We start from the raw sequence: 69,941 nt of genomic DNA on the forward strand, positions 1-69,941 counted from the left end.
GGGCACAAACACATGAAAATCTGTGGCCAATATGGGCACTGCCGGGACAGAGGAGACAAACCCTCTGGAAATCCTCTTCCAGAAGACCTGGCAGTGGGAATCGTGAGAAGGCTGGAGGGAAGCCAATTAAAGGCAGCGGGCACGAGACGCCAGAGGTCCTCAGAGCCTGGCACAGGGCTTGTTGACTTGAGAGGAGGAAGAAAAGCCCTTTCTTGTCTTAATCCCCAGGACAAATGCTGTGGCTCTGACGTCACAGGGTCAGAAGGACTTCTAGGACCCCGGGATTGATGCAGAAGATGATGAATCTGGGAAGATCGCTGACCAAACTGGCCCGGAGAATTGTGGATAATTGTGTGGATAATGGGGGTGGTCAGTTCCCCAGGGGTCTGCAGAAGAGGAAGACCGAGATTGGAGGCGGGGAGGAGGAACCTGGCTTTCACCAGAGAAAGTCCATACTTAATAAGATCAGTACTGTCATTTAAGCGTATTCCTCCCAGGCACTGGACTGGGTTTCCCCCTGAGGAATCCTTATGTTTCCCAGCGCCTGCACAGGCGCTTACCATGAGTCGTGGGCCAATGGTTCTCAGATCATGCTGCAGAAAACGCACGGGATGCTGAGCCCTCGGCAGATGCCCACAAACCCAACACGGAAATCCACTCTTGTGGCCCCCAAAGGCCAAGCCTCCGGGGCTGCCGGACGAGCCGGATTCAGGACCCGGCCCCTCGGCCACGGGGCTCCCTGCCGCTGACATGTCTCCTTCCCACAGGCACACCACTGAGGAATCCTGGTCCTCCCGGAGGCCAAATGCTCCAACTCAAGTTTTTTTAATGTTCACCGACCTCTTTGGTTTTTACATCACTTCTTTCCCCTTCCTCCGCCCCAAGAGCCATTCCTTCCAAAACATGGTAAAAGAGCTACCGGCTCCCGGCAAATTCGGGAGTTCCTGAACCTGGGAATGGCCCAAGAAGCAGCTCTAGAGCTGGTGCAAGGTGGGCTCCAGAACAAAGCCCCATGCCCCCTTTTCTGCAGGCGGCCATAAGAAGCCACGCCGCCCCCTCCACGGAGGCCGTGCCATGTGCTCCTGCTGAAGGGGGCACAGATGTCCTCTGGCCACCCCCTCGCAGCCTGAAGTCCAAGGAGGGAAACGGGAGAAGCAGCATCTTCTCCCTTGGGCCACTGACCGAGGGTCCTTCGTGGGCCCTCTCACCAGCTGAGGCGCCCTTCTACACCCTCATCATCACTGAAGAACTCATTCTATTGCTCGGAGTCTCTCCCAAGCACGCCTGATGTCAGAAGAGCCAGCCTTCCTGTCTCCATCGCTCCTCTGGGAATCCCCTCATTCAAGGGCACCCTCCAGGAAGTCAGCAGGAAAAGTGGACAACTCCCATCACTCCGTCACAAGAGATCGACCTTCTGCGTCCAGGGGTCCCGCCAGACCCATGTCAGTGTGCTCCACCCCCTCCAAACCATCTCCCAGGCCCTCCGCAAACATCATACAGTATTCCCTGGAAGGAAACCTGAGAGAAAACCTTGTTCTATGTAACTTTAGTCAGAAGTCTCTCTCTCCTCTCCTCCGTCTTCTGTCTCTGTCTTTATCTCTGTCCCTCCCCCCCCCTCCTCTCTCTGCCCATCTCTTGTCTCTTTCTCTCCTCTCTGTCCATCTCTCTTTTCTCTGTATGTATCTCCTTTCTCTTTCCTCTCATTTCTCTTCTTTGTCTCTGTCTCTTGTGTCTCTTGTGTCTGTCTCCTCTCTGTCTCTCTCAGTCTTTCTCTTCCTTTCCCTTTCTCTCCCCCCATCTTTCCCTCTCTCTCCTGTTTCTGCTTCTCTGTCTACCCCCTCCCTTCTTTTCTCCCCCCATCTCTCTTTCCCTCTCCCTGTCTCTTTATCTCTTTCTCTTCTTGTCTTTGCCTCTGTCCATCTCTTCTCTGCCTTTCCCCCGTCTCTCTCTCTCTCTTTTTTTTTTTTTGGACGATGTAGTGTTTTTCTTTTCAAAAGTATTTTATTTCCTCCAATTACATGTAAAGACATTTTATTGAAAGAAACACACCCTCTACTGGTAGGATTGACTCAAAAATTTTGTAATTTGGAGGGACATAAAAATTTTACCAACAGTAAATTGATGTATCTTTTCCTACAACCCTTTCAACTTTTATATTGGTTCAGATAATTTCCCTTTATTTTGTTTTTTCATAAATTAAATATATTTTCTCCTTCACTGATCTCCCCTCTGCATGATAAAAAAATTTACATCCAAATTTACAAAATTTATTAAGTTTACAATAAAAAAGTCTTGAAACCAGCACACAGTTAAGTAAACAATTCCCTACAATGTTTGTGATGCTCAATTTCTTAGCATCTTCACCAATGTGAAAATCTTTCAAATTATTAGCAAGTTGAGTTTACTTACTTTATACTCATTGATAACATATATTCCTTCTGAAATTTGATTGCTCATAGGATTGGTCTCTCTTTTTTCTTTTCCTCTCCCTCTTTTCTGTCTGTCTCTCTCTCATATGTCTCTCTCTTCTATCTCTTCCTTTCTCTTTCCCACTCTTTCCCCCCTCTCTTTCCCTCTCCTTGTCTTTTTCTGTCTTTCTGTCTCTGTCCCTTTCTCTGTTTTTCTCTTTTCTCCCTTTCTCTCCTTTTTCCTCTCCTTTTTCTTTTTTCCCCTCTCTTTTCTCCATTTCTCTCCCTCTTTCCTTTCTTTCTCTTTCCCTTTCTCTCCTCTTTCTTTCTCTCCCTTTTTCCTTTTCCCTCTTTTCTCTTTTCCTCTCTCTCCTGTATCTTTCTCTTTCCCCCTCTCTCCTGTCTTTCTCTTTCCCCCTCTTTCTTTTTCTCTTCCTTTCTCTCCTTTGTCTCTGTCTCTTTTTGTCTCTTCCTATCTCTTCTGTCTCTTTTTCTGTCTCTGTCTCTCCCTTTCTCTTTCCGTCTGTTTCTGTCTCTTCTTTGTCTCTTTTCTTCTCTTTCTCTCTCTCCCTCTCCCCCTCTTATCTCTGTATTTCTCTTTTTCTTTTCCTCCCTCTCCTGTCTTTCTTTCTGTCTCTTCTGTCACTGTCTCTGTCTTTGATCTGTCTCACTCTCTCTCTTTCCCTCCTCTTTGTTGCTTTTTTCTGTCTCTCTCTTCTGTTTCTCTTCCTTTCTCTCTTTCCCTCTCCTTTGTCTCTGTCTCTGTCTCTGTCTCTTTCCCTCTCCTCTGCCGCTGACACATCTCTCCTTCCCACAAGCACATCGTTGAGGAATCTTGGTCCTCCTGGAGGCCGGGTCCCAAATGTTCCAATTCAAGTTTTTTTTTTTTTAATGTTCACTGACCTCTTTGGTTTTTACATCACTTCTTTCCCCTGTCTCTGTGCCTCTCTTTTTCTGTCTCTGTCTCCATCTCCCTATCTCTCCCTCCCTCTCTCTTTCTCTTATCTCTTTCCCTTTCTCACCTGCCTCTCTCTCTTTCTCTGTCTCTCATCTCTCTCCTCATCTTGTCTGTCTCCATCCATCTCTTCTCTCTGTATCTGTCTCTGTCTCTTTCCCTCTCCTCTGTCTCTTTTTCTCTTTTGGTGTCTCTGTTTCTGTGTCTCTCACTATCTCTTTCACTCTCTCTTCTGTTTTTGGCTTTTTCTCTTTTTTGTCACTGTCTCTGTCTTCTGTCTGTCTCCTTTCTCTCTCACTCTTTCCATCTCTCCTCTCTCTTCTCTATCTCTCTTTCCCTCTCCTTGTCTCTCCTGTTTCTGTGTCTCTTTTTTTGTCTGTCTCTTTCTGTCCCCGTCTTTCTCTCCCTACCTCTTTCCCTCCTCCTGCCCTCCCTCTCGTCTGTCTCTTTTTCTCTTCCCCTGTCTCTCTTTTTCTCTTTCTCTCTCTCTTGTCTATATCTCTTTTCTCTCTTCCTTTCTTTTCCCCTCTTTCATCTCTTCCCCTTTCTCTCTTCTCCCTCTCTGTCGCTTTCTCTATCTCTCTTGTCTCTGTATCTGTCTCTCTTCCTTTCTCTCTTCCCCTCTTTCTTTCTCTCCCTCTCTTTCATCTTTCTCTGTGTCTTTTTCTGTCTCTGACTCTGTCTGTCTCTCTGTTTCTCTGTCTCTCTCCCTCCCTCCCTTCCTCCCTCCTCCCTCGCTCTTCCTTCCCTAGAATCCCAGCTCCCAGCATCGGCGTCTCAGTGGACACTCTGCCAAGGCCTGCTCCCCTGGGAATGGACACGAAGTGCGGCTTTCCCCTCCTCCTCCTCTCCCTCCAGGGGTGGGCAGCTGAGCACCTCCCCCCCCCCCGTCTTTGCCCATCCCGAACCTCCCTGGCTCTGCCAGCTCCCTGCCCAGTCCCTGGGCCTGGTGGCCATCTCTTTCACATGCAGGAGGCCAGACAGGAAGGGAGTGGGTTTGCTCTCCGATTGAATTCAGGGGATAAACGGTCGGAGCCAGTGGGTCCGAGGAGGGCACCAGCCTCTCTCTGGCCTCTCCCTTGGGCCACCGGCTGGAGGCGAGAGTCAGTGTGAGGAGGACGACTCCGGTTCCGGATGCCTGGGAAGGCCCAAGCCTGGGGGCCGCCCGCAGCAGCCTCTCGTCCAGGCACTTGCCTCCTCCTCCCCCAGCTTGTGGTCTGAGGATCTGGGCAGGAAGGTCCTTTGAGGAGGGCCTCCTTTTGAGGTTTCCCAAACCACCCTGGTACAGGGAGAAGGGGCAGCCAGAGTGCCAGGAGCCAGAGCCCTCGCAAAGGGCAGGGATATCAGGGCTTCCCCAGCCTGGCTTCCTGCTTTTCCAAGGAGGAAACTGAGCCTGGGGAGCAGATGGGGGCCACCCTTGGGAGGAAATCCAGCCCAATTTGGGGAGGAAGGGAAAGCTGACCAGGCGGGGCAATGGCTGGAGCTCTGGGCCTGTGCCGGGAAGTCAAAATCGGGCCTCCGATGCTTCCCGGCCACATGACACCAGGTAAGTCACTTAACGTATCTGCCTCTGTTCCTGCAACTGTAATATGGAGCGAGCGCCACCTCCCCCAGGTTCCTGTGAGGCTCAAATGGGACCAGATGGCGCCACATTGATGCACGTGGTCAGTGAACATCAAATCACAGGGACGTTGGTCCAAGGGTGGGCTGGCTCCCCCCATCCCGGCTCTGGCTCCGGCCCAACGGCCTGGCTCTCTGGCCCGTTGGAGCCGAGCTCCGTCATCTCAGGCTGAAGGCGAGCTCACTACACCCCGGCCGTCCTAGCAGACGGGCACGAGGGGGCACGCCGGCTGACGGGTCCTGCTGCCCTGGACCCCTGAGACACGCCCCTTTCCTGTCCTCCCTCTAATGCAGACGGACCTTATGGGCTCAGGGTCAGCTCAGACCGCGGCCTGAGAGTGGGCGAGGTCTTCACCGTTGACCTCGGCGGGGCCGTCCGGTTCGACTGCTCGGCGGACTCCAACCCCCCCAACGTTTACTCGTGGATCCAGCGGGACGACAATTGCACCCAAGTGATCGAGCACGGCCCCCACCTGGAGGTGGCTCTGGAGGGCCTGGGCCGGAGCACCGACTACATGTGCCGGGCCTACAACAACGTCACGGGGCGGCGAGGGGAGGCTCCCTTCACTGTGATCATCACGTCTCTAGGTAAGAACTCTGACCCAGGTAGCTGTGGGAGCCACTCTGACCTCATGCTCTCCATCTGGAGGAGGCAGGATTTGAACCCCAACCTTCTCACCTTTAATACAGCGCCGCTTACGTGAAAGCTCACATCCTTCCCAGCTTAATGATGTTCTTTTTAAAATGGACCTCTCAGGAGTGAGCACAAAATAGTAAGAGGTCGCGGGTCAGGGGACACAATATTCCGTGCAGGGAGAGGTCGGGGGCAGGGGACACAATATTCCGTGCAGGGAGAGGTCGGGGTCAGGGGACACAATATTCCGTGCAGGGAGAGGTCGGGGTCAGGGGACACAATATTCCGTGCAGGGAGAGGTCGGGGGCAGGGGACACAATATTCCGTGCAGGAGAGGTCGGGTCAGGGGACACAATATTCCGTGCAGGGAGAGGTCAGGGTCCAGGGACACAATATTCCGTGCAGGAGAGGTCGGTCAGGGGACACAATATTCCGTGCAGGGAGAGGTCGGGGTCAGGGGACACAATATTCCGTGCAGGGAGAGGTCGGGGGCAGGGGACACAATATTCCGTGCAGGGAGAGGTCGGGGTCAGGGGACACAATATTCCGTGCAGGGAGAGGTCGGGGTCAGGGGACACAATATTCCGTGCAGGGAGAGGTCGGGGTCAGGGGACACAACATTCCGTGCAGGGTTAGGGGCAGGGAGGCGGTGCTCATGTTTTTGATGTGCGAAGTGGCTCAGGGGAGAGGATTCTGGCCTTTGTGGAGGGCCGGGCAGGAGCGCAGCCTAAAGAGGAGAAGGGCAGGGCGCGCCGTCCAGAACGGCGGAGCCGGAGGCAGAGCTGGACCGCTGGGTGAGGGAGCCTGGGCCCCCTGAGTTCCAGGGGCCCAGGGACAGGCTCAGTGCTAGGAAGAGAGCCGCCTTAAGGGCCCCCAGTGTGAGGCTTTCCCGGTGCTTCCCCGCTATTCCCCCCCCCCTTGTTTTCTGGGTTTAGGGGCTTTTTCATCATTAGTTGTAAAATCCCCAAATGGCAATTCCGGGCGTGTTGCTTTTCTTTGCCTGGAAGTGGCCAGGCTGTGTGGCCCCAGCCTGGGCGCCCTGGCCCGCCCGGCCTCCATTGTTTAGCCAAGGCGCCTCCCGGGCTCCCCGGAGCGCACGGCTGGTGTCTGACCAAGGTCCGAGGACCCCGGGAGCCGGGCGGCTCCGTCCCAGAGGCCTGTTGGACTTGGGCCCGGATGCAGGCGAGGGCCGGGCGCGAGGCGAGGAGCGGACCCTCTGCAGGCCTTCCCCGGCTCGCGCTGGGAGGCTGCGGAGGGAAGGAGCGAGAAGAGAGCGCTTCCCCAGGCACTGGCTGCGGGGCCGTATTTGCGGGTCCTGGGGAGTGGAGGCCTTTGCTCCCCATTTTGCGGATAAGGAAGCCGAGGCGGACAGTTCCCCCAGACCGCGGGCCGAGCACAGATTTGAGTCCGGGGCCCGCTCCCTGAGGAGCCCGGGGGGCTCCTGTTCCAGAAGTGGCTGAGGCCGCTCCGACCTGAGCCTCCTTGGGGGGGACAGAGAGGAGGCCGACCCGCCGGCCGGGCCCCAGGACCCCCAGGAAGAAGGCGCCTCTGTGACACCCAGCGATGGGGCTGGCCCCGGGGCGCGCGTCCCTGCGCTCCCGGAGAGCCTCCGGCAGGAGCCCGTCGTTTTCCAGGCCGGGCCAGAGGCTGTCTCCGGGCCTCTCCAGGGCCGGTCTCCCCATCCGAGTCTTACCCTCCTTTTCCTTCTGGCCGGGGGCCCTGGAGGGCGGCCCGGAGGAGGAGGAGGAGGACCCGCTGTGTCCTTGCGCGGCCCCTGCACGAGGGACGCAAGATGGCGCAGGGCCGCAGGTGGTCCCTGCGGGGTTCAGCGCCTCGCGTTTTCACGCTTGTGGCTGGTTCTGCATCCATTGCCTCCCTTCCCTTCCCCCCACAGCAGGGAAGAGAGGAAGGCAGGAAGGCGCCCCCCCCCCCCCGAGAGAGCAGGGCCAGTGACCCAGAAAAGCTGCGAGGGAGGGGCCCGCACGGCCGGCACCAAGCCCTAGGCTCTTGGCAGCTTAAGCCATCTGTCCCCAGTCCTCCCAGAGGGCTGCTGAGAGTGGGGGGCGGGGCTCCAGGGGAGGGGAGGGGCTCCAGATGGGGGCGGGGCTCCAGGGGGGGGAGGGGCTCCAGGGGAGGGGCGGGGCTCCAGATGGGGGAGGGGCTCCATATGGGGGCGGGGCTCCAGGGGAGGGGCGGGGCTCCAGGGGAGGGGAGGGGCTCCAGATGGGGGAGGGGCTCCAGGGGAGGGGAGGGGCTCCAGATGGGGGAGGGGGGGCTCCGGGGGGGCAGCCCGCAGATCGGCTGGGCCTTAACAAGCTCGGGTCCTTCCCCTCTTTCTAAAAGGGAAGGCCCCAAAAGGGGTCCTAGCCCTCACCCAAACGTCCTGTTTCTGATTCTCTCCCCTCCTTTTCCCCCCCTTCTCTCCCCGCGGGGTCCGTCTCTGCTGTCTCTCCCTCCCCCCTCCTCCTTCCTCCTGTCTCTCTTGTCTCTGTCTTTCTGTCTTCTCTGTCTCTCTGTCTCTCTCTTCTCTTCTCTCTGTCCCTTGTCTCTTCTTCTCTTCTCTGTCTCTTTGTCTCTGTCTCTCTCTTCTCTTCTCTCTGTCCCTGTCTCTCTTTCCTTCCCTCTGTCTCTGTCTTTCTCTTTTTTCTCTGTCTCTTCTTCTCTGTCTTCCCTCTTCTCTTCTTTCCTTTTCCCTCTTCTCTTCTTCTTTCTCCTCTTCTTCTGTCCCTCTTTTCTCTATCTCTTCTCTCTCTCTTCTTCTCTTCTCTTCTATCTCTATCTCTATCTCTTTCTCTCTCTCTTCTCTTCTCTCTCTGTCTCTTCCCTCTTCTCTCTCTTCTCTTCTCTTCTTCTCTTCTTCTTTCTCTTCTCTACCTCTTCTCTCTTCTCTTTCCTTCCCTCTTCTCTATCTTTATCCCTCTGTCTCTTCTCTCTTCTCTATCTCTCTTCTTCTTCTTCTTCTCTCTTCCCTCTTCTCTTCTCTCTCTTCTCTCTTCTCTCCCCCTTTCTTCCCCAAACCATTCCTCAACCAAATGAGACTCCTCCCTCCATCCCTTCAACCCCCTAATAATTTCCCCTACACAATCACCAAATTCATTTATTTCCCTCAAACCCGGACTCATACAGAAACCCACACAAGTACAAGCAGAAAAACTGGGAAACGTAAAAACTCCAAAGGAAACTCCCTTCGAAACCAAACCAAAACTCCCTCCTTACCTAATCTCTGGAAAACGAAAAAACCCTCTAAATCCTTTGCTTTCCCCCCCAACACCCCACTCTTAAACCCCCACACAAACTCATCGTAAAAAAACAAAACCCCATTCAATTCTCCCGTTGATGATTTTATTAAAATTTATTAAACCCATAAAAAAAGTGAAAAAACCCCCCCCAACAAAGGATCCCCTAAACCCCCCATCCCCTCCCCACCTTCCATACAAACTCAAAACATCTGAAATGGGCTCCAGCTCATCAATGAACCAACTTTTTTTCCCCAACACCCACAAAACACCCTTTCCAAGGGCACCCTCACACCCACAAAAACCCCAGCCCTCACCCAAAAAAACCCCACCCACACCCAAAATACCCCTCCCACAAAACCCCCACACCCCCAAAAACCCCAACACCAAACACCCCATCCATGCCCTAAAAATTCTGACCCCTCACCTTGCATCTCTCCCTCTGCCTCCCTGCAGACCCCAGCCCCCTCCATCCTTCCCCAAACACTGGCTCTCCCTCATTCCCATCATCTTCTTCCTGCACCCACATTCTCACAGCTCACGACAAACGCATCTTGTCTCGTCTCCACGGGCCCTCCCGGTGGCAAACAGCCCTTCCTCTTCTCCCCAGCCGTGACCCCGGCTCTCTGGCCCTCCTACCTCTTCCCTCCGGGAGGTTCCTGCCCAGGCCTCCCTGGCCATCGCTCCGGGCGGACTCCGCCATCCTACTAAATGTGGAGTCCCATGGAGGTCCCGCTCCTGACCCTGCTCCGTCCTGGCTCTCCCGCCACCTCTCTGATCATGCTTCCCGGGCTCCCCAGGGGACCGGATCACCTCCCCAGCCATCCGTCCCGGGCCCCTTTTCTTCTTCTGAAGACTCTGTGGCTCATGGGCCGTCACCACTACACCAATGAGCTCCCCGTAATGGGAATGTCCAGCCCTTACCTCTCTTCAGCTCCCGGAGACTTCCTGAACATCCCGTTTGCACCTCGGACTTGCTTCCCCTTCGGGCCCCCAGCCTCTCTTCCCTCCATCGGCGCCCAAAGATTGGGGGCTTTCTCTCCAATCACCACACAGTGACCACCATCTTTAGGCCCTTACCTCCTCTCCCCTGGACATGTGGCCTAACTGGCCTCCCTGCCTCCAGCCTCTCCTCTTTCCTTAGTTCTGACTATTGCAGTGACCCCCACTCCCTTTAGGATAAAGTACAGATGCCCTGATCAGAAGTTCCCCACCGCTTCCTCCAAGCGACTTTTCTAGATGATCCCAAGCTTTTCATGCAGCCTCTTTGGCTGTCCCGGGTGTCCCGGCCTCCGCCCCCCTCCACGGGCCCTGCCCAGCCTTCCAGCCTTCTTCCTCATCACTCGTCCACACGGCTCCCTCTCTGTTCCTCGCTCACCACCCCTCACCTCCTTCCTGCTAGTCCAGCCCCAGAAGCCCAGCCTGTTTATGGAGGGGCTTATTCAGAGGGAGCAGATTCCCAGTAGAGGAGAGCTCACATTTCTACGGTAACATCCGTCTGTGTTGCGATTATCTCCGTGCTACCAGTAGTGACAGCCGGTCAATGAAAGGTTCCACTTCTGAGGCCAGCCCGCTGACCGCTACTCCACACTGCCCCCTACCAAAAGGCAGGGCCTACAGCAGGTTCTGAGCAGGCATTTAATAATTGATTGACTCCCATAGTTACTGCTCTCATCCTCACACTTCCCCTAATCACTCACCACTGCACACAGTAGGTGCTTAATCAGTGTTCACTGGCTTGTCCTGGAAACTCTGATTTCTCTTTCAGGCCATGAAGATGCCCTGGCTGACTTTGGGATTTATGAATTTGTGGCCTTTCCAGAGCCTTCCACCGCTCCCAGGGTGCGTGGGGAGCGCAGGACAAGGGGTGGGGGTGGAGTCATACCCGCCTTTACTGCTCCCCGGCAGTGACTCGGAGGTGGCCAAGGGCAGCCCAGAGGCAGAGCTTCTGGCCAGTGGCAAGGCTCCCGGCTCAGGCCCTCGGGGGCACGTCCCCCAGGAGGCTCCCAGGGGCCAGGCCAGCCGGTGCCCCCGTGCCCACCCTCGCAAGCCCTTCATAAATGCTTCCCCTGTCGGTCTCTCTCCAGATGCCCAGCAGGCCCCTCCGTGGCTCCGAGTGGGGGCCCGGGCAGGAGGTCTACGGCACAATTTATGAAGTTATCCAGCACGTCCCCGCACAGGAGCAGCAGGGCCGTCCGGAGTAGGTGGGAGCCCGGGAGCCCAGGTCCGGTCAGAGAAAGCAGCCCCAGCCCACAGCCGTCACCTGCCTCCTGTCGGAGGCACACCTCAGCAGGGTATTAGGCCCCCGAGAGCAGCCTCTGAGCATTCAGGACCTCAACTCCGGGGGCCGTGCAGCCCACACCAGACTCCAACCCCTTGTCTCCCTGCTCCAGAACGGGACTTCCCGGAACGGCAGAATCGTTCATCCCCCCCGCTGTCGACGCACGTCCTGCCTGCTGCCGCCCTAGCTCTGATGTTCACTCAGGCTGAGTACTCCATCCCTGGAAAGGCTCCTGGGGAGGGGGCTGCCAGTCTCTTCCCTGGGTTCAGGGACAGATCCAGCACTGTAGGTGAGAAGGAGAAACGTCCTTGTCCAGAGGCCACCTCTACCGTCCGCAGAGAGAGGAAGGTCATTCTGGGCCTCTGAACTGGACCAACAGTCCCAGCAGAACTGGCTCCTGGACCCCTTAACCCAGGGGGCAACGGCCCCCCATTCCCAGTTGTCTAATATCAAAGCTGGCTCCTTCCTGCCCGCCACCCCTCCCCTCTTCTTCCTTTTTTCCCCTTCCCACCCCCAAGCTTTCCTGGACCCTGAGAGAATCGTGGGGTGACAAGTCTCTGCCCCCCCATTCATTTCTCCCAGTGATTCCCACAGGGGACCAGGAAAACATAGCTGGCAACAAGCCTTTTGTAAAATGCCAAGGACAGCTGGGTTTTCATCACCCCCGCCAATTAAGAGTCATGGTTTCCAAAAAGAAAGGAAGTTGGGGAAATCTAGGAGGTTTGGAACCATGAGGCTTGTGTTTGTGCGCCTCCCTTTAAAACTTAGAAAGGGCAGCTTCTGGCCACGGGCAGGAAATGTCCACTGAGGGCTGAAAAAAATAGATTTGCCTAAAGTCTTCATCATCTCGAATCCAGCTTCAGGGCTTTGCACAAAGACCCAAGGAGTTACCCTTGTGTGCACAGAAGCACAGAGGGAAACCGCTTCTCCTCTTTTCCTCTGCCTTCATTTGTGGGAGCCTTTGCCTTTGGGCCTGGAGAAATCCCATTTACATTTTCTGTTGTGTTGCTTTAAATGTTGTCCTTATTAGGGAGAGAATTAGAATAACACGACTAGAAGGGAAACATCCCCAGAAATGAGATGACATGTCCCCAGAAAAGACCTCAAACATCCCCAGAAAGGAGCTCAAACATCCCAAGAAAAGAATTCAAATATCCCCAGAAAAGACACAAACAACCCCAGAAAGGACCTCAAATGTTCCCAGAAAGGAGATCAAACATCCGCAGAAAAGAGCTAAAACCTCCTCAGAAAGAAGCTCAAACATCCCCAGTAAGGAGATCAAACATCCCCAGTAAGGAGATCAAACGTCCCCCAAAAGGAGCCCAAATGTCCACAGAAAAGAGTTCAAATAGCCCGAGAAAAGAGCACAAACACCCCCAGAAAGGAGATCAAATGTCCCCAGAAAGATCAACCATCTCCAGAAAGGAGATCAAACATTCCCAGAAAAGAGCTCAAATGTCCCCAGTAAGGAGCTCAAACATCCTCAGAAAAAAAACTCAAAAGTCCCTAGAAAGGAATTCAAAAGTCCCCCCAAAAGCTCAAATGCCCCCAGAAAAGAAGCCCAAACATCCCCAGAATGGAGCTCAAATGCCCCCAGAAAAGATGTCAAACGTCCCCAGAAAGGAGATTAAATGTTCCTAGTAAGGAGATCAAATGTCCCCAGTAAGGAGATCAAATGTCCCCAATAAGGAGATCAAACATCACCAGAAAAGAGTTTAAATAGCCTGAGAAAAGAACACAAACACCCCCAGAAAGGAGCACAAATGTTCCCAGAAAGGAGAGCAAACATCCCCAGAAAGATCAACCATCTCCAGAAAGGAGAGCAAACATCCCCAGAAAAAAGTTAAAACTGCCCCAGAAAGGAGCTCAAAGTAAGTCCCCAGTAAGGAGATCAAATGTCCCCCAAAAGGAACCCAAACATCCCCAGAAAAGAGTTCAAATAGCCCTAGAAAAGAGCACAAACACCCCCAGAAAGGAGCTCAAACATTCCCAGAAAGGAGATCAAATATCCCCAGAAAGATCAACCATTTCCAGAAAGGAGATCAAACATCCCCAGAAAAGAGCTAAAACCTCCCCAGAAAGGAGATCAAACGTTCCCAGGTAGGAGCTCAAACATCCTTAGGAAAAAACTCAAAGATCCCTAGAAAGGAGTTCAAAAGTCCCCCTGAAAAATAGCCCAAACATCCCCAGAATGGAGCTCAAATACCCCAGAAAAGACGTCAAACGTCCCCAGAAAAAAATCAAATGACCCAAAAAAAAGCTCAAAATTTCCCCGAAAAGGAGCTCAAACGTCCCCAGAAAAGAGTTCAAACGTCCCCAGAAAGGAGGTCAAACATCCCCAGTAAACAGCACAAACAACCCCAGAAAGAAGCTCAAATGTTCCCAGAAAGCAGATCAAACATCCCCAGAAAGATCAACCATCTCTAGAAAAGAGCTAAAACCTCCCCAGAAACGTCTCCAAAAAAGAGCTCAAACATCGCCAATAAAGATCTCAAACATACGCAGAAAAGAGTTCAAACATCCCCAGAAGGAAGCTCAAACGTCTCCACAAAGATCAACCATCCCCAGAAAGATCAAACATCACCAGGAAGGAGCTCAAATGGCCCAGAAAAGAGCTCACATATCCCCCAAAAGGAGCTCAAACGTCCCCTAAAGAGCTCAAACGTGCCCAGAAAAGAACACAAACATCCCCAGAAAGGAGCTCAAACGTCCCCAGAAAGGAGATCAAACATCTCCAGAAAGGAGATCAAAGGTCCCCAGAAAGGAGATAACCGTCCCCAGAAAGGTCAAACATGCTCAGAAAAGAACTCAAAGGTCCTCAGAAAGGAGCTCAAACAGCCCCAGAAAGGACATCAAAAGTCCCCAGAAAGGAACTCAAACTTCTCCAGAAAGAAGATCAAACGTTCCCAGAAAGGGGCTCAAACATCCTCAGAAAAGAACTCAAAAATTCTCAAAAAGGAGCTCAAATGCCCCCAGAAAAGACCTCAAATGTCCCCAGAAAGGGATCCAATGTCCCCAGAAAGATCAATCATCCCCAGAAAGGAGATCAAACATCCCTCCAAAAAGAGCTCAAACATCTCCAGAAAAGAATTCAAACGTCTTCAGAAAGGATATCAAATGCCTGCAGAAAATAGCTCAAACGACTCAAGTAAAGATATCAAACATTCTCAGAAAAGAGCTCAAACGTCCTAAGAAAGGAACTCAAAAATCCCCAGAAGAGATCAAACATCTCCAGAAAAGAGCTCAAACGTCTCCAGAAAAAAGTGCAGACATTTCCAGAAAGTATATCAAAGTTCCCAGAAAAGAGCTCAAACACACTCAGAAAGATCAAACGTCTCCAGGAAAGAGCTCAAACGTCTTCAGAAAGGAGCACAAACATCCACAGAAAACGGATAAAACGTTCCCTGAAAGGAGCTCAAACAGCCCCAGAAAGGAGCTCAAACGGGCCCTGAAAGGAACTCAACCGGCCCCAGAAAGGAGCTCAAATGTCTCCAGAAAAGAGCACAAACATCTACAGAAAGCAGCTCAAATGTTCGCATAAAGGAGCTCAAAAACCCCAGAAGAGAACAAACATCCCCAGAAGAGCTCAAACATATCCAGAAGAGTTCAAACACCTCCAGAAAGGATATCAAATGTCTTCAAAAAAGAGCTCAAACATTTTCAGAAACATCAAACGCCTGCAGAAAAGAGATCAAGCATCCCCAGAAGAGCTCAAACGTCCACAGAAAGCTCAACTTCCCTAGAAAAGAGCTCAGACAACCCAAGAAAGGAGATCAAACATCCCCAGAATTCAAATGTCTCCAGAAAAGAGCTCTAATGTCTGTAGAAAGGAGCTCAAACATTCCCAGAAGAGCTCAAACTTCTCCAAATAAAAGCTCAAAGACATCCAGAAAGGATATCAAAGTCCACAGAAGAGAGCTGACGTCCCCTGAAAAGAGCTGAAAGGGCCCCAGAACAGCTCAAACGCCTGCAGAAAAGAGCTCAAACTTCCCCAGGAGAGAACTCAAACATCCCCAGAAGAGAGCATAAACCTCCCCAAAAGGAGCTCAAACACAGAAAAGAGCCCAAACATCTCCAGAAAGGAGCTCAAACGTCCCCTGAAAGGAGCTCAAAAATCCCCAGAAAGAAGCTCAAAAGTCCCCAAAAGGAATCAAACGTCCCCAGAGGAGCTCAAACGTCCCAAAAAAAGAGCTTAAACGTTCCTAGATCAGAGTTCAGACATCCCCAGAAAGGAGCTCAAACATCCCCAGAAGAGCTCAAATGTCTCAGAAAAGTCAAACGTCTCCAGAAAGAAGCTCAAACTTCCCTAGAAAAGAGCTCAGACGAACCCAGAAAGGAGATCAAATGTCCCCAGAAATCAGAAAAACATCTCCAGAAAAGAGTTCAAATGTTTCCAGAAAGGATATCACATGTCTTCAGAAAAGAGCTCAAACGTTTCCAGCAACATCAAACTTCTGCAGAAAAGAGCTGAAATGTCTCTACAAATAAGCTCAAATGTGCCAGAAAAGAGCTGAAACATTTCTAGATAAGAGCTCAGACTTCTTCAGAAAGCTCAAACCTTCCCAGAAAAACTCAAAAGTCTCGAGAGAAAAGCTCAAACATCCCCAGAAGAACTCAAACATGTCCAGAATAAAAGCGCAAACATCTCCAGAAAGAATATCAAAGTCCCCAGAAAAGAGCTCAAACGCAGAGTTTAAATGTCCCAGAAAAGAGCTTATATGTCTCCAGAAAGTATATCAAATACCCAAAATAGATCAAATGTCCCATGGCTCAAACATCTCCAGAGCTCAAACGTCCCTAGATAAGACTTCAAACCTCCCCAGAGATGAGTTCAAACATCTCCATAAAAGAGCTCGACGGTCTCCAGAAAGGATGTCAAACATCCCCAGAAAAGAGCTAAAACGTCCCCAGAAAAGATCAAACATCTCTAGAAAAGAGCTCAAATGTCAATGCTAAAATGTCCCCAGAAAAGACCTTAGATGTCCCTGGAAAGGAGAACAAACATCCCCTGAAAGGGCTAAAACGTCCCCAGAAAAGATCAAACATCTCTAGAAAAGAGCTCAAATGTCAATGCTAAAATGTCCCCAGAAAAGACCTTAGATGTCCCCGGAAAGGAGAACAAACATCCCCTGAAAGGGCTAAAACGTCCCCAGAAAAGATCAAACATCTCTAGAAAAGAGCTCAAATGTCAATGCTAAAATGTCCCCAGAAAAGACCTTAGATGTCCCTGGAAAGGAGAACAAACATCCCCTGAAAGGGCTTCAAACATTCCCAGAAAGCTCAAACGTCCCAGGAAAGGAGCTCAAATGTCCCCTGAAAGGAGCTCAGATGGCCCCTGAAGAGCTCAAACTTCTTCATAAAAGAGCTCAAATGTCTCCAGAAAGCATATTACATGTCCCAATAAAGGAGCTCAAACGTCCCCAGAAAAGAAGTGCAAACGTCTCCAGAAAGGATATCAAAGTTCCCAAAACAGAGCTAAAAAGTCCTCAGAAAGATCAAACGTCTCCATAAAAGAGCTCAAATGTCTCCAGAAAAGTCCTCAAACATCTCTAGAAATGAGCTCAAATGTCTCCAGAAAGGATGTCAAACATCCCCAGAAAAGAGCTAAAACGTCCCCAGAAAAGATCAAACATCTCTAGAAAAGAGCTCAAATGTCAATGCTAAAATGTCCCCAGAAAAGACCTTAGATGTCCCCGGAAAGGAGAACAAACGTCCCCTGAAAGGGCCTCAAACCTCCCTAGAAAGAACAAATGTCTCCCTAAAAGAGCTCAAACGTCTCCAGAAAGGTTATCAAATGTTCCCAGAAAAAAGCTGGTTGGGAGGACTCTCCAAAATCGACTAGGGCTCCGGGACCAGAGGGCCTTAAGTTAGGGTCTGCAATCAACCCTCGCCCTGCTATGGACAGAGACATGAGGAGCTCCAGATAAGGAGCCTCCCATCCCCCACTTCTGACTGGCCCCCATCTCATCGCCCCTGTCTCAGGGCTCCCCAGCCAGCCTTCCTGCCTCCCCCAGGCAGCTGTCCCAGTGGCACTCCTCCCTCCTGACCCTCGGATTCAGCTCCTTCCCCAGTCTTTTTTTTTTTTTCTGAGCTTTTTTTGTTGTTTATTTTTAAAGGTTGAGGTCTGCTCCTTTTTTTTTTTTTCATAATTATAACTTTTTATTGCCAGAACCCATGCCAGGGTAATTTTTTACAACATCATCCCTTACACTCACTTCTGTTCCGACTTTTCCCCTCCCTCCCTCTGCCCCCTCCCCCAGATGGCAAGCAGTCCTATACATGTTAAATAGGTTACAGTATATCCTAGATACAATATATTTGTGCAGAACCGAACAGTTCTCTTGTTGCTCAGGGAGAATTGGATTCAGGAGGCAAAAATAACCCCCTTCACAGTCTTTACACCAGCACTGGACAGCTCAGAGTCGGGCCCCTGACAGACCCCACACACAGGCTGACCTCTGACCCGCGCCTGGCAATCCGTCAGTGCCCGGGCAGCTCGGCTCGCTCAGCTACCGGAGTGGGGGGCGTGTCAACTGGGAGCCCCCCTACTCTTCACTGTCGAGGTAGGTCCTCGACAAGATTAGCCGCTGCCTATTCCAAGACAGAGCTAACCTGCAATGTTCTCTTCTTTTCTAAAATATGATTGTTCTCTGGGAGCAGGTTTCTCAGGGGGGCCTCTGGAGGCAGCCTTCGTTTCAGTTTGTATGGAATAGAGAGAGAAAAGGTGAACAACTTACAGGAATGTATGGATTCTTTTTCTGTATTTTATTATTTCTGTGTTTCCCCTCTGACCTATATAATATGTGCAGGCTCATATCTACTTGAGCCTTGGCCGCTAGAAATATATTTACTTAACCTGAGCTGACGACATTTATTGGTATTTGACATTTATCGATATTTACTCTATTAGCTGGACCACTGTCTGCTTGATTAAGCCTGAAGGCCTGACCTTCTGTTTCCTAGAAATCAGGAGATTTCAGGGAAACAGAAACCTTCCATTCCAATCTCCCCAAATAGCAACAACCAATTAGATGCCTCCCCTCCCCTTCTCAATGCTCTCTTCCTTGTGATGTAATCTCTTGTATAAAAGCTGTGTATCTTTATTACTCCCACCTACCGTGAGCTTTCTCTTTCTTATCTGGTGATGGGACGGCTCATCCTCAGGAGGTTTTCAATAAACAACTTTTCCTTTTGATAGGAACCATTGAACTATTCTGGTTACTAAGGTAACTATACAGGGTAGACATAGTGGCAGTAGGATAATACCATTGATTGCAATAAGTTCATACCATAAAAATTGCTTCCCAACTATCTTAGAAACAGTTATCCCAGAACAGATTGGCATTTGGCAGACATAACAATACAAAGATAAATAAACAAAGATGACAATCTAGGGAAACTGAGGCACAATATTGCACACTCTCCTTCTGAATATTTGAATTATTGAATCACCTCCCCTAGATACCTGGGAGGTCTCAGCACCATAATTTTGACCAACCCAATGTGAGGCAAATAAATCAAAATAAAACTAGAAAATGCAAGGACTGATGGCAAGGGCAAGTCTCTTCCTGACAACTCCAGAGTTATCAGCAGGACAAAGGCCCTCATCTCAGCCAGATAATCCAGTTTGAGATGGATGGTTCACTGTGTTAGGGGGTCTGCACTCATTTGTGCACTTAACTCAGCTTCTGCTTATATAGGGAGTAGCAGGGCTTGAGACAGTCATGCTGCCCACTCAGAAGGGCATCTCACTCCAGGGGAGAAGGGTGAGGCTTGGAGAAGCTCCACCTGTCCCTGCCCAGAGGGACAGACAGGGCTGCTACTGGAATACAGATTTCTGAGCAGAGCTATCGGAGCATGCACAGTTAGACCATGAAGGCAGGCAAACCTTGAACTTTAGAGGCTTGATCTCAAAACTGCAATGTTATTGAAAATGCTGAGATACCAATTAAGAAACTGGGGTTACAGGGTTGGAGACTCCCAATCCCAAGACAGGTGTCTTTATCTTGGCGATTTCCTAAAAACAGACAACCAGAGAATAGTCTGCCAGAGCAATTCCAGAGAATAAGGGGTTTCAAAGCTAAAGCACAGTAAAAACAAAAAGGACTGCTTAAGGACTTCCAATTCATTCTGAACTGGTGAGATGGGGGTGGGGCAGAAGTACCTAAGGCAAAGTGAACAGAAAACTAAGGGTTCTCACTCTTTTAGGTATTTTAAGAAAAATCCACCCGTTTCCCTAGTTCCCTATCTCTTCCTCTCCTTTTTTTTTCCCCTCATGGAAAGGAATCATTAAAAAAAAAAGTAAATAGTCAAATAACCATCCCACACATAAATCCCAAGAATGAATCAAAGTTCCTATACACAACAGCCTAGTACTGGAGGAGTTTCCTAAAAAATAAAATAAAATAAAAATCCCTCAATTACATATTCTGAAGTGAACATAGATATTACAAACATATAACTTCCTTAACAGCAACAGTTACCAATTTTAATAATTTCCATCCCAAATCTTAAACCCACAGTAATAGAGTTGTAATTTTAAGAATAATTCATCAACCACTTTCCCACTTCCTCCATATCAGTCCAAATTACATCAGGAGCACGGGCGATGGTTTCGATCATGGGCTGAGAAATGGGCGAAGGCTCGCAATCCATGCAGGGATGTAGGTGTGGTGTCTATCTAAGCTTCCATGTCTCAGAAGAGGTTCAATGATATGTAATTTGACCAAAATCTAGGACAACAAAAAACCAAATCTAACAAGGTTAGAACAGTCTGGAACTGCAACAACATGTGGGGAGGCCAGCACAGATTGGCCGCAGTTCCTATGTGAAGGAACACGTTTGCTTTAAAGGACAGGCAGATGATTATAGTCCCAATAAACAGCAGTTAGGTTTCACAGACCATTGTAAATTGTCCTCTTATCATTTAGAAACATTTTAAAAACAAAACACAAATATCCAGTAACAGGCAGTAAATACTTATTTGCCTAAGTATTTAGGATATAATGATTACATATAACCAGATTGGAAGCAGCAAGGTATGACATATTGGAATTGCATTAACAGTTCTTACTAACTATTGTTCTGATCATAGAAATAAATCACAGGAGGAAAAAATGCAAGAACATAACTATCACATAATATAAGCAGTTAAAACTCAATCTTCAGCACATCAGAGAGTGGAGCTTTAAAACTCCCAAATAGCATTAATTATAAGCCCAAAGAATTTTATCTCCAAAGTTTTAGATAAATCCCAAACAGTTATTTACCATGACCTTATATCAGTAACAGTAAGAAATTTATCCCAGAAAATTCACACAATTCTTACATACCCAAGTAGATGTTGAATCTTGAATAAATTGAATATTATACCAATCATTTTGCTTTTAAAATACCCAATACACAGAAAAATCCCAAACTACATATTGGTCACAACAAAAACATCTTCAAAAGGAAGAAGGCAAAAACTATTATTCTTGGAGTCCCTTTCAGATAATTAGCATCAATACAGTTAATTAAAACTTCCTGTTTTCTCATTAAAAGAATCTGAAGTTCTTGAAAACATCAATTAAACTTTTTGAAACTATATATCACATTTCTGATCTTATTCTTCAATATTCATAACCATTATGTATCTAAAGAAACAAATATTCAATCAATTAACATCTTATAAGAGCAGCTTGTCCCTTTAAATAAGCGTTTGTTTTCTTCAGCCAAAGGAATCAAGCAGCTGCCGCCTTCTACTGCTGCTCGCTTGCTCTCCCCCCACAAAAACATCCCACCTCACAGCCATTTCTCTGCGACTACCCTTTCCAACCAGTTTCTTCTTTCCCCCATGATTTCTTCTTGAAATCATTTGCTCCCACTAATCAACCCTTTTTAAATCACCTTCCTTCTCCTGTCCCATCTCTCTGTCTCTCTCCTCCCAATGCCTACTTGCTCAAACCTTCTCCAAAATACTTCTGACTAGATGCTCTATTTAAACTATTAATTGCTTTTGTAAATCCATCTCTTTTCCCTTGTCTTTAAATCACCTTTTTTTAAACTTTAAACTTCAAGATTCACAAATAATTTTGAACCAAATTTCTTAAAACTCATAATATAGTTTACAAATTACCCAATACTTTAAAAAAGCAACATACCATATAAGTGGGGAGATACAAACATGAGCCCCCCCTAAGGTAAGCTACTGGCATTTTGTTTAATAACCTATATTTCTAACCAAATAATAAAAAAAAGAAAAGGTTTTCTCTTCAGCTGTAAAGGACACAATATTCAAAAAATTCTTAAGATTTTACACTCAGAATAAGTCTAACATGTGCAAGGCAACAGTAAAATTATTTCCCCCAATTTCAATTTTATTTTAATTTCAAAATTATAGTATCTCTTTAAAATATAGTAAATTCCCAAAACTCTTAATCAAATATTGCAGACAAACAATTACCCAGTTTAGTCTTCTTAAACTTTCTCTTTAAGCAAACTTGCTAATAATGATTTTTCTTTCTTCTCCTGGCACAATTTTTAGAAACATGCTTAGTTTTCCCACAGGTCCAACAAGTCAGAGAGCCCCTGTGTTTAGCTATTTACCTCTCTTACTCTATTTTTATTCCTTCCTTCCAATATCTGCAGTTTCTTATTTCCAATCTTAAGTTTCCAATCTTAACACACATATCAATTTAAAGTTATTTTAAAATTAATCAGTACTTTAGTTTGTGAAATTTCCTAAAATCTACTTAGATATTTCATTCAAATTTCTTTTCTTTAGTAACCAGGAAAGAGTTAAGCAGCAATCCTTGCTTTACCTTGAGAATTCTTTTCTCTGGCTGAGTCCTGATAACAGGCTCCTTGTTTACAGGAGTGATAGTCACCGTTCTTCTATTTTCTCAAAACTTTCCAAACTTTCAATCTATGTTTTTATTTTTTCCTCTTCTTTCCCCCTTCCTGCAAACCCACTGCCAGAGACAGAGGGAGAGAAAGAGAAAAAAGATTTTCTTTTCTTGAGAAGCCCCAAACTAATTCCCAAATTACATTCTGGAAGCACTTTGAAAGAATACCACTTTGAATGAATTCCAACTCCCAGCAATTCAATCTGATATTTTTCTAAGCCTGTAACACAGAGGCTCAATTCTTACTCTTATGAGCTTTCTAACTTTTAACACAGAACAAAGGCAATGCAAAGCAGACATACACACAGACATTCACAAAACTCTATTTTCACCTTTTACATACAGATTTAAGTCTGGTATACCCAAATAGTCCTGGGATATACATCCTCCCAGTTTTCTTCCCTTTTATATCTGGGAAGTTCATTCCAGTCTTGAATTCCCTAGCTAACGTCCTGATACAAATTTTTGGACTGCTTCTATACCACCCTGGACCCTGTCCAGGTGTCGGCGGAGGCCCTACGTTACCCTAACGCTCCACAGCCACCCAAGAGCCTCCTCAGGAAAAGTCCTTTATCATTGGGGTCAATAGCAGTCCACCAAAAATAAATTTAAGAGGGCTAATCCCTCAGGGTCTCCCTCGACCCAGCCAATAAGCCCCCAGACTTCCCAAGAGCTTTACCTCCAGAAAGAAACCCGTGTTTCTTTTCAGGCTGCAAATGCCGGCCATCAGGACTCTACTTCCTTCAGTCTTTAATTCTGCTTTCCACTGAGTATCCCTGCCTCGAGGTTGTTGTCTAAGACGGGAAGGAGGCTGTTCGCCCAGAGCTAGAGACCATGGAGAAAACTACTCCATGGGCGCCTGTCCCTGTTTGGGGTACACATAGCCATCTCTCCCAAAGACCCCATCCCTGATGAGCCCCCAACTGTGAGGAATGTAGAAGACCCTTACCCAAAAAGATTACTCAGAGATCACTCAGTAGAAGGCAGAAAAGTTGTTTATTGAAAACCTCCAGAGGATGAGCCGTCCCATTGCAAGATAAGAAAGAGAAAGCTCGCGGTAGGAGGGCTAAAGAAGTAGTAAAGATACATAGCTTTTATACAAGAAATTACATCACAAGTAAGAAAACATTGAGAAGGAAAGGGGGAGGCATCTAATTGGTTGTTGCTATTTGGGGAGATTGGAATGGAAGGTTTCTGTTTTCCTGAAATCTCCTGATTTCTAGGAAAGAGAAAAGCAGGCCTTCAGGTTTAATCAAGCATATAGTGGGTCCAGCTAATAGAGTAAATATCGATAAATGTCAAATATCAATAAATGTCATCAGCTCAGGTTAAGTAAATATATTTCTAGCGGCCAAGGCTCAAGTAGATATGAGCCTGCACATATTATACCGGTCATAAGGGAAACATAGAAATAATAAAATACAGAAAAAGAATTCATACATTCCTGTACGGTTTTCATCTTATCTCTCTGTTCACCACAATATCTTGGAGCTGGAGCCTGCCTCTTATTTCTCTGGTTCAATCTACAGTCTGAGGCCCAGTGGAAGCCTTGGTTGCATTTTGGACATAGGGTTTTGGGTTTTCTCTCACCCTGTCTTCTCACTCTATCTCCATATCTACACTGAGCTCTCGGATGTCCTATCTTTCCACACTGAAAACATCAACGATTTTCTCTAGAAGTCCCTTGCCAAGAGGGGCCCTGTCTTCCCATGTTCATCATAGTCTGAGAATAATAAGCACTTGTGTCCACTGTGGCACAGCGCCCTATGATCTCCTCTAAAGGAGCATCTTTGTCTAGTCCCTATATAATTCTTTTGCAAACCTCATTGGCATTTTCTTTAGCCAGATGTCTCGTCATTATTTCTGTAGCTGCATTTTCTCCAATGGTTCTTGTTACAGCTGTTTGCAGACATCCCACAAAATCTGCAAAAGGTTCATTGGGACATTGCTCTATTTTTGTGAAGGCTTTGCTTCCATCTTTCTGTCCGGGGAGGGAACCCCACACTTTTATTGCAGCCTTAGAAATTTTCTCATACACTGTTATGGATAATCAATCTGTTCTGAATTCTCTCCATACTGACCTTCACCAGCTAGTTGGTCAAAGCTATTTGTACATTAACTCCTGTGTGCCTATTGCATCTGGCTTGAATCCTACATAATTCATGATACTCTGAAAGCCACAACAAGTTTTGTCCAGGTTCTAAACGTGTCCTTGCTATGGATTTCCAATCCAATTATGGATTTCATAAGACAATCTAGTAACATTTTGACATAAGAGGATGTAGCCCCATTAAAGAGTGCAACCCTTTTTCAAATCCTTAATTTTTTCCAAATTAAAAGAAGTGTTTCTTCTCCCTTTTTGACCTGAAGAGTCAATCTCTTCAATCACAGGGTAAGCATTTATAAAATCAGATACATCTTGTCCTTCATTTTTTGCCTTAACTAATGCCTTTTCTAATCTTGTCACAGGCTCCTTAATAGGTGGTTCTGATTGCATTACTGCCTCTCCTCCTCCTCCTTCTCCCAATTGAGGGAAGTGGCTCAGGAGATTGGGAAGATCTTGATTCTTCATCCTTTTCACCTAGTTTAGTTGGCACCTCCCCTTCCTGCTCTTTCTTCTTTTTCCTCATTCTAACACTTATATAATTTCTTATAGCCAGTTGTATTAAATTGTATGTATAAAGTGTATTTTTGGAAATTGAGTTTGGATTAGAATTGTATTATTCACCTAGTTGCTCTCCTACTAATTTCGACTCATCTAGATCCATTTCTTTTTCCATAGAGAACCAAGGAGATGTGTACTATAAAGTTCTTTAAAGATCAATGATATGTTCCCAAGTTATAATTAAACTTTGATTTTTTTTTATAAGTCTGGCAATGGTCTCTAAACATTTTCCTTGAAGAGGAAAAGCAGGCTATTTTCTAAACATCTGTCCCATTTTAACTGAAATACTATTTTAGCTCTTTAACAAAGTTTCTTTGTTGTACTCATCCTAATTTCTGGGTTGAGGAGACTTCTCCATTGGATTCAGGATCAGGTTTTTCCACTGAAATCAGGATCAGAGGCTTTTCCACTGAGATCAGGATTAGAGGCTTTTCCCACTGAGATCAGGGTCCTGTCAGTCCTACATTCAGGCGCCAAAATGTGGTGCTCTTCTTTTCTAAAATATAATGGTTCTCTGGGAGCAGGTTTGGGGAGGGGGGGTTCTGGAGGCAGCCTTCCTTTCAGTTCAAAGTAATAATCACTTCAAACGCAGCCAGGTGTTAAAAGTTCAAATCCTCCAAAATAGCCCAGTTAGTTTTCTTAGAGGCCCCTCTTTCTGCTTGGTTCCAAGAGCTACTGTAGCTTGTCCTTTGCCTCTACCAGCTTCAGCCTCCAGCTCTCTCTGAATCTCCTCAACTGAATTCTGGCTCTGTCAATCTCCCGAACTGACTCCTCCACTGACTGAGGCTCCAAGAGCTTCTTATACATGATCTCTTAAAGGTGTGAACCCAAAGGTTGACTCTTCCTCCGAGAGTGGGATTGTGGGAGGTGTAACTTGAGAAGCTCCCGAACTTGTGAACTCCAATGTGTGAGCTAATGTGGGAACTCTCAAAGGTGTAAACTTAAGTACAAAAGCATTGTTTCTATCAATTCCAGTTAACACTTTGTAAGGATTCTAAGGCTAACCCACCAGGAGACGCCCCCTACAGTGGGCGGAGCCCCACCTGGTCTGCCCTGTCACTCCCGCTTATGGCCCCCAGCTCCCCACTGGGTAAGGGGAAGGGGTGACCCCAGGGATGCCCGCGGTGCCCTTGCTACAAGCTGGGCACAGAGACATTCTCTGCCCCAGGGGCACCAGAGGAATACATGTGGGGGGGACACAAGCGGGACCAGGATCGGGCACGGTGTGGGAACTGAGCCCCCAGCCAAGTGGGCCGCCCCATTCTTCTCGTCAGTGAGCCCCAGGAAGCTGCGGCGGAAAAGAGCCTCCGTGTCCAGAGAGGGGCTGCAGACTGACTGAGTGTGAGCGGGCCGGGTTCTCTCCTCCCCTTGTTTTTATTTTCTTCTCTTGTGGTTTTTCTCTTTGCTTTTGCTTTTCCCTCCCAGTGGAATTCACAAGGAAGTGTGGGTATAGGAAGTGTGTGGATGTAGGACCCCCATGTTGTCTTACATGTAGCTGCGGGTGTTTATGAATCATTAATATTCCCCATCGATAACCACTCATCGAGACCCTAGAGCAGGTTGGATCAAGGAAGAACCGGATCCGCCAAATTCTGCCCCTTCCAAAAGTTCTGGCGCCGCTTCCCCCTCCGATGCCCTTGATGCCCCCAATGCCCCTGATGCCCCTATTGCCCCCACGCCCCTGATGTCCCCAATGCCCCTGATGCCCTCCTTCATGTAAAAAAATCAAAGAGGCTGCACCCCCCCTGCAGGACACACACGCGCACATGCACACACAGACGCACAGACACGCACTCACGTGCACACGCAGACACACAGACACGCACTCACACGTACAGACCCCACCCCCCAAGGGAAGAGACGCTTCCAGGACCCCGAGTTTGGCAGCAGCGACGAAAGGCCCCAGAGGAGCTGAGGTGACCCAAGGCCCCCCGCCCCCCCCCCGTCCCCCCGCAGTCTCTGCTTCCCGGTCCTTGGGACAATGGCTCTGCTGAGCCCCCACCCCCATCCCCGGGCACCCCCAAGCCCTGCCCAGCTCCGGCCAAGTGCAGTCACCTCCCTGCCGGGTGCAGCCTCTGGCCAAGGGAAGGGGCCGGGTCCCAGCTCTCCCAACTTCCCTGCTGGCTGCGGGCTCCAGGCCCCGAGGCTGGCGGCGGGCAGAGGGTCTCACACAAGCTTGTGCTGCCCACAATCTCCTCTCTCCATCTCCTGGCCCCAAAACCCGCCCTCTGCCAGGCCGGGCACTGACGTTCCTGCTCCCGCCGCTGCTTGTATGACTTTTGCATCCCGGTTCCGGTGCTGTTTGAAGGTTCTCTTTGGGACAGGCCGCCGAGGCTCAGTACAAAGTCAATTCGTGCCCCGCGGCCGCCCAGATTTCTGCTTCCGTCCGAGGGGGAAGAGGGAGCCCTTCTCACATTGGGGATCTTTGGGTTTGCCCCACATTGTCTGAGATCCGACTCTCGTGTGGCCGGCTCTGACCCCCTCCGGCCCCTCCCTCTCCGACTGACACGGGGCACAGTGGTCTCCGTGCAAGACCAACATTCAAACTCAGACCGGGATTCGCCACGTGACCCTGGACCAGTCATTCAGGCTTCATGTGCTTCAGTTTCTCCACCTGTAAAATGGGGATAATCGCAGCTCCTCCCTCTCAGGGCTCTGGAGAGGTCCCGTTTATCAAGTTGCAGCCCTGGAAGGCTCCGGACCCCAGAAGGTTTCGCCATCGTTCTGACTCTTCCTGTTACTTCAGGATTTGTGCTTATTTGTCCGTGTGAACCTGGGGCAGCCGCACATGGTGCTCTGGGCAAGTCCTTTCCCTTAGACTCCATCCGCCCTCGGCTGCGGTTCCCGCTGGCCCCCGTGCCCTGGGCCCTTTGCCCACTGCCTGGTCCATAGCAGAGAAGGAGCGCTCGCCCCATGGATTCACCATCCCCTCTTCCCACCTTTGGGGTTCAGGGACACCTCCCTCGTCCCTTTCCCCTCCACCACCCATCCCTCGGACATCCCGCCCCCCCCCCCCACACTGGGCTCAGGTAAAAAGCTGGACTTCTTGACAAGGCGAACCCCAGCACCCGCCCTTGGGTCTTTTCTCCCTCTTCTCCAGCAAATCGGCCCCACCATCATTTCCATGTGTCCAGTTTTCCGGATTTATGACCCCGGCCCCCATCTGCAGACTGCCTGGGACTCACTCCCCTCCCCTCCTCCTCAGCTGCAGAAGCTGCTGCTTCTTCACGACCTGCCCAAGGGTCCAGTTCTCGAGCTCATTCAACAAAACAAGGCATCCAGACCCAGGAGGCGGCTTTCCCAGCCTGCTCGGCGCGGAATAACACACAGTTCAGACACCATGGAATGGGACCATCATGTTTTCAAGTTTATTTAAAAAGCACAGAAACCCAGACAAATGCACTCAACTCTAAGGCAAAAGAGATCATCTCTCCCCATGCGGGGGACGGACTACCCGGCCCCCAGCCCTTCACGGCAGCCTCACGTCACGATCAGCAGATTTGCCAGGGTCCCGTCAGAGCCACAGGGTCCGGAGCGCTTACAGACGAGCTCTCCGGGAGGACGTGGCTCTGAGCAAAGCTTACACGACTTTACGCGCACATACACACACACTTACACAGATTTTTCCTGCTATTTAAATACTGACACGGGGACAGACACTTCCTTTGCACAAGACACTGTCTCTCGTCTCGCCATGGCGGCTCTGCGACCCGTCTGGGTGGCCATCGCCTCCCCGACGCAGAAGAGGAGCCACACCCGCGCCGGCCGCACCATTGGTGCGGGATTCCTGGGCTTTGCGGGGGCTCCCTCTCCTCACAACCAGACACACAACCCTGTGCAGGGGGAGGAAGTGGGGAGACTTTCCTGGCAGGGGCTGAGGAGGGAAGGCTGCTGGCAGGGCAGCGAGGCTCCCCCGCCAGGCCTGGCCCAGCGACCTCGGGGGTAAGGCCCTTCGGGCCCTGCCCCGGGGCAGAAAAAGGCAGACTGCCCCAAGCTCTCTGAGGTCTGCTGAGCACACAGGGGGGCACCATTAATAGTAGGCAAAAAACCACATTTGCAAAATGTTCAGAAAACATTTATTACAGTTAAACTAAAATGTGTACGTCCCACTCTTTAAAACAGCACTTTGCTGGTGTGATCATTTCATTACAGGTGCCTGGGAATCAACTGATGAACGATTTTCCTTTGTGAAATCTGAGCTCGGCCAGATTCAAGGGAATCACCCCCACTTTTAGTGGGGGGGGCCAGCTCAGAGCCAGGCGGAGGAGGGGCCGATGGAGTGGCGGCTCCCTACATGCTGAGGTCCCAATGGTGACCCCAAGGGCCACCACCGGGTATTACAAACCCACGGCTCCTCCCCCCGAGCTCGTTATCAGGGAATGAGATATTTGGTCATGAGAAGGCTCCTGTTTAAAGTTTCAGATGGGAATGGAATCTGCCTTTGGTGGGACTCGGTTCTCTTTAGTGACCACACAAGCACTACAGGTTTTTAAAACTAGGACCCCATCCCGGGGAGAAAAGCAGCTACAGACCAAAGCCCCTCCCCCAGAACCCCAGGAATACACAAATGGGCACAAACATGCACACGCGCATGCACCAAGTGAAACGATAATGGGACACAAGCCGGGTAACACTACGCTGGGCGAGGGGCTCACAAACGATCCCGGGCTGACTGGTGAACACTTTGGCCCAAAAGATGGCAGGAAAACAGCAAAGGGGAGAAGATCCAAGATCGGTTTTAACTCACGGGGAAACCTTGGGGCGCACGACGAAAGCTCGACTCGGGGTGTGCGGCAGGCCCGTGCCCCGTCTTGGTGATCCCAGAGACGGGGGGGGGGGGTCAAGGTCCAGACACACCGGACGGAGAGGAGGGGGCAGGCCCTGCAGGAGGCCTTCCAGTCCCTCCCCCCCCACTGAGTCCCAAGCTCTTACCGCCAGAAGACCCCTCTGCTTTTTGTGTCTCTGGGGTCTAGGCCAAGAGTTAGACTTTTGTTTTTTAAAGAAGGGAATAAAAAGGCAAAGAAAGAAAAACAGGGGGAAAAAAAAAGAGGACAAAGAGACCAGGCAGGGGAGCACCTCCCCTGGGCTGCGCTGGACAGGCTCCGGTGACATATCTGGGCATGACTGGTTTCAGGCTTCAGAGTCACGTGCCCCATCTCCACCCCCCCACCCCCCCACCCCCCACTCAAGCCCCGAGTCCACGAGGGTCTGACCCACGCCCCAGAGGGTCTCCCGCCTCGTCGCTCTCGGCACAATCTCCAGGCCTTCTGCCCCAGGGGCTCCCAAGTCACCAAGGGTGGGAGCAGGGACAAATGACTGCACAGAAGGGACTACATTCATTTCCAGACCAGACGGCGTCCCAGAGGCCTAGGCGGCGGCAGGTGGCGCCTCTGGGTCCCCACGGCTCGGGCCGTGGCGCCTCCAGGACTGCGGTGAGGGCGGGGACGAGCAGCAAGTCCGCCTCTCGAGCAGTGCTCACCAAAGTCACCTCACACTTTCAATAGGAAACATGGGTCAGAGGGGGAGTCCAGTCCCGGTGTCCCTTCGGTCCAGTCTCTGTACACAAGAGGGCAGGGGAGGCTTCAATCCAGACCGAAGCCGGGCCAGCATGCACCTGGTCTCATTTAAGAACGATGTGGAAACCTTCGCCATTTTCTGCTGGGGACATGAAGGCAGAGTCAGACCCGATGGCCGCCCGGGGCCAGAGTGCAGCAAGGGGTCCCGCTTGACGTGAGGGGAGGTGGGGGTGAACCGGCCCCCTTCCTCCATCTCTTCCCGTCAGTCATGCAGCTGCGGGCTAGCCGTCCGGGACCCTGCCTCACCAGCCCCCACCCAACCTGGCCGCCTGTCCCTGGGTCTGAGAGGTCTGGCAGCATCACTGGGGAGGTCAGGGCAGGGAGGGGGGGGTTCTCTGCTCCCCAGGCCCCCTCCCTTCCAACACTGTCCAGAGGCCCAAGGTCCGCCTGCGGCCACCTCAGCCATCCCCGGGAAGATTCCCTGTGGACCTCCAAGGCCCAGGAAGGAGTGGCCACATCTCCCCGCTGGGGGAGAGGCCGACGAGAGCGCCCCAACACCCCGACTGCTTTGTCCCCCACATTGTTCCAGGCCCGTGAGATACCTTTGATAGTGGCGAACAGGAAACAGCTCTCGTCTTCAAAATTCTGAACCACCTGGAAAGAGGAAGCAGGCATGAGGCGGCCCCAAGAGCCCTGATGTTCCTGCCCCGAACAGCGAGAAAGAGCAGCGAGGTTGAGGTGACAAGAACAACGTGATCTGTCTGTCTCTACACAGGGCGCCTGACCCAGTCGGGGGCCGTGTCGGCCCCAGACTGGGGACCCTCCCAAGGGGATGACGACTCTGGCCAAGACAGGGGGGCGTGTGCACGGACAACTGGGACGGGATCACCAGCTCTTGACGCCAGAGCCTAGTCCCTCTCCCTGACGTCTTTACCGAAAACTGCCGAGTCCCAGGGAGACCGTGGCCCGAGACGGCGCCCACTCGGACCCGGCCGCGCCAAGTGGCTCCGCCTCCGGGGTCTCCAGGGTCGCAGGCTTTTCTCACCCTGCCCACTCCATCACAGAGCCGCCGTTCCTGGCCCTCAGTCCCAGAGTTCGGACTGAAGGGGCAGGAGGGTGGGAATGGACCCAGGCCAAGGTCCGAACCTGAACAACAAGAACCCCCCGCCCCCTAGTGTAGGATTTGGCCTTGCTCAAGGAGACTCTGAAAAAGAAAAAGGGGCATCACAGCCCTTCTGCGGTCAATGGGTAGATGCCAGCCCCAGCGGCCAGGCTGGGCCAGGCCACGCCAGCTCCCTTACCTGGTCACTAAGGAGAATGTGAATCCCGGTGGGACCCTGTTTGTAAACCTGGTTAATCTGGTGCAAAGGAATATTAAATATTGAAGCCAATTTCTGCGTGACTTCTGAGGCTACCATCTCTTCCAGGTAGATTGCGTGATAAACTGAAAGAAGGAGAAACATCCAGATGTGGTTGTGGTGAGAACTGGGAGACATCAGGACTGGGAGGGGCTCCCACTTCAGGAGCCAGGGCAGGGGGCAGACACTGAGCAGCGGCCAGAGAGACCCTGCCATCGCCCAAGGCACCGAGGCTCTCCCCTCCCTCTCCTCGGGGACGCTGGTCTTCCCTCCGCTGCTTCTGTCCCTTCTCCTGATACAGTCTCTTTGCCCAGGGCTCTTCAAAGGCCCAGCTTCGCACACCAAGCCATGGTAAGGATGGCATGGGAATGAGACCGGAGGCGGAGTGCTCACTCCGACTCTTGCTAGCTGTGTGACCTGGGGCAAGTCACTCATTTACTCCTCAGTTTCTCCATCTAGAATATGGGATTACAAGGCTGAATTCAAAAGGCCCCGATGAAGACAGTCTGTGACTCAGAAAAGGGCTTTGGGACGCCTCCCCTAACAGGCCAAGGCTTTAGGACCAAGTTCAGGGCACCTCGCTCTCAAAGCACGAGGGGAAGAAGCCTGTTGGTTCAAAGCCCGGTAAGTCAGGCGTATATTTGGCTGGAGAAAGGAGGGAGGTCAAAGTGTCCCCAGACACTGACAGCCAACACAGGCCTGATAAGAGGCAGATGGATGTGAATCCTATGTACCAAGCAGTCCCTGCCCTCCAAGGACACCCCCCTGAAAGGCCAGAGAGGCCCGTCCAGTCTAAGTGGAGGAAGGAACAAGTCCGATGAAGGCTGAGCCGCACCTAGGGGGGAGGACGCCGCTTTTAAGAGGCACAAATTAAAGTAGAGCCAAAGCCCAAGCAGCACCAAGTCACCAGCTCCAGGGAGAGCCAGGAGCCACTTCCACTGGGGTAGATCTGAGTGTGGGAAGGGAACTCATCTGAATCTGCAAGCAGACTGTGCAAGGCTCTCCTTAACGTCAATGAAAAGCGTCAAGGTGATAAGGAAGAAGCATCTTCAGAACCCCAGGACGGCATCTTTGTAAAGGGGAAACTGGAAGCAAGGGAAGCAACGGACCGGTAGAGAGCTGAGCAGAAACTGCACTAGGGCATCAAGGCAGGAATAAGGGGGAGAAAGGTGACAATAAGGATGTAGAAAGTCTCCTCAGGCTGTAGAGACAGGAGGGCCTGGATTCAAGCCCCACCTCCAATGTTTAATAGTTGCCTGGCACCGGGAAGGTTACTTAACTTCCCCTGGCCTCAGTTTCCTCAGGTTCAAAATGATACAGCACCAACCTCATGGAGCTGTTCAGGATCCCATGAGTCAGGCAGGGTTGGCACAGTACCTGGCACTCCCCCAAATGAAAGGTTCTGAGGAGATTTTCCTGAACTGGCTCCTTCCCCAAGTCTTCTTTTCCTTCTGACCTTAGGAAGTAGCTGGAGGCCTCTAGAAGTTTTTCTTCCCCACGCCCCTCTGTGTGGAGATCTGTTCTTTTCTCCCTCTTCCTCCACCCAGCCCGGCGACGGCAGATGATCCCCTTCACCATCCCCACTCTGCAGTCTTTCAACATAGATCGCATAGTCACTACCTTCTACTGTCATACCCTCTGACCTTGTCACCCTCCTGAAACTGCTCTCTCCAAAGTTACCAGATATAATGACCTTGCTACAATCTTCAGTCTCTCTCCAAGACCCCCTCTAGGCAGAAGCTTGTGCTTCAGCCTCCAAAGCCATGATGGTGAACAGGGAACCCACCACCACCAGCAACAAGTGCTGACCACCCACCCAGGGTTAGATGGCCAAGAATCATCATGGGAGGCCCCAGGGCACTCCTACTTCCAGCTCAGGACTCAGAACCAGCTTCCAAGGAAATCATGTTATAAAGGAGGAGCCAGTCATGCCCATCATGTATTGCCACCCCTGGCACAGAGAAGCTAGATTTCTGAAGCAGCCGGGCTCCTGAGAAGTAGCATGTGCCAGGCACAGAAATGAAATACCAACTTGGGTTTTCCTGGCCTTGAGGTTGGGTCTATCATGATGTCCCTTCCCTCTTCCCTCTCTCCGTGTCTAGATACAAATATCAGAGAGTTCGAATTAAGACCTCTGATCACTCAGCAGATAGTTTTTGGTAGTCCATATTTCCATTAGTTGACTTTTTATCTCGGATACTAAAATCCTTCTCAGTGCTATTTTCCCCTCAGAAACTCACTAACCCTAAATGAACTGTTTGCTCAAAACCTTTTGAATTTCAAGGAACCAAAAGAAATTTGCTTTGCTATCTGTAAAAGTCCTTCTTTAGCAAACTCACTTCTTCCTCATGGTGGAGAGAGGCCAACAGAGCTGCACTGGGTCTGATTTGCTGACAATGTGAAATTTACAGTTCAGACTCTAATTCCATTAAGAACAGACGACAGTGGATGGCAAATGGCTTTCTTTAGCTAAGAACCGCTTTCACTTCCTCAACAATACTTATCCAAAAGGGAGTTCTCTCCTACAGGACTTTCAGTTCCCCAATTTATCTTGTCTAGTCCACTTATGTACTTTTCTATTTTTTAACCAATACCAGATGGCGTGTAAGTCTAATCTTTAAAATACAGTTTTAAGGTATGAAATGCTAGTCCCCTTTCTAGCCTGCCTTTTTAAAAAGTAAATTCTCGTTGATTCCAGATTTCTACTTCCTCCAAATTTCTTACTATTTTCTCTATTTAAGCTCTGTAAAGAAACCCTTTCATAGGAAGACTTGGATATCATCAATACTACCAATTGCCTTTCATACCGTTGTCATTTTTACTGTCTCTGGCACAGCCCCATTAGCAGCATTAACTATTAAGGTTATTATTTCTTTAAGAAATGTTTTCTAGTGAGTGCAAGGGATAATGTTGTAAAAAAAAAAATCACACAGGCATGGGTTCTGTCAATAAAAAGTTATAATAAAAATAAATTTAAAATAATAAAAAATGCTTTCTAACTAAAACTATAAGTATTGAGAGTGCACTGGTACATTAACATCCATGTATTTTATGCATTCTGCAGTTATTCTGAAGGGAGAATTCCTTTTTATACTCCTGTCTTTTCAGATTTTGCTGTTACAATACAGAAATGGTAGTGGAATTTGTTTTTGCAGGTTTTTATTCTGCTTCAGCCTGCACACTTTTGTTGAAATTAGTTTGCTGAGTTCCTAAGTAAATTGTCAGATCATCAGGAGACAAGAATACGCTTACTTTCTCTGTTTATCATTATACCTTTCTCAAATAATATAAAATGCTAAATTGCTGAGGCCTTTCTGGTCAATTTCACCTTTGCAGCATTTCAGGTCCACTTTACTTCTCCAATATCTCTGGATAGTTTCACCTCAGCAGCACCTCTGGTCAATTTCCCCTCTCTAATATTTCTGGTTAGTTTCAACTCTGGAACATCTCAGGTCCATTTCCCCTATTTCCTCTGGTTAGTTTCACTTCTGCAGCAATTTGGGTCGTTTCACCTACTATCTCTGGTTAGTTTCACCTCTGCAGCATCTTAGGTCCATTTCCCCTCTGTTATCTCTGGTTAGTTTCATCTCTGCAACATCTCAAGTTCATTTCCCCTCTGTATTATCTCTGGTTAGTTTCACCTTTGTCGCATCTCGGGTCCATTTCCCCTCTCTATTATCTCGGGTCCATTTCAGCTCTGCTGCGGCATCTTTCCAATTTGCACCTCCTCTCTTGACCCCAACCCCACCCTTCACCACTTCCATGCCTGATGACTGCTACCACCTGCTGGTTCATCTGCCTACCTCCAGCCTCCCTCTGCTCCAGTGCCTCCTCCATTCAGACTCCAAAGTGACTGAATTGAGTAAACATCAATGCCAGTAAGCCATCAGGATTAAATACAGAATTCTGTTTGGATTTCTAAAGGTCTTACCTTTCCATAACTTAATGCGCTCTCCACACTCTTTGATCAGTAACACCAGCCTCTTCTTGTTCTTTCCACCTGATACTTCCCCCAACACCAGGTATTTTCCTCTGGCTATCCCCCAAGTCTAAAATCCTCTTTCTCCTGGCTTCCTTTGGGTCTCAGCTAAAATCTCACTTTTAGGAAGCATTTGTCAAGTTCCCTTAATGATAATGCCTTTCTTTTATTAATGCCAAGTGAAATCCATATATGTCTTGTTTATATTTGCATAGTCTCCTCCATTAAACTGAGCTTCTTGAGAGCAGGAACTAGCTTTTTTCTTTCTTTGCATCTCTAGCACTTAGTTTAGAAATGGTAAATATTTAATAAATATCTGTTGATATTTCACTTAAATATGCTTTATCTGTACTCAATAATGAATGTAGTTAACGCCCTCATCAAAGGTCTTTTCTATCTCTACTGAAACAAAAGTGATTTTGGATGTTACTTTTAATAATTATATTGACTGCCTTCCTGAGGCTATCTGCTATATCCTGTTATATCTGCTATAAATCCAATTTTGCTATAATGATCTCTTGAATAAACTGCTATAGTCGTGATAGAATTACATTTAAAAATTTTAAATCAATGTTCATTCATGATACTAGTGTATGGCTGTCTTTATCTGCTTTATCCTTCCCTTGGTTTAGGAATCTGGACTATATTTGGCTGAGAAGAAGCCTGGCAATATGCCTTCTTCATTTTTGGACATATCGTTCCTCAAAAATTGAAAAAATGTTAGTTTTTTTTTTTTTTTTTTTTTGGTAAATTCCTTTGTAGCTGATTCTACTTTGTTCTCTGACACTGGGTCACATAGCTCTTATTAACATCTCTCTACATGGTATTCTTTCAAATATGATCTTTTTTTAATTGTGAAGGTAGTCCTTTATATTTTTTTTGTATATCTGGTTCTGCTGATAGAACACAGTATTTAAGTTCTTTTATTTTCTTCTAGTTGTGGTGTGAATTCGTTTAATTCGTTTTTTTGTTTCTTGACTTGATTTTCTGCCCTCTGACAAATATGACCACAGGGCAGCATAGAAAGCCTTACATGAATTGACACGAAGTCAAATAAGCCGAGTCAAGAAAACATATGATGGCAGCAATGGAAATGGAGAAGACTACAAAACAATGCAAAAAAGTTGTAAATTACAATCATGGGGCTAGATCCCAAAGAGGAGAATGTAACAAGCTAATCCTTTCCAGAAGTACAAGATTGGGAGATATCTATAGGGAAATGGGACTTTGCTTATACTAAAAGTCAGATTTAGGGTTAGCATTATTATATTATTGAAGAATTATTGGTTTTGCTTTTTTTCTTTTAAAAAATTTTGTTAAAAGGGTAAAATCTCTGGTAGGATGAAGGAGAAAAATCCAGGGGAATATACAGGCCACATAAAAATAGGATACACAGGGGCAGCTAGGTGGCACAGTGAATAGAGCATCAGTCTTGAAATGAGGAGAACCTGAGTTCAAATCTAGCCTCAGATTAGCTAACTAGATGTGTGATCCTCGGCAAGTCACTTAGCTCCAATTGCCTTCCCTCAACATGCAAATACAAATAAATAAAATAAATCAAGAGAAATCTGCTTTTCAAAACAGATGGTATCACTCAAATGAAGCTTTCTTCTTGGCATGACTTTTTTGGTGGCAATGCTTGTGTTTTCTAAGTAATCCTTATGTAAGGAAATGTGACTGTAGTTGTTCTGCTCGGTTCAAGATCCTACTCTTAATCAATCAACAAGCAGTTATTAGGAATGAAAGTTTGCAAAGCACTATGGTCACAACTATCAAAAGGAAAACAATTTCTGCCCTCAAGAAGTTTCCATTTGAAGAGTAAGACCAAATTGGTAATTCACCTAAAGGGAGAGACAGCAGGCCCCAGCCTACTCCTTTGACACTCTGAATTTGCTCATGGTATTCTGAGTCTCATCTCCCTGTAACCCACAACGGATGCCTAAAAGAATTTCCAGCTGTTACCATTAGCAATCAGACAAAGCCAAGGCACGCTCTCGTCAGCTTCCTAGGCCCTGCCAGTCCAGAATGCATACCAAATACTACACCGCTGTCGTCGTCTCCGTAGTCATCATCTGGTTGCCTTTCCACCCGTATGCCCCTGGACTGCTCCTGGCAGACATAGATGGTGAGACGGGGTCTAATCATCCTGTGGGGACAAGATGCCACATCGTGAGAAAGAGGACAATTGCAGCTGGATCCCTGTAGTCCCATTTCCTTACATAAGATTACTTAGAAAACATGCGTGGAATTACAAAATACACCACAGTTAATTGTAGAATGCTTTGAAGTTTGCAAAGCATATACATTTACCTCAATGGATAACCCTGTAGGGTAAATCCTATAATTCTCCCGTTAGAGACAGAGATAGAATGTAACAGCTCTAACGAGCTCTAAGGGGAGATCTTTCCGACTCAAGTTCCCCGCCGCCTCCAGTGCCCACTTTACTGACAAGACCTTCCCCCCACCTGATGGTCCCAGATCCCTGAATCTGATCATCTAGATCACAAACTTTCATTCTGAAGATGCTGATGCCCTCAAGGGCATCATGGAACTCCTAAGCTCTGCCCCCTTCCCCACAACCCTAGGATGCCGGCCGCGGCCATCCCCCAACCTGATTCCCGAAGACTGAGATTCTCTCTTGGAAGAAAGGCGCATGTGGACTGCCCTGCACCCTCCTCCTCTTTACCTCAACTTCAGTGCATTGTAGAGACGAATGCCATCAGCCGGACCACAGATCTGTACGAGATCGTCTCTTGTCAGCTTCAACAAATCTGCACCTGAAAGAGGAAGTGAAGGAACTGTCGGTAAAAGCTCCAAGAATTGGAGGCCATTTTTCTGATGTTGACTGCTTGCTAGAGATTCCACTTGGAGCTCCCAATGGGCTTGCCCTTCCTATGTGCCAGCTTCCCATCCAGAAAGCCCATAGAAAGGCTGCAAGCAGATGCAGAGGGGGCTTTCTTTGACTACATGCTTCAAGATCCACAACTGGACACCTCACATCTTTAGAATGGACTTGATAAATTCTAACTCCGGCCACCTGGCTTCTTTGGGCATTGTCAACTTTCCCAAACCAGTGACTCGGCTAGCTCAATGAAAATGGGATTCTAGCCAAACAGTCTCTTGGTTAGTGAATCCTCGGGGAAGCTGGGAACCAAGTTGCCTTTCCATCTGCAAAGATCTGAAAGTAGCTAGAACAACCCTGAGCAGATATGCAGACCTTTCTGGGAGTTTGCTGAAATGTTTTCTGGTCATATGACCCATTATGGCCTCAGAAAGGTCCCAAAAGCCAGCCAGTTGAGGGTCAGGTGTGTTCTCGGTGGCCCAGACAGCAAGCATGGCCACAAGCTCGCCCTGGATCCCAAGAACACAGAATAAAGCACCCGGCCCCCCTCCATATTCATCTCAGAAAGTTGGAATTCAGCCACAAACCCTCCAATGCTGAATGGCCAAGGACAGGCTCAAAAACTACCCTTTTCCCTCAGAGTTCCATGGACTTTCTAGTTTCTCAAGTTCTTTCTTACACACAAACTTTCTCTGGCTCTGACACGATAAAGAGGCGAATTATCTGCCTTCAAATCAATATTGCAGATGGGACTTAAGTTTTAATAGATATAGAGAAACACCTTCCCTCCCCTCCCCCGCCAGTGATCAGGCCATCATGTTGCAACTCTCTTACGATGGGGCACGGATTACTGAGGCCTTGTGAAAACAGAGCCGGTTCCGCCATCCTGAACCCCAGGTGGGGACACACTGACTTGTAAGCCCCCCGAAGCTCCAAGAAGAGTGCTTGGCAGGTGCTCACAGACTGGCTCAAGATTCCCCCAAAGAGTTCAGAGTCTCTGCTTCGATCTCGTTTGCGACAGAGCAATACTTGGGAAGTGGAGGGGCACATACCCGAGAAATTGGTGAAGAGCCTCGAGTAGGTAGAGAACCTGTGCCGGAGCAGCCATTCTTGGGTCTCCTGGATGTTGGCTAATGGATGCAGTTGCTGGGGGAAGGGGAGAGCAACCTGTACAACCCACATTAGCTCTCCCCCCCCCCACCCCGGCCTGCCTCCCACGGTTGGCAGCACCACAGCCGGCTGGAGGCCGGCTCGGCCTTCCCAACACGTGTGACAAAGAGAGATACTCACTTCACTGGGGCTCTGGAGAACCACATCTGCTTGATAGTTTGGAGGAGAAGAACTGCTACGAAAGAGAAAAGGGAGAGAGGAGCTTTGAGAACGAGCCACTCTCATGCGTTTGGCTAACCGAGACTAGATCCACGAGCTGGCGGCTGCTACTGTCTGAGCCTACCAGGAACCAGAACATCGCATCCTGAGGTGACCCCCTCCCTCCGCTGGGGAAGAGCAAAAAGGCAGCACGGTCTCCAAGAAAGGGTCCCGAGCTTGGAGTCGCCAGAGGAGGACTCTCGCTCCGGATAAACTAGGCCACCCTGGGCAATGCTTGTTGTCCCACAAGCCAAGAGGGCTGGATGGGTGGTCCCTCCAAGGCTGGCTCTAAGAGCTCCCTGCTTATGCAGGTTCTGCTCCGCTTTCTCCAGTCCCAGTGGCCCTAACGGCGACACGGGGACCAAGGACCCCCTGTTGAGGGGAAAACTGTGAAAGAAGCCCAAAGATCATAAACAAAGTCCTAATTTTAAAAAATGCGCCATGTCTAGGGCCCGAGTTTAGGGATCCAGGGAGAGGAAAGCAGCCTTAATAAATCTAACCACCAACATCTGGGCCCTAAAAACACTGGGATTCAGCCCATGGTCTGGGGCCCAGTGAGCACGTGGCCCTCACGGAAGGCACCAACAGTGACCGCTCCAAGTTCCAGCGGAGTCCGCCGTGAGAGACACCGGCCGAGCAAGTTAACCTAACCTTGGGGAGAGAGGTGAAGCTTCCAGACCTAAGGAGGTGACCGTCTCCCAACATCATGTGGAGGTCAACGTTCTGAGCACGGGGTCCGGGAGCATCCAGGAGTGGGAAGAGGCGGCAAGTTCAGGCCCCATTAAGACTAAACTTAAGGAATTGGGGATGTTTCGGCTGGACAAAAGAACACTCTGGGAGACACAAGAAGCATTTTCAAGCGTTAGAAGGGCTCCTCTGCGGAAGAGGGATCAGATGTGTTCAGTCAGCCCCTGCCCGAGGAGCCGAACTGGGGACGATGGGATGGAGGCCCCAGGGGGCCAAGTGAGGCTTCATATCCATCAGTAAGGAGGGGACGGGCTGCCCTGGGAGGCAGAACCTTGTTCCTCTTGGGAGGTCTTCGAGCAAAGATCTGCACAACCCCTTGTGAGGGAGGTGGGGGCAAGGACTCATTCAGGAGCCCCTGAAGTGCCTGCAAGGAGTCGCCCCCTTCAGCATCCAGGCTGACCCCCCAGAAGGGGAAAACTCCGGGTCACAGAGGCCTGGGATCGGTCTGCGGAGCTGGGCCTCCGGGACACAGCCGAGCGCAGCCCCACGCTTCCTCCGAAGCTCCCGCCAACCCGACTGCCCCCCTGACAGAGGCCGCTCAGAAGCCGCGGAACCGCGGCACATTAGAGGAAGGGGTCCCGGTGTACGGACGGCAGCAGGGCCTTCCCCAGAGGGCCTGACGGCCAAGAATGACTCCAGGCAGATGCGAGTCTCGCTGCTGGAAGCATTTTTCCATCTCCCAAAGCTCTTTGGGGCCTGGGGTCTGCCTCAGAGCTAAGGGCTGCGGCGGCCTTCTCACCAGCTGAACCCCGTTGGGGCAGGGACTTGGCAGCGACCGGGTTCACAAACGCCACAAGGAGGGAGCTGCGGGTCTGAGCCACGCGAACCCGCCTCCTGGGGAGCCAGTCTGCCGTCCTCTGCCTGGAGCTGGCAAAGCTCTCAGCTAGAAGGGGGGCACCAGGGACAAAGGTGACCCCAAATCTCGAGGGGTGAAAGAGCAAAGTTGAGAGTGGGGTGGGAGGGGGCTAGGAGTCAGACACAGAGATCCTTGGGGGGGACGGACCCCAGCTCTGCCCACAGACAAGCGGCTCCTTGGTCTGCGACCTAGGGAAGGGCTCCTGAGGACAGCCCTGCATCTCACCAAGGAGGGGCCCCACGGCCTCCCTCTCCTGCATTAACTTTTGGAAAAGAAAACCGACCTCCCCCGAAGCAAGTCTCTTCAATGGAGACCGAGAGCAGGGGGCCTGCGGAGCGCCCCCAGATGCCGGCCCAAGCACGTACCTCTCCGGGATGCTGCAGGTGCTGGTCGGAGCAGGGCTCAAGGTGGGAGCGGGCGCGGGCGCGGGGCTCTTGCAGGGTGGGCTCGAGGCGGGCCACGGGGAGCACTGGGGAAGAAGAAGACACAGTCACCGAGGGCTCTGGGCCTGTCGGGCTGGCCGCGCCAAGGAAGGTCCTTAGACTACGAAGGGCGGACACTGACCGTTGCTAGGGCCTCGGGGTACATCTGGAGGAGCCAAGGGCAGGGGCAGGCTCCCCTGTTTCTGACCTCCTGCTCATGTCATGGCCAGGGGCGGGAGGGAAGCCTGCAGCCTCCCAGGGCTCCATGTGGTCAGTGGACCCTGTGCCAGCCAGACTGGCCCCTGAGCAGATGGGGTCCAGGGCACCTGCACCTCTCACTGCTCTAGAGCAACAAGGACACAGAAAACCCTCGGGGACAGAAATCCGAGAAGGGAATCCTCCTGTAAAGTAGGGGGGGGAGGCAGAAAACAGCCCCCAAGTCCTCCTTACTCTTAAGTTCCAGAGTCATGACCCAACTATTCCCCTCTAACCCAAAGGAGAATCTGGGAGGAGCCAGGCAGGGCTTTCCAAGTGAGGGGAGGGAGGGGGGCATCTCCCGGCCACAGCGCCGGCCTGGCAATGCTATTCGGGGTCTTCTTCATGCCTGACCGCACACCCAGGGACACTATGAGGCCCCCCGAATCCTCCTTCCCACAGACTGAGGAGCCTGGAGCCTTTCTACACGTTGGGAACAGCTGACCCCGAGAAAACGAGGCCCCAGAGGCTTGGGACGGGCAGCCTGTGACCTGTGATCACTGACCAACCTCTGCTCTTCTCCATCACTAAAGCCACTGAAGAGCTAACAAGAATCAGCCTTAGCACCTTCCCCAGAACCGAGACCCTCACTGACCCCCGAGAAATAAAAGCGGTCTCAGGACGATCCCCCATTCTGGGGCAAGAGCACTCAAACCCTGAGCATTTCGTTGGCCAGCCCCCAACTGAGCTTGCCTCGTTTGCAAAATGGCCCCCAGCAGTCTTAAGACCTGGCAAAGATGCCCGCCAAAAAAGGAAAGGTGCCCACTAGGATATTCCTGGAAAAACTAGCCCCCCCCCCATTTAAGGAAGCCCCTCTCCCAGTGGCAACAGAGGACAACTCAGTCCAGCAAGCATTGAAGGCCAGGGCAAAGGGAGGAGGGGCCAGCTCCTGCCATGTCCCAGTGCGCCCACAAGGTCAGGGGTCTCCTGCACTCGATAAATCCTTCCTGTTTCCTCTACGGCAGGACCCAGGCCGGGACCCAAGTGCAGGCAGATGGGGGGGGGGGGCGACATACCAGTGCAGACACCTTGCTTGGGCTCGCTGACGAGGTTCAAGCAGAACCTCGGGGAACACTTAATGGAGAGACCCTCAAAAGGGGGGAAAGACCAACTCTGACCTGCACTGGGCCCACCTCCCAGGTACCTTCCTGAAATGGGTCCCCCTTCTGGGACCCTGTGGCAAATGTTCCCCCATTTCAGGCCATCCCCTCTGGGATTTACCATCCACCCCCAACCACTTTTCAGAAGCGGGACCCCTGCTGCTTCTGGAATCACAGGGCTTAGGGGATTCTTGTGGGAAGGGCAAAGGGCAGAATTAATGCCATAGCCCCGAGGCCCCTCCAAGATGGAGAAGCAGGGGCCAGGGCATGCCAAGGGCTCCCTGCCCAACAAGGGCCTGTGCCCTTCCACGGCCAAGCTGGCCCTCAAGCCCTGCAACTTCCCTGTCCTGGAGGTGACAATGGCCATCTCTGGAGACAAGCCAGCCCTTTTCCCTCTTTTAACCCCCGAGATCTGTCCCTTTAGATCCCAGATACCTGGGAAGAGACGGGAACAACCAAAGAACTGACTGGCACCCCCAGGATTAAGGGCCAAGCCACACAGAGGGCAGGGAAAACGACCACTTTGGGGAAAGAGTGTATCGAGGGGTGCAGCTTTTAAATTTGAGGGAAAAGCCACATATTGAGGCAAGGGATTAAAAACAAATTTGTTACACTAAGTGCCATGTGCCCACCCAAGGACCCCAGAGTTAAACTTCTCTGCTCTGGCTGAGGGCCAGGGGGAGGTGTGGGTGCTGCTCGCCTGTCTGGACCAGGATCCCCGGACCCCAGGGAACGGCAGGCCCAGGAACCTGGCTCCTGTCCGGGCCCGTGCTTTCTTGTCATGGGGCCAGGTGGGGAGTGAGTGAGGCCCCCCACCTCAGAGACCCTCTGCTCTCCCTAGGGGTGTCTCTCAGCTTTCAGGGCTGGCAGGGGCCCATTTAATGGCCAGAAGTTCTCTGATGTGACAGAGAGCCCTTATCCCCCTGATCAGAAGGACCAGAGACCGGGTTGACAGGAGGCTCTGGAACCAATGACCCAACTCCACCCCTGCCACCTCCTGGGCCCCTTTAAATAACAAAGGCCTCTGGTGAGGGCCGGGACTTTCTCTGCTTCTGAGGGTGCGGTCTCCCCATCTGCTAAGAAAAGGGGCTGCCAGGAATCTCCGGAGACCCCGCCTTTCTTTGCTCCTCTATCCAGAGCCGAGTGTGTCCCTCCCTCCCTTTCTGGGGGACGCCTCCTCCTGCCATGCAAGGGATCTGACCTTTGGAAACTTGGTCCTGGGGACTCTAGCCCAGCCGAGTTCTGAGGTTCCCCTCCATAAAGGACTTGGGGAGTTGGGGGGAGGTTGCCTTGTAACTTGAAGACCATTTACCAAGCTGGAGCAGGATGGTGTCTTTCTTGCACTGATAAGCATGGAAGGCTTGACAAGTTCCCCAGAACTACTTGTTCCCAGGGAAGGCTGAAGAAGGCCCTAGAGCCCTCAGGGCTCACAAGCTCAGCCTTGGCCCGGGGGGTGAGGAGGCAGAAAGGGGGGACATGCCGCACTTGCCCCCATCACGCCCTAACATATTTGTGGAGCAGTAAGGACCCCGTGGGGTTCAACTGCAAATGGGGAAGATGCCCGGGGGTGGGCGGGGGCTCCCCCCCCACTCCCCTCTTAGGGCCAGGCTCCAAGTGTTATCTAGGAAGCCTCCTCGAGGCCGCCCATCTGGGCTCCGTTCTGGGCCGGGGAAGTGGGTCCTGGACCTAATGCCGCCCAGGGGTCCCACACAAGGGAAAGCACGCCGAAGTCCCTTACACTGCCGCGCTTTGCCACAGAGTCGCCGCAGTCTGCTGGCAAAGTCCGCTTGGTGGACCTTTTCTGCTCTTTTTCAACCGGAGGAGCTTCCAATACAGGCTCAAGCCTCATCTGGACAAACACCAAAGAGGGGGCTCAGACAACGAGGAAAGAGCAACTCCCCCATTCCACGCTAGTCGTGGACTCGCTGGCTGCCCTCCAAGGGGGGCCCTCGGGAAGCCTGGTGCCCACCCCGGGCTGGCCCTCCCTCCCGTGCTGCCACCCCCCCGCCACGGCCCAGCCCACAGGCCCGGGCAGCCAGCCCGCCAGGCATGCTCGTCCATTACCTCGCTGAGGATGGTAGTGCTGTAGGAAGGCTGGAACTTCTCCCTCTCAGCGGCTGTCCTCTTCTCCAGCTTTTCTCGGTCTGTTTTCATTCTTCGGTCAGCTCCTTTAGGCTAAAAGGAAAAAGATCACTGAGTCTTCAGAATGGGGGGAGGGGAGGGAAGGCAGCCCCCAGCCCAGGAGCCCAGAGCCAGACTGGTCCTGGAGAAGACCCACTCTTGCCCCCTACCTTAAAGACTTTGATCTGGCAGCTGGCCGAGTGCAGGTGGTCAGTGTAGTCGCCGTGCTCATTCTGCTTAAAGGTGTCCACCTGGATTCTGAAAGGAACCCCCTTCTCTCCGCCATGCTTGCGTGGCGTGAACTCAGTGCTGATGCAGTGCACCTGCAAGGTGGGAAGCCCCATCAGGCTCTCCCAGCTCGGAGCCCCCTGCCCTTGGTCCCAGTGGCCCCTCCTCCCCATTTGAGGCAGCCTCCCCCAGCCCCACCAGACCACCGTGGAGGGACCCGCGGTCTGAAACCTGTCCACCCGCTGGGAGGCTCCCCGCCCTCCCCCCCAGGGCCTGCTTAGTTCCTGCCTCCCGAATAAAGTTCATGCTGCTTCCAAGGAGCCTACCGAGATTCTAGCAGCCCTTGGAGGCTCATTTCCTTGTCGGTCCCCTGACGGGGCTCCCCTGGGCTCGGGCCTCCGCCCCCAAGGCTCGGCCTACCCACACGCTCCCAGGTCTCTGGCTTCAGGAGCCGGAGCGGGCCCTGGTCTTTGGGGTCTGTCACACTCCATACTAAGGCTCCTGTCGACCCTCCCTCCCATGTTCTCCCTGTGGATAAGCGGCCCAGGAAGGCGCCTTTCGTACCCTGGCCGTTCTAGAAGCGCAACCTCCGTCCTAGTCTACAAGAAATCTCAAACTAACCAGGGTCTGACCCATGTCACCTACTAGGGAAAGTTAACAAGGTTTTAAAGCAAACAGCTCTGGAAAAACAAAGCGAGTCATTAACGTCACTGGCCAATGGAACCCATTTCTCCGTATGAGGAAAAGAGAAGCAGGATTTTCAAAAGAGGAACGATCTAAGGAAATTGCTCTAAATCCCACAAACATATCAGAACATTTCAGATGAGGAAATCAAGATGCTGCCAATAGAGATCCAAACCTGAATAAATGGAGATGTGGGCTTTGCGGGGTCCCAGAGAAACTCAACAGCATTTAACTGGTTGGGGTTTGTCTTTACGTCACTGACTCCGACGGACATCGGGATGTCTGTATGTTTTTCAAAACAAAGAGACATGAAATACCATCCTGAAATTAAAAACAAGAATCACCTATTCCTGGTTTTTAGGATTCTCCTAACTGGGGCAGCTGGGTAGCGCAGTGGTCAGAGCACCAGTCCTGGAGGCAGGAGAATCCCAGGGCAATGGGGGTCCTAGCTGTGTGACACTGGGCAAGCCCCTTGACCCCAACTGCCTCTCCCCCTAAAAGGAAAGACGACTCTGCTAACCCCGATACCAGAGCCTTATGACCAAGCTCTCCTCTGTCCCCTCCCACGGGAGGTTGCCGGGGCGATGGAGAGCAGCCACGCTGGGGGCCCTGCCCCGGAGCGGGACAGCTCTGGCAACCCCCAAGCTGCTGCCGCAGCCGTCAAACCCCCAGTAGGGGTTCACCTCCTTCTACAGGTGAACTACCTCCGGGGGGGGGCAGGATAGAGGACGGGGGGGTGGGGGGAGGTCCCACGCACCGAGATCAAGCAGTCGGTCTCCAGGGCGGTTCCACTTCCAGCCTTCTAGCTGCTGGTGTTCCATGTACTGAAGCCGTCGGTCATGGAACACGACGCGAATAACGCTCTGCGGGGACAGAGGTAGAAAGGCTTGTGGTCCCAGGTGACCATGGGGCCCTTCGAGAGCCTCCTTCCCAGAAGTGCTCACACACACCTAAAACCTAAGAGCAGCCACCAAGAGATGTGGCTCCCCTGAGGAGACCAAAGCTTTCTGGGCCTGCAGCCACATTAGGGCAGGGGACTCACTGCTGTGAGCACTGCTGAGGACGGCTGGGGCTTTAAAAGGGCACCAGAGAACCCGGTGCCTTCCTTTGTGCTCACCACAAGTCCTTTACAACAGGTCTACAAGAGCGGCTCTCCCCTGGTGCGGAATGGGCAGGACCCTCGGCAGTAAGGCCCAGTCACCAAGGGCGGGTTGGGGGTGTCTTTCCTCAAGGGCCTGCATTACCGAGGGTCCCAGATCTATTTGGGGTCAGAAGCAGTGGGCGCCTCTAACCCTAACCCCCGACTCACCCACTTTATGGAGGAGAGCACTCTGGCCCAAAAAAGGAACAGGACTTTACCTGGGGTGACCCTGGGGAGCCAGATGCGGGACTGAAATTACTCTCAAAGAGAACTTCCTTCTCAATCTGCTACAGGATAGAGTCACTCCAAGGTGACGTGCGGAGCACCACCTCCCTAACCTCCCTCAAGCCCAAGACATGGTTCTATGAGCCCCCCAAGGGCCTAGCCCCGAGCCCCAACACGCTGCAAGCGCTCCGTTCCGGTAGATGGCCGCCTCGGTCCGCTCCCCACCCTGCCTGCCTCCACCTCCTGTCAGCCCGAGGAAGGAGAGCACCCGGGCCCGATCTACTTTCTACCACAGTGGGCCTGAGGTTCGGCCCTGGACGGCCAGTGTCTCCTGCTGCGTTCTCCACCTGACTCACCTGAAGAAAAAAGTTCCACGAACACTCTCTAGCCAACATCCGAGAAAGCAAGGGCAGTGTTCACCGAGTCCCTGGAAGGACCCTTCCCTGAGGCTACTTAAATGAGGGACAAAACCCACTGACCCCAGGCAAGATTAAATCATGGGGAAAATGCACCAAGTTTTGTTCTGAAAAGGACTAATACAGGAAAGTCTGGGTGAGCCACGAGGGCAGCTGCCAGGAGACGGCGGAATGAATGACTAAGAGTGGCGGGTCCCAGCCCAGAGGGCCCCCGTGGGCGGAGGTCTGGGGCACCAGGTGAAAACTCAGGGCCGCGGTGTCTCGAGAGGCCATCAGGGGCCCAAAGGCCATCACTCACCTTCACCAACTTTCCACTGATCTCAGGCATATCTCCCACTTTCCGGTTGTCCAGCATCCGGATTTCATAGGACTGACCTGTGGCAAAGAGAGAGTGGAGTTCTGTGACGTTACAAATTCCACACCAAAGAGCTGGCCTCTGCTCAACACCGGCTTCTCCCAACCTCCGGTCCTGTCCCACGGGGCTCCTCTAGGCCATAGAAAAGGCCACAAAGGGCTCCGGAAGCCAGGACACCCCCTCAGTTGTTCCGAGGCACCCCCGTATCTGGCTATGGCCTCCATCGGAAACAAGGTCACAACGAGGCCCCGAGCCCAGGCTCAGAGGGACTGTGTCCCAGGGGCCTGAGCTAAGCCCCAAAGGGCTCCTCAGTCCAGCAGGGGGAAAGGGCTCCTCAGTCCAGCAGGGGGATCCCAGCACCTACCCAGGTCCCACAGGAGGAGCATCTCTCCTTTCAAGTGTGCCAAGGGAGAGCCCTGATCCTAACCCTGAAAAGCTTGTGTAGACCCAGACTGTTGGAAAAGCCCGGGCCAAACTGTCCAGGAGCCAGGGGCTGGTGTCCCACTTAAGACAGCGGGAGCTCCCCGAAGCTGAGGCTAGGCAGAAGGGAAGCAGAGGGGGTGGGGAGGACGTGAGGGCAGGGCAGGGGAAGGTCTGTGGCCAACGTGTTGCCGAGGAGCCCAATGGAAGGCGTTGGGAGCCGGCAGTGGGGGGAGGGGAGGTGGAGAACCAGAGCTGCCATCCAGGGGCAGAGGTCCATCATCCTCGGGGAGCTCCAGGCTCACGGTGGAGGCCAATGGCAGAGATGTGGGGGGGGGGGCCTACGGGGACCTGCATTTGCACTCTTTCTCACTGTCTGCTTGTTCTTGTCTCTCTCTCGGTTTTCTTCCCCCTTTGACCTGACTTTTCTGGCGCAGCGCGACAAACGGGGAAATGTGTTTAGAAGAACTGCCCATGTTTAGCCTCTATCGGGTTCTCTAGGGAAGGGGGGAGGAAAATCTGGAACACAAGGTTTGGCAAAGATGAATGTGGAAAACTGTGTATGAACGTCTTCTGGAAAAAGCAACTAAACAAAATGCGCTCCTGAGTTCCTGTGGCACTGCAGGCAGCTCAGCCTCTTTCCCTACCAGATGGGGGGATAGGCAGACCTAACCCAAAGGCTGAGCCCCTCGGTCTGCCCCCCCGATATCTTCTGGGGGGCAAGGCAGCCTAGAGTAGAGAGCTCAGCACGCCCTCAGTGCCCAGCGAGAGCCAGGGAAGACACCCCATGTTCACCGCAGCAGGTTCTAGGCCGCCCCCCCCACATGGGCCTGACCGAACAAGCCATGGCACGTGGATGGTTTGGAGACAGAGAAGCTTGCCGGGAGTTCCATCAAGAAAACAGTAACTACCACAAAGTCAATGGGAAGAATGACACCCCAAAAAAGGCCCAAAATTACAGGGAATGAGCCTGCCCAAAAGACCCGAGGGGGAAGAGGTCCCCAGGGATGGCATGCTCTGGGGACCCTCAGTCTTTCAGGGTGCCTCATCAGTCACACTGGGGTTTTTTCTTTAAAGAATCCATCTTGTCATACAGAACAATCAACAGGGAAATTACAGTGATACCTTTTTCAAAAAGACATCAACAAAACTTTCTTTTTGAGGGGAAAACAGTCCATTTTGGGCTGATTTTTGAGGAACAAGCAAACCAAAGACTGCTTAAGAGAAAATAGGCAGTTTTTCTCCTAGAGTTGCCCTGCTCCCCCCCCCCCCCCCACACCTTGCCAGCCCTTCTCCTACCTTGGTTCAGATAAGTGAGACTCTCTTCGTTCAGCTTGACCGCAGGGGACGTCACAGCACACAGGATGTACTGGAAGGGCGGTTGTTTGGGTTCGTTCACCAATGGAAGGACAGCCCCTTCCTCCTTGAAAATGGGTAGGGCCAACACATCGCTGAAAAGAGAAGAAGCGGGCTCATCAGCGACACTGCGCTCCGGGAGGGCAGGGAGCAGAAGCGGCTCCTCTGGACTCCCTCTGCCCCTCACCCCAAAGGATCACACGGCTGCGGCCCAACTTGGGACAAAGCAGGGGCACACACAGAAGCCCCCAAACCCTGCAGCCTCACACACACCAAGGACAGTTTCCTCGGTGCTGCTGACAGTAGGGAGGGCTTCCTTAAGACAAAGGCTTAAGTTGTCAGAGAACAAGAGGACTTCAGATGCAGCAATGTCCAGTTCCTGGCCAGGGATGGAGGGCATCCGATAAGAACCGGGATCTTCTCATCAAGACCAGACAAAAGAGGAAGTCTCCCTCCGACACCCCTCCCCCCGCCTTTATTTGTTGTGTTGTGATCAGCCTGAAAGGAGTGCGGCAAAATCTTATAACAAAGTTTCCAGGACCCCGCATTCAGGGATCAGTGCCACCTTCCTGTCTCAGGGAATATAAATACTGGGCTGTGAGGAGGGAAGACCTACACTCAAGTCCAGCTCCAGACACTAGCTAGGGAGCTAGTTCCTATTTGCCTCAGTTCTCTCATCTGTAAAATGGGGATCATGACTCTCCCTACACCTCCCAAGGCTGTAATGAGATCAAATGAGATGATAACTCTAAAGCACTTAGCACGGTGCTTGGCCCACAGTAGGAGCGACAGAAGTGTTGCTGGTTCTGCTGTTCATCTGGGTCCGACTCGCGGTGACCCCAGGTCCATTGGGTTTTCTTGGCAAAGACACTGAATAGTCTGTGTTTCCCTCTCTGGTGGATTAAGGCAAATAGGTTTAAGTGGCTTGCCCAACGTCCCACAGCTACTATGTCTGAGGCCGGATTGTTCACCAGGCCCAACGCTCTGTTCACTGAACCACTTAGCTGCCCCCTGTGTAAATGTTAGTTTTCAGTGTTATTAAGAGGTCCAGACAGGATTCAAACTCGGGCCTTTCAAATTCCAAATGCAGGATTTACCCCACTAACGCCTTAAGTTCCTTTCCTCAGACAGGCTGTTTCTGCTGACTCCTCTCCACTGAACATTAGCTCAGAAGCTCCCTCTACTTCTGAGCTACTCACACTGGGGGTTCCCTCCTTGCCTGTGGCTCTGCCTCCGAGGATCCTCCTGGAACATCCATTGAAGAAGGAAGCCCACCCAACCGTGCTCTCTTGTTGCCCACTGCTTTATGTGAAAAGGAGCCCAGGAACAGGCTTCCTCTTGGCCAGTGTCCCTATCACCTCCCTGGGCTGCCTCCCCCTGCAGGACCCTCCCAAGTACCCAAAACTCTTAGGTGACTGAGCACTGTGGCTAGCAGGCCCCTTAGGGCCATCTTCTGTGGGGGTCCAATACGGTTGTTTCAGATGGCTGACCCATCCAGATATGCTTTCCCTGTGGAAATCCATGAACCAGACTGACAGCCAAAAGCATCTAATCTAAAGAATCCAGAGAGACACATTAGTCCCACTAAAGCAGGAATGGATTCCGCCCCCTGAACTTCTAAGAAGAAGTGAAAGACCATTTTGGAACCAAAACAAAGTCGATCAAAGGGAAAAACTTTAACCCAAGTTTCTGGGCAGGAGGACGCTGTGTCTACTCAAAAGCACTATTAAATATAGAGACACCTAATTAAAAAAATCATTTAACTACCAATAAGGAAAGTTAACTGGAGAAACAGATAACTAGTAACAGTGGGAGAGCTTAATGTATGCCTTTTAGATTCAGATAGACCCAACCAAGAAACAAACAAGAAAAAAGATAAGAATCTAAAGAGCACTTTTAAAAATGAGAGATGATAGACCTCGGAGATTGCAGAATGAGAACAGAAAGGAATTTACATGTGAATAAGCTATATGTGACACCTTTACAAAAACTGACTCTGTATCAGACCAGCACATCATTTACTGATTAAAATGCAATAAAAAAATTTTGAAGAAAGAATCCCAGTGAAGTTAGAGACTAAATAACAATTCTAAAGAACTGGCTGATAAATTAACAAATTATACACATAACAGAAAATGACAGCAATGAGACAACATAACAAACCTTACGGGATATACCTAAAGCACTTCTGAAGGGAAATCACTAAAAACTTTCATCAGCTCAAGAGATAAATTAGTGAATTAAACTTACAACTTTAAAACACTGATCAAATAAAAAAATCTCTAATTAAATAATTAAATTGGAATTTTGAAAATAAAGGAGATTAATAAAATCAAACAACCAGTGAGCAATAAAATTAGGATGTTTAAAAAAAAAACAAATAAATCTAATACCTAATCAAACTGTAAAAAGGAGAAAAATAAATTGTATTTAAAAATCAATTTGTATGAAAAATGAAAAAGCAGAACTTACAGCAACTGAAGGAGAAATAAAGAAAATCATTAGAAACGACTTTGCTCAGTCATATGCTAACAAAACTTAAGGACAATAACAATGAGGTGATAGGAGGAAATGAACAGAGTGGTTCAATGTACAGAGCACTAGAGCTGGAGCCAGAAAGCCCCGAATTCCACCATGTGCCCCCAGGCAAGTCATTTAACCTGTCTGCCTTGATTTCCCCGTTTGCAAAATGGGGATAATAACAGTACCTATCTCCCAAGATTGTTGTAAGGATCAAATGGATAATATTTGTAAAGCACCTGCCACACAGTAGGCACCTAATACATGCTTGTTCTCTTCCTCTCTTACTGATAATCATCACTAAAGCTAGAAATGCTCTAGCAACAAGAAAAGAAAAATAAATTGAGAGAATAAAACACGAGTAAAGAGAGAACAAAATTATCACTTTCTCTAGATAAGATGATGTACTTCTGGCTATTCAGTGATTTTCACTTGTATCCAACTCTCTGTGGTCCCACTTGAGGATTTGCAGGCAGAGATACTAGAGTGGTTTGCTTTTCTCTTCTCCAGCTTATTTTACAGGTAAGGAAACTGAGGCAAACAAGGTCATACAGCTAGTTTAACTCTCTGAGGTCCGATTTGAACTCAGGAAGTTAAATCTTGGCTCCAGGACCTGCACTCTGTACTATGCTTTCCTGATGTACTTAGAGAACCCTAGGGAGTCAACTAAAAATTACTATTTCAATTATAATAATTAACATCAGCAAAGTTGAAAGATATGAAACAAAGCCACATATATGTGGGCATTCCTTCATATAAGCAAAAAAATCCAGCATGAAGAGCTAGGAAGAGAAATTCCACTCAAAATTCTTCCAAATTATGAAAAATGCTATCCACCTCCAGAGAAAGTACTGATGGAATCTATATGCAGATTGAAGCATAATTTTAAAAAAAAGTTTTTTAATAGTATATTATTTTTCCAAAAACATGTAGTTTTCAACATTCACCTTTGCAAAACCTTGTGTTCCAAATTGTTCTCCCTCGCTTCTCCCCTCCCCAAGACAGTAAGCAATCTGATACAGGTTAAACATGTGCAAGGCTTCTAAACATATTTCCATATTCATCATGAAACATTTTTTAACTTTATTATTTTTGACTTTTGGGGTTGATGTATCTTTTTTTTTTTTTTTGCAACTTAGCTAATATGAAAATGTTGTACATGCCTGCATTATGTGTAATCTGTATCAACTGCTTGGCATTTGGATCTCAAAAAAAAATTCTTTTAATATAAAAAAAAATCTTTCTTTATATATGTAATTGAGGAAAAAAAATTAAATGCTTAAAAAAACATCAATACAAAAGCTAGAAAAAATGTGCAAGTGTTTCTTTGAAAATTTACCTAAAGACCATATGAATTTAAATTTACCTATAAGACAATACATACAGAAATAGACCTAAGTAATTAAAGAAACAGTACGAGCTCTGGGCTATAGAGTAAGTCAATACTGAGTGTCCCAGAGTCTCAGTGTAATATTAAAACCATTAAAGCTTTTTTTTTTTTTGAAAAAGCCATCCCACATTAAAGCTTTAATAGCTATAAACTGCAGATTTTTTAGACACTTGGTATAATAAAATGACAATACAACTCGAACTAATTAACTTATTCAAGCTATACCAATTAAACTCCCAAAGAATATTTTATAGAGCTAGAAACCAAACCAAATCAATTTCACATGTAAGAACAAAAGAATCTTAAAGAGTAACCATAGAAAAAAAGAAGGTTCTGTCAAAATCAGATCTCAAACTGTACTACAAAACAGCCATCACTAGAATGATTCATCATTGGCTTAAAGCACTTTCTAGGTACTAGACCCTCCTCTTCCCTCAGGGCGTTCCTAAGTGATGGGGGGACAGTTAAGCAAACATACAAAATACCTAAGAAAAACCCTAGACTTAAGAGGGGTTAGGAAAGGCTACAGGTAGAAGATGGACTTGAAAGGGAGGGGTGCTCCAGGCGAGACAATGCCCAGGGGCAAGAGAGGCGGGGGTCTTGATTCCGTCGCAGGAGGAAGGCGGGGTCACTGGATGGAAGAGGATGTGGGGGGGCAGTGAGGGGTCTAAGACAGTTAAAGTGGGAGGGGGCACGTTATTTGGGAGTTTTCAATTTAAGCAGATCCTGAAAGTGACAGGGAATGGCTGACGTTTGCTGACTGGGGAGAAGGGGGGGGGGTCAGCTGGACACCTCACAGGAGGAAGGTGGGGTCACTGGGTGGAAGAGGATGTGGGGGGGCAGTGAGGGGTCTAAGAGGAAAAGTGGGAGGGGGCACGTTACTTGGGAGTTTTCAATTTAAGCAGATCTTGAAAGTGACAGGGAATGGCTGACGTTTGCTGACTGGGGAGAAGGGGGGGGGGTTCAGCTGGACACCTCACAGACAGCTATGGCCATGGTCCAGACTGCGGGGCAGCCACTCGCCGTGGAGGCGAGGGCTCACTTGAGAGATGGGGAGAAATGTACAGGAAGGGAGGGGGATGAGGGAGAGTGAGGAGTTCAGGGTGACCCCAGGGTGGGAGCCTGGGGATCCAGGCTGAAGGGACCCATGCTATAGGAAACATGGGGGGGGGGGGACTTAGAGGGTAAAAGGATGAGTTCTGCCGGGGATGCTGAATGTCTCCTGGACATCCAGCCCCAGTCAGAAAGTAAGGGTGGGACCTGATGAAGGTGAGGTAGGGGACACCTAGGGTCTACCTGGGGTTAAAGGGCACTATCTGGAGGAGGGGATGAGTGACCAAGAGCACCCAGAGCCTGGGGATCCATGAAACTTCTGCAAAAATCAGTTTCGGTGGAAGGTCAAGGTCAGAAACTGGCCTCTAAGGTGTGCAGGAGAGAGAGATGGCCCGAGGGACCTTGACCTCCTGAGGGACAAAGGAAGACAAGCAAGGTTGCTGGGGCAGGGGTGAATGGCAGAAAAGAGCAAAAAGCCAGGGTGGGGATGAAACAGCAGGCAGTGACAGGAGGGAGCTCGATGCTGGAGACCAAAGGGGGAGTCAAGATCCAGGGTCTCAACCTTTTCTGTAAAATACCAGGCACACGCCGGGTTTACCCAGATCCAGATTTCATCTCAGTGCTGGACACAAAGATCGTTAATTGGGGAAGATCCACTATTTGGAAGAACCGCTAGGGAAAACATGCCGCCTGGCAGACATTCGGCTTAGACCAATCCCTTCCGAAAACCAAGGTCCGCATAGACAGGAACAGTCCAAACCAAATAACCAAATCAAAGCAGCCAAGGACGGGCACCTTCCAGCCCCACAGCCCTGTGCCCCGTGTGCCCCGATAAACATTTCCGCCCAAATGTGACGGGGAGAAATGGGGGACGATTTCCAAACGCACTTCTCCATCAGCTTTCACGATGACATAATGCAGAGAAGGGCCGACTCCCGCGCCCAAGTCTGCGGCACCCCCCCCCAACCGCCCGAGAAGAGCAACAGCGCCTCCCGCCATTAAGCCGAGCGGTCCAAGGCTCTCCATCCGCACAAAGGAGAGGCGGCGGCGGCGGCAGAGGGGGACTGCAGCATTGGGGCGGGGTCGGGGCTCTGCACAAAGCCCCGGGGGCTCGGCCTAACATGGACGCCCCTGCAGTCCGCCGCCATGTTGCCGCAGTGCGAGGGGGGGAGAAGGGGAGAAGGGAGGGGGAGCCGCCGCAGCGCGGGGAGGAGGGCAGGAGGCGGGGGCGCTGCTGCAGGAGGGGGAGAGGGGCGGGGGGGCCGCCGCAGTGCGGGGAGAGGGGCGGGGGGGCCGCCGCAGTGCGGGGAGAGGGGCGGGGGAGCAGCCGCAGTAGAGTCGGCACTGCAGAGATGCGCGATGCAGTCCGCGCGGACGCCCAATCCCCTTAAGGGGGGTTCACGTCCGCCAAAGGAGGGGCGGCGTCTCCAAACACCGATAATAATAAAACCGGACAAAGACCCGCGGCTCCTTTTCCCTTCATTTTTTCCCCCCTTCTCCGCACTAGCTCCAGCGATTCCCGAGGCAGTCGCCATGACGATCGCCATGACGATCACCATGACGATCACCAAGGCAGTCACCATGGCGATCTCCATGGCGGTCACTAAGGCGGTCACCATGGCAACATGGAGAAAGAAGGGTGGGCACCGAGCGACTCGGCGCGGATAACCGAGGGGTCCCGCACAAAAACGGGGCCAGGAGGACCTCTCCCGCCGCGCCGCCCCCCGCCCCCCCCCCCGGCTTTCACACTGGCCGCAGCAACGCCACAAAAGCACCTCACACCGCAGGCGCCTCCCGGGACTCCCTCCCGCCCGCCATTCCTCCGTCCCACGTGACCAACCAGACCCTGCAGAATAGAGGGCGGGGCCACCGCAGGGTCCCGTTCCCCCCCAGCTCCCGCCCCAGCTCCCGCCCAGCAGGGGGTAGGGTAGGGGAAGAGGTAAAATAGGTGGGGCCGGCCCCGCCCCCCGGCCCAGGCCGCACCTCATGCTGTAGGCGGCTGCACCCAGCTCCTGCCCGATGCCCGACAGGCTGGCGTCGAAGTCATGCACCAGGCCCGCCTCCACCGCCTCGTCCATCTTCAGCACCCAGGCCATGGCGGCGGCGACGATGGGAGCGGAGGCTGATCAGCGGGGCGGATGGCGCCCGAACGGGGTCCGAAGCCGAGGTCGAGGCCCGAGTGCGGTGTCAGAGGAGCCCCCTGCCCACGGGCCGCGGCAATGCTCGTGCCGCCCGCGCAGCCCCGGCCCGCCCAGCTCCGGCCCAGCCGCCGGCCCCGGGACCAAGTCGGTCCGCTGTGCGCATTGCGGGGCCCCTGTGCGGGGCGCCGGCCTCCTCAGCCCTCCGCTCGCGACCACGGCTCCCGCAGCTCCCTCAGCAGCCAGACAGAGACTCCTGCCTCGGCTGCCGCCGCGCCGCCGCCACTTCCGCTTCCTCAGGCGCGCGCTCTCTGCTCGCCCCGCCCACCTCCGAGCCTGGCGCATGCGCGGAGAGCTTAGCGGACCGGAGGGCGGGGCGCTGTCTCGAAGGACTTCCCCCTCCACATGCAGATTAGTCTCCCGCTCGGCCTGGGACCTAGGCGAAGACAAACCGGAAACAGAGGCTGGCTGACTCTCCCGCCCCTATCCAAGAGATTGACAAGAAAAGGGACCAATAAAGATCGCCTGGGGGTGGGGTCAGCGCGGAAGTTTCCGCTTGCGGGCGGTAAGGCGGAAATGGACGCACGCCGGGCACGTGCCTCCAAAGGTGGGGACTTTCCACCCCTCCCCCAACACACCTACTTGCTTGCGGCGCCTCCTCTCTCCAGAGGGGGAGCCCGCGCCTCTTTGGGGACTTGGCCAACAAAGCAGTGCTTCGAGGCCTGGGTGCGCTCCCTTGGGCGGGGTCGGGGGGGGGGGTGCGGGAAGCGCGCGCCTTCCTCCTTGCCCCACTCTGCACGTGCTGCCAGTGAACGCCCAGGCTGGGTCCCCGCCCTAGCCCGGCCTCAGTTTCCCTCTCTTTCACCTTAGCGGGCTGGGGCTCGACGCCCTAGAGCCGGATGCTGTACTCAAATAACGAGCCCCTACTCTGTGCCAGATCCTGGACAAAGGGCTCTGTCCTCGGGGGGGGGGGGAGCTTCCAGAATAAAGAGGCAATGGGGGGGGCAGGGATGAGACAGCAAGCAATTAATGCAAAGCCCCTGCATCTGAGGATGACGCGGAGGATATGCCCACGTGGCGGGGGATGGAGGCAGGATACAAGCATAGGGATATGTTGCAGGTGAACCCGAGGAGAGAGATGAACCAGAATTGTTACACATAAGAAATCCACCAGAAATATTGCAGAGGAGAAATCTACCAGAGATGCTGCAGAGGTGAAATCCACCAGAGATGCTGCAGAGGTGAAATCCACCAGAGATGCTGCAGAGGTGAAATCCACCAGAGATGCTGCAGAGGTGAAATCCACCAGAGATGCTGCAGAGGTGAAACAGACAGGATATGGGGGAGGGGGGTGAGGAGCCCAGGATGACTTCCAGGCTCACAATCTGGTGACTAGGAGGATGGGGGTGCTCTCCATCATAACAGGGAAAGTAGGAGGGGGGGAAGAGAATGAATCCATTTGGGACAGGGCGAATTGAGATGTCTCCTGGATAACCAGTCTGAAAGGCAGTTGGAGAAGGAGATTGGAAGTCAGCAGAAGGGTTAGGGCAGGATAGTCAGCTCTGGGAGTAACTCACAGAGATGGTCATTAAATCTATGGCAGCTGAGGAGACCAAGTAGGAGAGTGGAAGAAGAGGACAAAACTGTGAGCAACACCTGTGGTTAGAGGGCATGGGCTGGAGGAGGATGCAGCAAAGGAGACAGAGAAGAAATCCTCAGAGAAGTGGGAGGACAAAAGAGAAAGGGTCTGAAAACCCCAGGCAAGGGCGGAGAGTGATCCACAGCGTCCAAGGCTGCAGAGGAATCGGGGAGGGGGAGACTGGAAAGTCATTAGATTGGGCAACTAGGAGATCCCTGGTGATTTTGGAGTTAGAAAGACAAGGAGAGAAGGAAGATATGGAGAGGAGAAAACCGAGAAATGTCTTCAGATAGCAGAAAGCCAGAAGAACTGGCAGGTCTGTCTGCCTCAGTTCACTCACCTGTACACTTTCCTACAGAAAGCAGTTAACTCCCAGGGTGGTTCTGAGGCAAGAAAGTTCCCAAAGGCAGCCTTAGGAGCAGGGAGCGCCCACTCCTGGGGGTGGGGGTGGGGGGACTTCCTCTGGCCATACTTGTTCCAGGCATAAAAGTCAGCAGAAGCTGGAGGACACTAGCCAGGACCAGAGGCAGGAAGTCCCATGCCATGATTTTCCTCAATAGGGACTCCTGCAGCCTTCCCTCAATCATCCAGCCCAAAGTGCCAGTGGCACCAAGCAGATGTAAGCTGGACATTCTGGATTTAGAGCCAGAGAAAGCCCAACAGCAGGGAAGTCACAGATGCAGTCACTTGGAAGAGATGCCCCAACTTGACCCTGGATCCCAAAGGGCTCCTGAGCTTGGGGCAATGAAAGGCTCTCCTTTGCTTCCCCAGGGACAAAACCTCCTTCCTTTTCCTCCAGCAGCAGACAGCATTAGGGTTAGAATTCCCCATCCATCTCAGGATATTCACACAGCTCCCTCCCCACCTGCTTCCCATATATTGGCTCCAGCTGAAGAGGGTGCAGCCTCCTGCGCTCCCTCCCACCCCCACCCACCGGTCATTCCTGCTCCTCATCTTCTGAGCCACCTGAAATATCCAAGTATGGCCAGAGCAAGGGGGGGGGTTCACCCCCGCCACCACCCTTACTCCAGAGCAGTGTGCCTGGAAATCTATTGGACAGTGAAGGGAATTGGTGAGTGAGCAGTCTGACTGGATGGGGACACCTTTAGGCCCAAATCTGGGGAGCCCACAAGATGAAGGACTTTGATTTGTTTGTTTTGGGGAGTTTTTTAAATAAAGCTTTATTTTCAAAACATATAGATGTATAATTTTTCAACATTGACCTTTGCATAGCCTTGTGTTCCAATTCCCCCCCTTCTTTCTATCCCCTCCCCTAGATGGCAAGCAATCAATATGTTAAACATATTAAAATATGTTAAATTCAATACGTATAAACGTATTTATACAATTCTCTTGTTGCACAAAAGAAATCAGATCAAAAGGAAGAAAGTAAATGAGTAAGAAACAATGCAAGCAACAACAACAAAAAGAGTGAGAATGTTGTTGTGTTCCACACTCAGTCCCCTCTCTGGGTGCAGATGGCTCTTTATCACAAGATCATTGGAACCTGCCTCAATCATCTCATTGTTGAAGAGGGCCATGCCCATCAGAATTGATCATCTTATAATCTTGTTGCCATGTACAATGATCTGGCCCTGCTCATTTCCCTCAGCATCAGTCCCTGTAAGTCTCTCTGGGCCTCCCTGAAATCATCCCACTGGTCATTTCTTTTTTTTATTTTTATTTTTTAAATAAATTTTTATTGCCCGAACCCATGTCAGGGTAATTTTTTACAACATTATCCCTTGTACTCACTTCTGTTCCGATTTTTCCCCTCCCTCCTTCCTCCCCCTCCCCCAGATGGCAAGCAGTCCTATACATGTTAAATAGGCTACAGTATATCCTAGATATAATATATGTGTGCAGAACCGAACAGTTCTCTTGTTGCACAGGGAGAAATGGATTCAGAGGGTATAAATAACCCGGGAAGAAGAACAAAAATGCAAGCAGTTTACATTCATTTCCCAGTGTTCTTTCTCTGGGTGTAGCTGCTTCTGTCCATCGTTGATCAATTGAAACTGAGTTAAGTCTTCTCTTTGTTAAAGAGATCCACTTCCATCAGAATCCATCCTCATACAGTATCGTTGTTGAGGCATATAATGAAATCCTGGTTCTGCTCATTTCACTTAGCTCATTTAACTTAGATCAGTTAGCATCAGAGACATGTAAGTCTCTCCAAGCCTCTCTGTATTCACCCTGCTGGTCATTTCTTACAGAACAATAATATTCCATAACATTCATATACCACAATTTACCCAACCATTCTCCACTTGATGGGCATCCATTCATTTTCCAGCTTCTAGCCACTACAAACAGGGCTGCCACAAATATTTTGGCACATATAGGTCTCTTTCCCTTCTTTAGTATCTCTTTGGGGTATAAGCCCAGTAGTAACACTGCTGGATCAAAGGGTATGCACAGTTTTTGAGCATAGTTCCAAATAGCTCTCCAGAATGGCTGGATGTGTTCACAATTCCACCAACAATGTATCAGTGTCCCTGTTTTCCCACATCCCTTCCAACATTCCGCATTATCTTCCCCTGTCATTCTAGTCAATCTGACAGGTGTGTAGTGGTATCTCAGAGTTGTCTTAATTTGCATTTCTCTGATTAATAATGATTTGGAGCATATTTTCATATGGCTAGAAATAGTTTTAGTTTCTTTGCCTGAGAATTGTCTGTTCATATCCTTTGATCACTTATCAATTGGAAAATGGCTTGATTTCTTACAGAGTCAATGCTCTATATATTTTGGAAATGAGGCCTTTATCAGAACCTTTGACTGTAAAAATATTTTCCCAGTTTATTGTTTCCCTTCTAATCTCGCCTGCATTAGTTTTGTTGGTACAAAAACTTTTCAATTTGATATAATCAAAATTTTCAATTTTGTAGTCAATAGTGATCTCTAGTTCTTCTTTGGTCATAAATTCCTTCCTCTTCCACAGGTCTGAGAGGTAAACTATCCTATGCTCTTCCAATTTATTTATAATCTTATTCTTTATGCCTAGGTCATGAACCCATTTTGACCTTATCTTGGTGTACGGTGTTAGGTGTGGGTCAATGCCTAGTTTCTGCCATACTAATTTCCAATTTTCCCAGCAATTTTTGTCAAATAATGCATTCTTATCCCAAAAACTGGGGTCTTTGGGTTTGTCAAACACTAGATGATTAAAGTTATTGGCTGTTTTGTCCTTTGAACCTAACCTATTCCATTGATCAACTAGTCTATTTCTTAGCCAGTACCAAATGGTTTTAGTAACTGCTGCTTTATAATATCATTTTAGATCTGGTACAGCTAAGCTATCTTCATTTGATTTTTTTTTTCATTCATTCCCTTGGAATTCTTGATCTTTTGTTTTTCCATATGAACTTTGTTGTTTTTTCTAGGTCATCAAAATAGTTTTTGGGAGTCTAATTGGTATAGTGCTAAATAAATAGATTAGTTTAGGCAGTATTGTCATCTTTATTATATTTGCTCACCCAATCCGAGAGCATTTAATGTTTTTCCAGTTGGTTAGATCGGACTTAATTTGTGTAGAAAGTGTTTTGTAGTTTTGCTCATAAAGTTTCTGATTTTCCCTTGGCAGATAGATTCCTAAACATTTTATACAATCAGTAGTTACTTTAAATGGAATTTCTCTTTGTAACTCTAATTGTTGGATTTTGTTAGTGATATATAAGCATACTGATGACTTACATGGGTTTATTTTGTATCCTCCACTGATCATTTCTTACAGAACAATAATCTCACATAACATTCATCCACTGTAACTTATTCAGCCATTCTCCCACCCATGGGTGTCCCCTCAGTTCCCAGTTTCTTGCCACTACGAAAAGGGCTGCCACAAACATTTTTGCCCATGTGGGGCCCTTTCCTAAGGACATTGATTTGTGGAGCTGAGAACAATGGCTGATAAGCGTGTACCTCAAAATGCTGCCCTCTTGCTGACAGGGGTGGGGGTTTTCAAACCCGAAATCTGGGTTGGTCAGGTCTCCATTACATCATTGAACACGCCTACAGCATGAAGTGATGTTCCATTTTCTCAAAAGGAACATTCCCAGCAAAGATCCCTGGGGGACAGCCACCTCTGCCCCTTGAGGGTTGTCTAGGTTCCTCTGATCTGTCCATTTTACTGATTTTCCATTCCTGTCTTTGCTGTTGGGTACTTCCAGGTGGCCCTGACTCTTCATGATGCTCTTTGGGGATTTCTTGGCAGAGTTCCTAGTTTGATGCCATTCCCTCCTCCAGCTCATTTTAGAGATGAAGAAACTGAGGCACACAGAGTGAAGGCTCCCCCAGCTCCTAGGCATTTGAGGATTTCCCAGGCAGGGGCCCTGGGTGCCATGACGCCCCCGCTGCCCTCTTCTGCACCCCTGGGAGTTCATATCTGTGTCTCTCTGGCACAGACTAGGGATCCTGGGACACGCTTTGTTGGCCTGAGTTGAATCACATTGTTTCCTGCTTGTATGAAGGTGGGGGGGGGGGGCTGGAGGAGTGGGGGCAGGGAGAGTTGCTTCCTGGGCTCAGCTGAAAATTGTTCCCAGATGTTTGCTGTGGAGCCAGCTGGGGAAGGGGCAACGGGTGCGTGATCACCTTGTCCCGGCAACAGATAAATGGCAAGCTCCATAATTACAGGGTTTTGCATCCTGAGAACACAAAAGTTGCTTTGGGCTGATTTGGGGCAATGGCCAGTCAAGTTTTCGAATTTCGTTATCTTCACTCATGCTTCACCTAAAGAGACTCTGGTGAGGGAGAGAATCTGAAACCAGCATTTTCTTTTTTCTTTCTTTCTTTCTTTTTTTTTTTTTTTTTTTTGATTTTTTTTTTATAATAACTTTTTATTGCCAGAATCCATGCCAGGGTAATTTTTTTTACAACATCATCCCTTGCACTCACTTCTGTTCCGATTTTTCCCTCCCACCCTCCACCCCCTTCCCTAGATGGCAAGCAGTCCTATATATGTTGAATATGTCGTAGTATATCTTAGATACAATCTATGTGTGCAGAACCAAACAGTTCTCTTGTTGCTCAGGGAGAATGGGATTAAGAAGGTAAAAATAACGCGGGAAGAAAAACAAAAATGCAAACAGTTTACATTCATTTCCCAGTGTTCCTTCTTTAGGTGTAGCTGCTTCTGTCCATCCTTGATCAGTTAAAACTGAATTAGGTCTTTTTGTCAAAGAAATCCACTTCCATCAGAATACATCCTCATACAGTATCGTTGTTGAAGTATATAATGATCTCCTGCTCCTGCTCATTTCACTCAGCATCAGTTCATGTAAGTCTCTCCAAGCCTCTCTGCATTCATCCTGCTGGTCATTTCTTACAGAACAATAATATTCCATAACATTCATATACCACAATTTACCCAATCATTCTCCAATTGATGGGCATCCATTCATTTTCCAGTTGCTAGCCACTACAAACAGGGCTGCCACAAACATTCTGGCACATACAGGTCCCTTTCCCTTCTTTATGATCTCTTTGGGGTATAAGCCCAGTAGTAGCACTGCTGGCTCAAAGGGTATGCACAGTGTGATAACTTTTTGAGCATAGTTCCAAATTGCTCTCCAGAATGGTTGGATTCGTTCACAACTCCACCAACAATGCATCAGTGTCCCAGTTTTCCCACAGCCCCTCCAACATTCATCATTATTTTTTCCTGTCATCTTAGCCAGTCTGACAGGTGTGTAGTGGTATCTCAGAGTTGTCTTAATTTGCATTTCTCTGATCAATAGTGATTTGGAACACTCTTTCATATGAGTGGGAATAGTTTCAATTTCTTCATCTGAAAATTGTCTGTTCATATCCTTTGACCATTTATCAATTGGAGGATGGCTTGGTGGAACCAGCATTTTCAAAGAGGTTCTGGGCTTGTAGCAGTTAAAGCTGGAAGGACCCCCAAAGGCCGGCCAGGGACCCCCTGCCTCTCATTCCTCACTCACCGGACAGAGGGGGCCCCGGTGGCCGAGTGTCCTCCGGCAGAGCAGGCTCCTCCCCAGCCTTGTCCTTCTCACCTCCACATTCCTCTCTGCATCTGCTGCCCCCAGGCAGGGACGGAATCTGTCCAGGGACCAGGCACCGAGTGTGTCCGGCCCTGAGTATGTCCGGGGGCCAGGCCCCAAGTCTGTCCAGGGACAGGGTCTGCCTGCTGACCCTCTTCCACGTGCCCCTTCTAGTGCCCAATAGTCAGTCCGTTACCTCCCACAGCAGACAGCAGCCCCGATGTTGGAGGGCCCTCCTGAGGGGCATTGCCCTCTTTGCCCTGACCTGGGCACAAACAGCGCTAAGGCACAGAGCTGGGGCATCTTTCCCCATTGGCCAACCCAACAGCTTGGGCAAAGTCCTGCTTTGGCCTGATCTGTATGGGAGAGGGGCCACGCCCCCTGCACTGACCACTCTCTCCTCCATCCCCATCTTGAGCCCTTGGACAGGCCGTGTCCCTCTGTTGTCCCTTCTCCCGAGTCCCCGGCTCTCCTCGTTTTGGAGATTGTGCCCTGATAAGCCCAGCCTAGGCTCCCTCCTGCTTGCTCCTGCCCATGTGCATGCTACAGGAAGGTGGAAAAATTGCTGCAGTTCTGAGCGGGTCACTACAAATTACATCACCCAGCTTCCCTGGAACCAGGCTGCTGCTCAGCACATCCTATGGTTCCTCCCTTATCAACTCCTCTTTTGACTCTCCACAGCTACTATTCCAGACCAGTCGGGGCTCCTCCTGCCCTTTGCTCTCTGGAATGAGAAAATTCTTGTATTTTACATAAAAAATGGAGGCCTTTCTCTGTGCACCTCCTTGGTCCCTCTTCCTCCTCTCCTATCACTTAGGTGCCTTCTGTCCCCCTCCTCCTTTACCCCCATCATCCAGGACCAGTGAATGACTGACTTGTATCCAAGGTTTACCCCTCTCTGCTCCCATTCCATGCTCTTTCTTCCAGCAAATTGCCCCTGTACCATCCCCCTTCTTATTTTCAAGCTTCCCCTCTCTCCTGGCTCCTTCCCTGCTGCCCACATACATGCCCTTGCCTCCCCGCTCCCAGCCGAGCTGATCCTGCCATCCCTGTGGGAGAATCCCTCCAAGTGCAATGTGCCGGTTATTTCTGAGCTCACCTTCCTGGGCAGATGCATCAGACACAGGGTTGCTGCAGTGAAACAAAGTCTTGCTCCCTTCCAGAGGCCTTCCCTGGGGTTTGCTGACTGCTCTCGCTGTCCCCACCCCCCAAAGCAGCCCAAACTCGTCCTGCACTTGGGTGTCCCTGTAAAACATCCTGTCTCTGAGGCCCATCTCTGCTGGGAAAGGCTGTCCATTCTTGACCCTGACTCCTCCCCAACCTCTCTGCAGACTTTTTCCCTCCTTTCCTTTATGGTTTTCAAGCAAAAATTGCCCCTGCTTCTTGGCTGTGGGCTTCCTTGTGTGTTGTACTGGGCTACCTCAGCACTGTGTCTGATTTTCCTCCAAATAAAACTTTCTTTCAACTCAGCTTGGGCTCCTCTGCATTTTGAGGGGACTTCACCTGTTTGACATTTCTGGTGTCAAAAGTGGAATTCATCAGGTTAAAGGGCTTCCATGGGATTCCCAGAGGGGTGAGCCAGGTGCTCAGATCTCCCAGAGTCCAGCCAGTCTTCTTCCCCCAGGGTCCAGTAACTGCCTCCCTGTTTGTTTTGGTTGAGCTCATTTATCAGGAGAAAAAGGAGTTTGGATAGCCAGGGATGCCAGGACTGGTAAAAGGCCTGGCAGCGGTAATGTTGATCAACCCCTGGGCCTGAAGGGGTTTGTAGCCACAGTTTAGTCAGGGTTGGGGATTAATTAAAACCTTGCTTTTTAATTTAGGTTGTCCATGCTACTTGAGAAGGAAAAGGAAAAATTCCAGAATAAAATAAGGACCTGGTCAAGTTCCAGTGGGTAATCAAACATCCCAAAATGCTAAAGCTACTTCTCTCTCTCCCACCCCAGGGGACAACAGGTTACCATATGTCTCTACATTATGGGTCGGAAAACCTGCAGGTATTTAACTAATCGGCATAAATTAGCCCAAGATGGCACTTATTATTGCTGGGTCAAGTTGGGATACTTTACTCAGGATAAAATAAATGTCTTAAGAAATATCTTTATGAAGCCAGCAAGAAAAAAAGAAAAAAAACCACTGAGATGGTTTCAGTAAATAACTACTTAAAACCATCAAATGAGAAGGCTCTTTTAACTTGGATTTCTTTAAGGAAACCTTAAGTAGAATTAAAGAGAATGTGGAAAGAGCCAAAGAGATGATTTGCACCTTCCAGCATGATAGTCAGAATTATACTGCTCAATTAATGTAGAGGGCTGAAAATCTTGAGTGATTGCACTGAGGTCGTTCAAGCACTTAGGGCTAATTACCGATTGGCTAATACTCTATGGGCATAGGCTTGGAAAATGGCCCTTCCCACTATCCTGTGCTGGTTCAATAATTGGTATATACAGAGGATTGTAGGAAGGACTGGGGGGTGGAGTAAGACGAGCCAGAGTCACACTTTGGCCATAGACGAGGGAGAAGGCGGTCACGGAGATTCTGCTTCCATCCTGTTCAATCTTGCATCTAAAGACCAAGAATAAAGACTAAGGACTTTTGCTTATCCTGACTCCAGCTGATTCTGGGGTGTTCACGGTTGTCAGAAATCAAAATGGAGATTAGGGACTCAAGTGCTTGTCAGATCAAGACCCTCTTGCAGAAAAAGATTTATCTACTTCTCTTCTCCCCTATCTCCCTAAAAGAGGTTTCTTCTTTTTTTCTGTCCATGTGTCTGTCTTATCACTTTGTAGGAAATGTTTGTGGTGTTTGTAGTTCTGTTACTTTGAAAGGTTTCCAAAAGGGAAAATGCAGCTAGCCAGAAAAGTTAGAACTCAAGTTTAGAATACTGTGAAAGATTAATGAAGTTTAATACTTGAAGCAATTATCCCAGTAAAGCAGGACTACCTCCCACTTTAGATTTCCACAGATTAGACTATGGATGGGGGGGGGGGGAAGCCCTAGAAGACACTTTTTAATGAAATTTCAGCCTTGCCCATGCTGGAATTGCAGAAATAAAGTTAATCAAAATTTCTAGAACTGTTAAAAAAATCTTAATAAATGTTGGAGATTTGATGATTAATAATTTTAACATTGTAGGGGAGAATTCCTGGGACTTTGAGTAATTCTAGGAACTCACTCCATCTGAAATATCTTGGTGAGTTTTGGGGTACCATTCTGTAGTATTTGTTTTAAGAAAAAATAAGAACTAAATTCTATAAAAGTTTTAAAGGTAAATGGCTCCCTCCCCCCCCCCCCCCCCCCACCTTGAATTGATAGCCTTATTATTTTAATGCAAAGAAAGAAAAGCGCTAGTTGGGACACATCCCAAAGTGAAGGAGAAACACTTCATAGCCACCTTTTCACAGTCCAGTCTGGCTGGCCTCCTGACCACGTCTGTCTCTTGGCATCGGGCATTCTCTCTGGCTGGGGCTCTCTCCCCCTCTCCCCCGTCCTTTGGGTCCTAACATCCCCAGTTTCCTAAGTCCCAATGAAGATTGCACCTTCCCACACCTTCTTTGCCCGGGACCTCCCCTATGGTCCTGATCTCTGCATAGAGCTTGTTTGTGTGTTTGCTGGTCATCTTTTCCACAAGCTGGGGAGGACCTGAGAGCAGGATATCTCTCACTGGTCCCTTTGCATCTCAGCACTGCACCTGGCACACAGGACTCCTCCTTCACAAATGTGCACTGAGTGTTCCGGCGCTATATCCCCGTAGTCTCCCATGCCTCCCATAAGTGGTCTCCTACCTGAGACCTTCCTGTGGTTTGTCACGGGAGATAAAGCAACTGTCCTGCCTCTCCTGCTCTCCCACAATTTGGAGGCTGGAACCAGGGGAGTCCGGGTCTTGAGATTGTCCCAGGGGCATCAGGAGAGACAAAAGCAGAGTCCTCCCTACGTGGATGCTGGCAGAATCTCAGGCCATCCGAACCCCAGCCACAGAAACCCATGGCCGCTGAAACCTCCACTCTTTTATATCTACAACAAGGTTTCTTAAACTTTCTCACACAAGAAATTTTTCTGCAACCCCAGGCACATAAGTATATAAAATAGGTATACAAATCAAACACTTAATGATAATAAACCATAAAGAATTGCTATAAAACAACTTTTGGTATACATATATTTACCACTTATTAAGGAGAAAAGTCAATTTGCATACTAATGAGATGGATTGCTTTATTTTTAAATAAAGAATTAAATCTTGGTGGAATATTGATATCTTTTACCGTTGCCAATTTTTTCATGACCTACACACACACACAGACACACACACACTCAGTTACATGACCCCATATGGGATTGTGAACAATACCTTAAGAAGCTTTGATCGAGAACATGTGATCCTTGGCCAATGTCATTTGCTTTTTTATTGGACAGGGTTACTCTCCTGAAAGATGAAGGGATGGCATATGGAATTTACCTAGATCTCAGCAAAACATTGGATAGTACTGCCACTGTAGATAATATGGAAAGAAGCAACCTAGATGACAGTCCAGGTAATGGATTGGACAACTGGCTGGCTCAAACAGTAATTACCAGTGGGTTGAAGTCAACATGGAGGAAGGTCTTTATATCATTTCCTTGACACAGGTCAACATTGCTGATGGATTGATTGATTATCACATGAAGGAAAAACGAGTTTTGTTTTGTTTGGGCCCTTGGGGCAGAGTGATAAATGGTATATGCTTTTGGCTTGGGCTATCTTGGGAGCAAGTGGGTTCCCCTTTACTAGAGGTCTTCTTGGGAAGATTGGTTGGGTATTCTAGGCTAACTTAGAAAAGTATCCTATTTGTGTATGAGTTGGACTCGATAGTCTCTAAAGTTCTTTCCAACTTGGAAATTTGGAGATTTTTGTGATTTTTTTTTTTTAAATAGCTTTTTGTTTTTCAAAATACATGCAAAGATAGTTTTCAACCTTCAACCTGGCAAAACCTTGTGTTCTAAATTTCTCTCCCTCCTCTAAACAGCAAGTAATAAAATATAGGTTAAACATGCAATTCTTCTAAACATATTTCCACATTTATCATGCTACATAAGAAAAAACAGTTCAAATGGGGGGAAATTGAAAGAAAAAAAACCAAGCAAA

At 49.9% G+C, this 69,941-nt stretch overlaps 2 protein-coding genes across 11 annotated transcripts; one reads left to right on the forward strand and one right to left on the reverse strand.

Annotated features, from left to right (window-relative positions):
- Nucleotides 1-4,836: 4,836 nt before the first annotated feature.
- Nucleotides 4,837-16,395, forward strand: HEPACAM2 (HEPACAM family member 2). Its single transcript, XM_031949160.1, has 7 exons — nt 4,837-4,909; nt 5,245-5,686; nt 6,292-6,411; nt 7,113-7,289; nt 9,654-9,753; nt 10,549-10,695; nt 10,941-16,395. The coding sequence occupies exons 1-7, from the start codon at nt 4,837-4,839 to the stop codon at nt 11,055-11,057; spliced, it is 1,176 nt and encodes a 391-aa protein (XP_031805020.1). The 3' UTR covers nt 11,058-16,395.
- An 11,633-nt stretch (nt 16,396-28,028) lies between these two features.
- UBP1 (upstream binding protein 1) lies at nt 28,029-57,566 on the reverse strand. 10 transcript variants are annotated; one of them, XM_031951323.1, is made up of 16 exons: nt 57,021-57,564; nt 50,018-50,169; nt 48,242-48,318; nt 46,919-47,024; nt 46,337-46,443; nt 45,420-45,572; nt 45,193-45,303; nt 44,867-44,977; nt 41,717-41,820; nt 39,671-39,722; nt 39,433-39,526; nt 38,225-38,315; nt 37,572-37,684; nt 31,503-31,645; nt 30,804-30,903; nt 28,029-30,343 (listed from the first exon to the last, which is right to left on the reverse strand). In XM_031951323.1, exons 1-16 carry the CDS (start codon nt 57,131-57,133, stop codon nt 30,306-30,308), a joined length of 1,665 nt encoding a protein of 554 aa, XP_031807183.1. In that variant the 5' UTR covers nt 57,134-57,564; the 3' UTR covers nt 28,029-30,305. The 10 variants fall into 10 exon arrangements, with proteins under 10 accessions (XP_031807183.1, XP_031807166.1, XP_031807177.1 ...); XM_031951306.1 differs by having other exon boundaries at nt 39,433-39,547; nt 57,021-57,563; XM_031951317.1 differs by having other exon boundaries at nt 39,671-39,725; nt 57,021-57,563.
- Nucleotides 57,567-69,941: the final 12,375 nt, after the last annotated feature.

Source organism: Sarcophilus harrisii, chromosome 1 (assembly GCF_902635505.1).
Source record: "Sarcophilus harrisii chromosome 1, mSarHar1.11, whole genome shotgun sequence".
NCBI lineage: Eukaryota > Metazoa > Chordata > Mammalia > Dasyuromorphia > Dasyuridae > Sarcophilus > Sarcophilus harrisii.

Coding starts and splice junctions, on each gene's coding strand:
- HEPACAM2 (XM_031949160.1), top strand. CDS start 4,837: ATGGCTGGAGCTCTGGGCCTGTGCCGGGAAGTCAAAATCGGGCCTCCG. Junction 4,910..5,244: donor TCCCGGCCACATGACACCAG/GTAAGTCACTTA, acceptor TGGACCCCTGAG/ACACGCCCCTTTCCTGTCCT. Junction 10,696..10,940: donor AGCCTTCCACCGCTCCCAGG/GTGCGTGGGGAG, acceptor GTCTCTCTCCAG/ATGCCCAGCAGGCCCCTCCG.
- UBP1 (XM_031951296.1), bottom strand. CDS start 57,133: ATGGCCTGGGTGCTGAAGATGGACGAGGCGGTGGAGGCGGGCCTGGTG. Junction 50,170..57,020: donor GCAGCCGCCTACAGCATGAG/GTGCGGCCTGGG, acceptor TTCTCTTTTCAG/CGATGTGTTGGCCCTACCCA. Junction 41,821..44,866: donor CTGTGGCAAAGCGCGGCAGT/GTAAGGGACTTC, acceptor CTTCTTCCCCAG/TGCTCCCCGTGGCCCGCCTC.